Source organism: Lampetra planeri, chromosome 57 (assembly GCF_965212315.1).
Source record: "Lampetra planeri chromosome 57, kcLamPlan1.2.h2, whole genome shotgun sequence".
Lineage (NCBI taxonomy): Eukaryota > Metazoa > Chordata > Hyperoartia > Petromyzontiformes > Petromyzontidae > Lampetra > Lampetra planeri.
In genome coordinates this window covers 6,408,901-6,473,854 of record NC_136163.1, presented here as the reverse complement: position 1 = coordinate 6,473,854, position 64,954 = coordinate 6,408,901, and the positions used below count along the sequence as shown (strand labels likewise).

Genomic DNA, 64,954 nt, shown 5'->3' with positions numbered 1-64,954 from the left:
TTACGCAACCGATGAAGGAGGAGTTGAAGGAAGAGGAATGGCCGGGGCCGGTGGAAACGGCAGGCTGCAGCTCACTTACTGATCCAGTTCCACCCACACCACTCTTTCTAAGAGGCACACGCGTGCATGTGCCCGCGCTGAGGCAGAATCTTGTCGATCCCAGATCGGTCTCTTCAGCCATCTTCGGACCCACAGATAATCCAACGTATCGATGTGCGAGGGATAGCCGATGACACGACGTGACAGGAGTGTACGTTACTGCAATGAGTGCTGCGTTCTCGGCGAAACAGATTCCCCCCCCCAACAAATAAAGTGACGGTAACGTTTGGCGAGGTACGGTGAACCGTACGCGCAACGCAGTGTGATGGCGGGACAAATAACTCGAGGGCACGCCGTGGTACTGTGTCATTCCACGTACTGTGTCACGCCGCGTACTGTGTCACGCCGTGGTACTGTGTCATGCCGCGTACTGTTATCGTACAGCTCAGCCGCGCAGCTCAAGAAAGTAGCTCGTCGTCGACGGCTCGGAAGCCGCGTTGTAACGGTTCCGCGTCCCGCGTTATAACTGCGTGTTATGCGCTATAACGGTGCGTGTTATAACGGTGGAAGAACCGCGTTTATCTCGGAAACGTGTGAACACCACCGCGTTCGCGAGCAGTTGCCGTGTTACGAGGGGGATCGCCCAAAAAGTAACGCCCCACTGGCGAGGAAAACACCGCTCTCGCTTCTCGATGGTGTGAAGCCATTGAGGTGAAAGGGGATCATGTTGACAAGTAATGGGCGTGTAACTGATCAATCTGCCAATTCTATGGGTAAGGTTTCACTTTATTTGCAATGAATTTTGGCCGAGAAATATATATTTTTTTTTACACACCTTCATGTGTATATATATATTTTTCAAGTAAATTGTAGTTTATTTTTGTGAGAGTACACGTTTGTTTCATCTCAAGCATGAGTGGTTATTGATTTCCCATTTGCAGTTTCACTCAAAGCGATTCTATTCTTGCGCATAATGGCAGCAGCGTTGTGTTGAGGATCTGAATGCCAATATCGAGGTCTGCTGCTGCTGCTGTTAGCCGCGATGGGAGGGCTTCAGCAGAGAGAGTTGGTGTCGTTTTGCTCATCCTCCTCCGTTGAAGGAGCTACAGACTCCGTGTGGGATTACGATGTGAACCACGGTATGGGTTGCATGGACAGAGTCACACTCGTTCACTTGAGCGGAAGTTCTCTATGGCAACCGTGTCGCAGGTGTTTGCGAACAGATGCGGGATGTCATGTAGCAAGGCGCCGAGATCGATTCGCCAATGTTTTTGTTTGTTTGTTAAATCCAGTTTTATCACAATTGTGCTCTGTGCGCGACGTGTTTAGTCGGATAATCCATTCCGGTCTCTCTCGCGGGGCAGTGTAACCCTCGGCGTTTCATAATGCCCCACGTGGCGTGCTTAGCATTTAACCCCGTCTGAGTTCATGGAGCTGAATTGATAGAAGATTTAGATCCCCGGTGTGCGCGTGCAACACCATGGATCGTTCAGAGTGTCACATCGGGTGTGTTTAACAAGCATCGGGCGCGTGCAGCGTGAAACGAGTTCATTTGTATACGAATAATAATGATGACATTTATAACGCGCTAGATTTTGCAGACAAGTCAATAACTGAGAGGCGTGGAGCCATGCTCAGGGCTGCTCGAAAGACCCGATGAAACAGATAGAGAGAGGCCTTTCCATGTTTCATGAAAGTCAGAGTGAACTTGATGTTGCAGATGAGCAAAGGGATATAGTGAGTACCACACCGACTGGGCGATGGCAGAGAACCAACGTGAGGCTGTAACAGTAGTGTAGTGTATAGTGTAGTGTACAGTAGCGTATAGTGTAGTGTATAGTGTAGTGTATAGTGTAGTGTACAGTAGCGTATAGTGTAGTGTATAGTGTAGTGTATAGTGTAGTGTACAGTAATGTATAGTGTAGTATAGTGTACAATAGTGTATAGTGTAGTGTATAGTGTAGTGTATAGTGTAGTGTATAGTGTAGTGTACAGTAGTGTATAGTGTAGTGTATAGTGTAGTGTACAGTAGTGTATAGTGTAGTGTACAGTAGTGTATAGTGTAGTGTATAGTGTAGTGTACAATAGTGTATAGTGTAGTGCATAGTGTAGTGTAGAGTCCTATATAGCGTAGTGTATAGTGTAGTGTATAGTGTAGTGTATAGTGTAGTGTACAGTGTGGTGTACAGTAGTGTATAGTGTAGTGTAGAGTCCTGTATAGTGTAGTGTATAGTGGCGTAGTGTATAGTGTACAGTAGTGTATAGTGTAGTGTAGAGTCCTGTATAGTGTAGTGTATAGTAGTGTAGTGTACAGTAGTGTATAGTGTAGTGTAGAGTCCTGTATAGTGTAGTGTATAGTAGCGTAGTGTATAGTGTAGTGTATATCGACATTAGGCTGTAACAGTTCGAGACCTTGATGTCCAAAGCAGATTTTGAGTGACGCTGCTGCGTAGGGTTCTACCGTGAACTTCAGTGCAAGGTGAGAGTAGCGAGGCGAGGTGTGGTGCGGAACCGGTGGTGAATGTGGGAGTAAATTGGTAACCGTGGTGGGTCGTGATGACTGCAGATCTGGAAACCCTGCACGTCAGTGTTGATGTTTGCGTTTTTCTCCGTGACATTACTTCCTCTTGCGCAAAGCCACGCACCTTGAGGGATATGATCCAGTTGTAAGGACTCGCGATCATCCCAAAGTACAGCGCCTGAACAAAACAAAGGCAAAGACACAGATCCGCTATATAGCCTTAACAGACTTTTGGGGAAAATGCTGTTCGCGAGCACCTATGAAGGCCGGCATGGCACACGAGGGGTTGGGTGGCCAGCACCACGCCCGACCGCCTTTGTCTCCCCAGTGGTAATGTTTATACACCGCGCCAGGTACTTATTTGGGGCTGAGTCGACCTAGGGGAGGCCCGGGACCGGTTCAGATAATCGTCACCGGTGTTGGCCGTGAGCGGGAATCGAACTCGGGTCGCAAGGCTCCGTAGCGCAGCGCAGCGCTAACCGCCACACTACCGCCTGAACACACACACACACACGGTGACACACACCGAGCTGAGTAACACGTTATTTTATCTAGTAGTGCGTTGTCTTTGAGTTGTGCGCCTTTTGGCGTCATCTGGTCGAACACCATAGACTAGGCTCTAAAGAAAGATGTCTCTGGTGTGGACCAATCAGTTTCAAAGACAATGCATAAATTATCAGAGTATTGTTTTTAGTTTGCATTTGACTGCAAGTATTGTGGTTAATGTAAGCATGATTCCTTGCAAAAGGTGTCAGTTTTGTTGCCAGAAAAAAGGGGAAAAACCCTATTAGTTAATAACACGTTATTGTTAACGTGGCCCTCCCTGCGACCAGATTGCCCGCAATGCCCACTCATCTCATCAGCTCTTGGAAGCCGAGCAAGCTCGTGGAGTCTGCAGAGGGCTTGGATAGGCGGCGACCGTGTACGCCAGGTCGTCACGGACCGCTGTGGGAGCTGCTTCGAGCGGTGGTGCGGCAAAATCCATCGTTGTACCGCACTTCTATGCCCCCCGCCTTCGCTAACCTCGAACTGACGGGCGTGGTGAGGTATGGGTAAATAATTTCCTCAACCCGTACACGGAGTGGGGAGACCAGAAGTGGTTTAACAAAGGGGGGCTGTAAAACATTATTACTACTATACACTCATACCAAAGCAGAGCATTAGTTTGCAAGAAAACTAAATAGTACAGCAGTATTTTGACTGGGTAAGTGAGCCTACTCCTGCATTCATGTCTAAACAATGAGCATTTTTATTTAACTTTTACCCGGTAAGGCCGACTGAGCTTTATAGCTGTAATAGCTCAACGAAGAGGCTTATCATGTGGAAATTTATAGCAGCCAAATACTCTTAAATGCGTGACGTTGATTCGAAATGTGGAGGGAAAACCTGGAGGACTTTGAGAAAAATCCACATGACCACGGGGAGAGAGACATGCAAACTCCAAATATACAGGCATCAGGGTCGAGATTGAACCCACGGCCTTCCGTATACCAGGCGAGGTAGTTAACATCTCGCCACAGCGACGCCCATATCACTTTGTGACAGGGACTCTGAAATACCACGATTTCTGCTCGTAATATCTCGTTTGTTGGGGATGTTACCAGACAGTGGCTGCCCCTCTGGCTACCAGCCACCGCACGCGGCTTCAAAATCACCTCCCTGGGCCTGGGCGCAGATCCCGACCCAACGTGCGGCGGCGTACTGACTTACTGACTTTCGGTGGAAAATGCGGTCCCCCACCCACCTTCTCGAGCAGGGGGAGGATGAGCGACTGGCGGCAGTGAAGGATCAGGGTGAACGTCTGAATGGGGAGGAGTGGACACAGAGAGAGGGGTCGCAGAGAAACACGCACGCACCCACGTCTCGCGCCGTGCGGAGTAGAGCCGCGACGCCGGCTGGTGATCGCAAAGTCCCTCCCGCGTTCAAATATCCTAAATCAAGGTTTAGGATATACAAATATCACGATCATCATCATCATCATCCACGAATGTCACCACGCCCATTAATACTCACGCCGCGCCGGCGGATGCGCTGCAGGGTGGAGGAGAGCGCCAGGCCGTCGAGGAGTCCGTCGGGGGTCAGGGGCATGCTGTTGAGGTAGAACTGGAGGCCGGGGTCAGTGAGGAACCTCTCCGTGTCGGTCAAGGACACGTGCAGACCTGGAGAGGCCACGGCACGAGTTCGCAAAGAGACGGTTACGTTGACGGCCAAATGAACAGACGAGCCGGTGAGCAGAGATAAAACGCACATGCAGCGGGCAAGCGGTCCTGTCCGTTTATTCCTCCTCCGTCACACACACAGCTCCCTCCTTCGTGCACCGCTCTCGCCGCTCATCCCGCCGCCGATGTGTCCTCCCATCTCCACAGTCCCCTCTCCCATTCTCTCCCCCCCGCTCCCCGCATCCCCGTCACCTCATCCCCAGCCACCCGATCACAGCATCACGCCCGGCTGCCTTCGACTCCACAGTGCCGACGTTCACACAGCAGCGGGTACTCATTTAAGGCCGAGTCGACCTAGGGGAGGCCAAGGAGCGGTGAAAAAAATAATCGCCACTGACGTTTACCTCGAGCGGGAATCAAGCTCGGCTCTTGCTGGGTTCGCGACGCAACGCGCTAACCGCTGCGCCACCACTCCCCCCCCCCCCCAGTGCACACGTCACAAGAGGAGGCACGCGTACCAGGGTCGTACACCACCTCGCACGCCGTCCAGTTGCCCGCGCGGGCCAGCCAGTGAGCGGCGCTCAGCACGGAGCGCCCTCCCGGGTACAGCGAGAAGGCGCGGCGCCTCCAGCCCACGGTGCTGCCACTGCCCACGTAGAACACGGGGCCCTCGGCGGCGAGCGCCGATCGTGGCGGCGACGTCCCTCCAGCACCGGCAGCGGCGGCAGCGGCGGCACCGGCGGCACCGCCCTCGCCGCCGCCGTCTCGATCGGGGTCCGAAACGATGACTCCGCATTCGGGCGCAAGTGGACGCTCCGCTTCCCCTGGGGGCGGGGGCGGGCGAGGTGAGGTGGGCAGCACTTTCCACGTTCCCGTCAAAGCTGCCCACCGACCACTGTGTAGGCCACCACGTGTCTGGGTGGCTCAAGGGATGGTTGTGTTTAACCAGCGGAGGATTCAAGAGACCAGGATGAAGTCTCATTCGCAAGAGTGACCCCGGGTCACCATAATCACGGATTTGTCTCAACCAGGACACGTGGTGATCTTGAACCCCGCCCTCTTTTACGTAGCCACGCGCACTCCACTACTAGCACCAATAACTGCTCAGCTACTAACAATAAACTATGTTTATTTGAACAGGTTAGGGTCACTGAGCTATGTAGCTCTTTTTCAGAAGCGACCTGGCCACAAATGATAGCCCAACGAAGTGGCTTATCACGTGGACATTTATAGCAGTCAAATTATCTAAACGTGTGATTTTGATTCTAAAATGTGGGAGGGAAAAACCGGAGGGTCCGTAGAAAAATCTACTCGACCACGGGGAGAGAAAAACGCAAACTTCACATATACAGCAGCAGGCGTCAGGGTCGGGGATCGTACCCACAACCTCCTGTACACCAGGCGAGGTAGTTAACATCTCCTAGCCACCGTGGCACCCTGGTAGGCCCACTGCTACTCGGGTAGGTGCGCAAGCACAATTAAAAAAAGGAATTTGTCACCAACACTCTTAAAATAATAAATATATTGTAGGCGACATTCAACATATATGATCTGGTATCATTTTTTGTATTTCTCCCCCCTGTTTTGCAACTGGAATTGGTCAAACGTCCCAGTCCTGGAATATTGCCCGCACGTGATACAATCAGCATTGCACACAGCAGCAGCAGCAGAAGCAGCATCGCCCCTGACTGAAAAACACTTGGCAGGACCCTCCTGCAATAGCCTCTTGAGACTAAATGAAGCTTTCCTGCTTAAACAGACGTAATAATCATGATTGAGCAATAGATTGTAAACGTTCTCACGTGGCAAGCTGGTGCGGTACGTGCGGTACGTACAAACGCTAAATGATGATGATGGTGGTTACGCTGCTGCTGGGTGATGTTGCTGCTGAGAAACGTCACGGCGTGCACAAGCTATGAAGAAGGAACATCGCCTGAAACGTCCCCTATTAGATCTCTATGTTTTCCTTCCTTTCAAGGCCACAACTGTGTAAGTGATGAATGTGTCGAGTTGTTGATTTGGTGCACCACTGCCAACGCAACAGCAGCGTCACCAAATAACCTGCTGTGAAAAATAATAACAAGAATAGGTTTTACCCTTTTAGGAAATAAAACAGGAGGCGTTACGATCTTCAAACACCAAATAGAAAACTTTTGCGAGGAATCAAGTGTCCATAATTCAATAGACTCGGCATCATGCAATATCCTCTTATTTTTCATACTTTGATCCTGGCGAGAAGGATGTCCCATTATATAGCTGCTCAACCTGAGCTATAAACGCTCTGATACCTGCATTGGCTTCGTGCTGTTCGCATTTTGGCGTTCTCCGGTCTAACACTGGCGGTGAGACAAGGCCATAAAGAAGGCTGTCTCTAGTGTAGGCCACTCAGTTTCAAAGATAATGCATCATATATAATCAGAGCATGTTGTTTGTGTTGGAGAGTAAACCCATAACATTACAATACTCTCCAACACACCGGTGCGCTGGACTAATAACGAATTGGCATGTTTTGTTTACGTGACAAACCTTACTAATTTGGCTGTTTCGGTGGTGGCTGGTTTAACGACACATTCATATTTACGCGATCTAACCAAAAAAACTCTCTACTATGGATAATATTGGTCGCGAACGCCTACCACGTGTTAAACGGAGTAACCTATTCTCTCTATTTTTTTCCCTTTAAAGGCCACACACAGTGTTATTGATGAACGTGTTGTCGTTCTTGTTGTTGTTCTAATTGTGCACGTGCACCACCACGTCGTGATGATGAGCAGCGATTGAGTGGGTGGGTGGGTGGGGGGAGAATGAGGAGGATGAGGAGATACCTCTGAAGTTGTCCGTGGGACACTGGGTGCCCGCGCCGCTCTCCCAGGTCGCCCTGCGCGAGGAGGCGTCGCACAGCACCGCTCCATAGCACGGAGCCGCTGCAGTCGTGCCCACGCATGCCCACACACGCCACGGGTTAGCGTTGGCCCCGGCGGTGGGGGGGGGGTATACGAGGAAGAAAAATTATCCGAGAGGTTCACAGTTCGAGGCCATTGGCCGCCCTGGTTATTACTGCGGGTGTATTGATTATAGCTGAGCGGTGCCGGCTATGCACGTGGCTGCCTGTAATCCAGCACTGTGTGGAGGCAGCGAGGGTTGGCGGATCACCGCACAGATGTTGAGAAGCTCCATTGCCGTGGGCGTCGAGGTGTCAAAGCCTGGTACGCCAGGAGAAGGTGGTATACAACAAATGCGGACTCCACCTGTTCCATTAGTATGGGGTAGAGTGTTGCTCCCTCGCACGCGTGGAGTTTCTCTGGCCGCTCGGGTTTCCTCCCACGTGTACAAACACGCATTAATTGGCCGATAGCATTTTGATATATATAGAGGACCGCAGAGCTTGGGAAATTTGGGTAGCCTTGGCGCACCACCTGGTTGCTGCCTTCCTGGATACTCCTCCCGCCTCTTGAGTTATTCCCTCTCTTACGAAAGTAAGCGAACACTGTATGTATGTTGAACTTCTTTCGCACCGTACGTAGCCAACCGCGCTAATCGGAGGTGCGGGGGACGGACAACAAAACTAAACACAAAAAGCAGTTCGAAAGTAATGAGTACTCAACCTAGATGACGATGATTTAAAAGTGCACAGCTCTCAGTGGCTTCTTGATATCGAAAGGAAGAGCGTTCCAGACGGCCACAGGAGAGCGACTGAAAGCGCCGTGCGATGCAGTTGGGGCCGTCTTTGTTCGATGGCTGAGCCAAGAAAGCTGTTCGATGGCTTGATGGCGTCAGCGGTGGCGTCAGCGGCGGCGGCGTTACGACTTTGACATTGTCATTATCGACTGCGCGCCGTCAGCGTTTAACAGCGGACCGCTTAAGATCCCGTGACGCTACTCGAAAGAAAAGGAGCAGCATGCCGCTGTGCGTCGGCCGTCACCCGTCCAACGTTTGAAATAATTACTTGGCAATTATTGAATTAGGTAGTAAACAAAATATTTTTTAATGCACACATTTTTATTTGCACTCAAAAGTAGAAAATTACGTAGTTTGAATCCAGAATTAATCTAATTTTATGTGCTGAATTAAAGGGGTTAGTTTCCTTTCAATATGTTTAATTTACTTTATGCAAGCCACCCACTTTTATTCAGCACATCAAATTTGATTAATTCTTGGGTCAAAATAATGTATGGTCAACGTTTGAGCGCAAATAAAAGTGTGTGCATTGAATTTTTTTTACCTTTTTATGTTAATCTTGCAAAATAATATGTATATGTATATATTCACCCTAAGATCTCAATCTAGAAAATAACAATAGTTAAGTATTGTCTGCATAATTATCATATATTTTAAATAGTGTAAAACATTTTCAAGTAAAATCACACAAACAGGCCCAGGATCGGTGGGACCTGGACCGGTTCTTTGAATGAAATCTCTAATTGTCACGCGAAACGACTACGAGTCTGTGTACACAAATTCAGCTCGTTCGGCTTCGTAGACCCGACGATATTTAAGCGTCAAACAATTGAAATAATATAAACAGACAACAGGGCAAGTTAAGTTAAAGTGCGTAAAACCCACATACTGTCGTAGCATCGGCAGACTATAGACTCGTACGTGAACTGACGGTGAGCTTCGTGATAGCTTTGCGCTGGTGCGCATGACCAGAACTCAAGATGTACTCGCGCCGAGCTGACCAACGCTTTCCACGACGCGTCTTAATGAGCGATGAGAGCGTCACGTTCCGTTCCAATGTCAGACGACGCATGACGTCACCTCCTTTCTTTGGGTGATCATTTCAGACCAACCCAGTGGGGTAAACAACGTGGGAGGTTGGGAATAGACTATGGCAGGAGAGCGCTGTAGAGATACAATCAGGAAGAGGAGGTTGTGACGGGTGGGACAAGCGAGCAGGGTGGAGGAGGATATGGCAAGCAACTTGGAGGTTGGGAATAGAACGTGGCAGGAAAGTGATGGAGGTGTAATTAGGCAGAGGGAGGAGGTTGTGATGGGTGGGACAAGTGAGCAGGGCAGGCTACCAAGGCAGGCTTGGAGTGGCGTTCAGAGGTCAGCTACCAAGCGGACGACCTAAAGCCCAGAGGCTGGTGGTGATGATGAGGCTGTAGGAACGGGTGTTGACGGTGCAACGCCTGAAGGGATCGAGCAGAAATCACGCGATGGTGAGGTTGTGGTGGCATCGCGTCGGTGACTCGAGCAACGACCCGAAGCGAGACGACGGGACACGGTTAAAGGTGGAACCTGTTTGTCAGATTTCCAAAAAACAACGGTGGCATCTGAGTCGGACTCGAGCGACAATAGCAAAAAAAAGCGTGGTGCTTTAATGGCGTTGGTTGAGATGGTTGAGATGATGACCATGTCTGGTGTGGAAAGCTGAAGGCGTCAGTGTTTGGAGAGACGAGGGAGAGACGAGCGTTAGACGAGGGTACTGTTAGTGCCTGCCCCAAGCATCATCCCCTGGTGGGCTGTGAACAGACCTAATAGGTGCTCGCTTCAATGTACTCGCCCTAACATTTCATGCGGTCTGAAAGGGCGGTATTCTGTCTTTGTTTATTAATATGTATACAGCCACTTAAATCCACTTAACCTAGCACAGCCCCAACATAAATAAGCCCGAACATAAATAAATGAACAAACAAACAACACTGGTGCTTTGGAAGGTTTTTAAAACTAGTTAGGGTAGCAAATTCGCTTTTTTTGTTAGATCATAGTGTGGGTATAATGTCACTTAACAAAAAAACTATAAACTTCCACCACCCAGCGACGGGGCCAACCAAATCAGGTTATTACATCATGGGCAAATGTGCCGATTGATTTGACATACAAAATTTGACAATTTTGACAATTTTGTACCAAATTGTCACATCTCGTACCAAATTGTCACATTTTATACCAAATTGTCAACATTTGCTTGGGTTTTTCAACATTCCTGGTGTTGCTGATATTTTAATTGGGTAAAATTAATTGCACATGGTATTTGCCCAATGAATTGGCATATTTACCCCATGACGTAACAACTTGATTTGATTGGCTCTGTCGGTAGAGGAGGGTTTACAGGCAAAACGATTTGACATTGAATCTGCGCGACGATCTAACCCAAAATAAAATAATCGTGAATCCTCGTTCGGTTATTTGTATTATTATTTTTTAACGGCAAAGCAAAATTGGATTGTCATGTTACACACTGCGCACATGTGCATGCAAAGAGCACATCGTCCCTGTTCCTAGTCATCGTTTAGCCACTTATCATCGGACCGGAGGAGGAGATCTGTCCTGCCGCATGACAAGAGAGCGTTTCTAATGCCCATTTGTTAGCCTCATTAGTGTCAACGCTGCCACGAGATGCCCGTTGCTTGGCTCAGCGCAAAGTTTAACCTCGGGGGAATATTCGGAGAATATGAATGCGCTGCTATTTACTGCTCCAATAAAGCGTCGCTGGTATAGCTTACGATGCTCTAACGGCATTCCGACTGCAGACTTTGACGTTTATAGATTTACGGATTTGTTGCCGTTTGGGTTTGTTGCTGTATTTAAAAATAAAGTACGATGATGATATTAAAGCGCTTGTGAATATGCTACGTTCATCATCAGTCGAAATCAATACACTGCTGGATGAAGGCCTCCCTCCCCACCCCAAATGATCGCGATCTCTCACCGTCCTGCCTCATAACGAACGTATTACATTATATCGACATTATTATCCAACATTCATTATAGCCAAGTAATACTGACAACGAGGGAGCGATGGCGCCGTGGTTCATGCAGTGCGCTATGAACCTGGCGACCAGAGTTCGAATCACAGCCACGGCTAACATCAGTGACAAATTGGTGATCGGTGGTGCAGTATGGTCAGACAACAGCAATGGCTGCTGTGGGATGCCTTGCTCCAACAGGGAATTTCACAGAACTGTAGATTACTTTACATTAACTTTAACACTCTCCAAACGTTTATACAAATAAATGGAAGTGACTTTTGGCAAGGTCATTACTTTAATATCGTACTACCACGACGACCACTTATTAGTAATGTATGTGCTATCAAGAAGGATTATCGCCCGAAACGTTGCCTGTGTTATTTTAAGGACGCAGCGTTATCGACAACTACAGCAATGCTACCGGTACCCTCGTGCAAATTCCGCACGAAGGGTACAATACACGGGCGGGTTCTTGACAGTCAACCCTATGAATATCACCGCACATTTGATTCATATTTGGTATCTCTTGGCTTAGGTCGTCGTGTAGTGTATCATGTAATTTTATTTTTTACCATAACCCTCCACCACCCGACAGAAACAATGAAAGTAAGTTGTGTCACGTGTGGGGAAAATATGCTGATTGTTTTAATTTCAAGACCGATGGATGAATGCTGAAAAGCCCAAACAAAATGTGTTTTAAAAAATGTGTCCGACGTTTCGCCGGAGATCGCAGGCAGCATCATCGGGTCTTCGCAACAACAAAAAAAGCTCAACTCTCGTGAACGCATCGTGATGTTTGTCGTGAGAGCCGATGTCTAAAATTGTCGGAAACGTGTTTGAAGAGCGCGCAACAAGACAAAATAGATAACGGCAGCGACGTTCGTTTTACAACACGCAGGCAAACAAAGCACGGAAAATAAACCTATAGGACACACACAGAATTAACAAGGCATTCTTAAGCGCTGAAATTAGCCAGGCAAGCCATGTTGTCGTTCCCATAAAGACCCCCAAACAAGTCAACACAGACCGAGCGTCAACCGGACATCATCGCGCCCGCCACCGCTACCAGGCGGTCACGCTCGCCCACATTTTTACTTTGATGATATCAAATAAGCGGACAATGGCTCGTTCACATATAACCGTCTCTCCAACAAAATACAAAAACAAATTTAAGGTTATTTCTTACACAACCCACAATCAGCTGCACCGGCCTTCTGAGAGTGTGCGTCATTTGGGCAGCATTGGTCCAAAGAGGAGCAAAAACAGACTAAAACCTCTCCACCGGTTTCGACACCACGGCGGTCTCAGCAGCAGCAGAGTCAGGCCGGCTTGAATCAACGCGCTGAACGGCACGGAGAGTTCCGTCCGAACCCAGCTTGGGACGTGCGATTCCCAAAAATTCCGCGGCACATTGCGATGTGGAGGGGGGGGGGGAGCTGTTTTACAGAATATTCTATGAAACTCAAAATATTAAACTTGATTTGAAGCTTTCGTGACTGCAGGAATTACTCTTTGGTTCTTTCGGTAAAGTCACGTAGAAAGAAAATACATTAAATAATAGAATACGACGTTTCGATTGCAACACAAGCAACCGTGACCAGGTAGAACTGAATTTGAGAGAGAGACAAAACAGACACGGAGACACACAAATTAAATTCTACATGATGACGATTGCTTGTTTTGCAATCGAAATGTCGTATTCTATTATTTAATTTATTTTCGTTTTACGTGACTTTACTCAAAATATCAATTGGCGTTCTTGTGGAGAGAATATAAGTAACAAAAAAGGACTTCACTTAATTTGAATGGTGAACTAAGACGAGGAACCACAATGCGCTTCATGAAATTCCGATGTCTTTTTTGTTTGTTTAAATTGGACCTTTTTTTTTGCCAGCATCAAAGTATGAAAAACAAGAATAGATTTGACTCTTTCTGGCAACACAACAGGTGTTAAGACGTTCAAACACCAAATAGAAACATTCTGCGTGGAATCAAGTGACTGCATCAACCACACACGGTGCTTCTGCTGAACATGCAAACACACACGCGTCTTGGTCTGGCGTAGGGACAATCAGTCAGTGCTGTGTCACAGATGGGTACAGGGCACAAGACAGCAGGTACGCATTTCTTTTTACACGTACACATTAAACTACGAACGAAACTCTCTCGAGATTTTAGTTTTCATCGGGTGTAAGGCGCACTGAGCTACGCAGTGATTTTTTTCAGAAACGACCTGGACCCTCACAAATGACGGCTCAACAACAGTAGTGGCGCATCGCGCGGAAATTTATCGCAGCGAATTTAAAGTCGCAGTTCTAAAATGTGGAGGGGAAAAACGGGAGGACCCCTAAACAAACCCACGCGCCCACGGGGAGAGAGGGAAACACGCAAACTCGAAATATACAGCAGCAGGCGTCGGGGTCGAGATAGAATCAGCAACCTCCTGCATACCAGGCGAGGGCGTTAACATCAATCTAGATTGGAGTAAACAGCTCCAAGCCGTCACCGGTGCCCCGGTCTTGGTCCCCCAAACGCAAGGCGAATCGTGGTGTCAAGGATGACCAGCGGAGAGGGGGGGTTGGTCAAGATTAACGACGAGAATGGCAGCGATCTGGAAACCAAAGTTCGGAGGCCACTACCCAGCAGGGGACGACGACGGAAGGAATGGAAGCACAAGGCTGGGGAAGTCGCTTTGCCAACCCCACTCCCCTACCCGGGTACCAGCGGGAAGTCGCGGCGACGTTAACGAAACAGAGAAACCACCACCACCCTCCACCACCACCAACATCACCACCAACATCACCACCAACATCACCACCCTCCACCACTACCAACATCACCCTCCACCACTACCAACATCACCCTCCACCACCACCCTCCACCACCACCCTCCACCACTACCAACATCACCATCACCACCACCCTCCACCACCAAGAACGACGTCCTCGTTGCCGCGTCCTTTGCGAGGTTGCGTGCCCGGTCTCGCGGTGGGGTGCGGTGGCGTAGCGGTGAGCGCGCTACGAACCCGACCACCAGAGTTCGATTTCAACTCAATCCCGGCAACGATTATCTGAACCGGTCCGGGGCCTCCCATAGGTCGACTCAGCCTCGAATGAGTACCTGGTGCGGAGTGTAAACATCGCCACCGGGGAGACAAAGGCGGCCGGTCGTGGTGCTGGCCACCCACCCCCTCGCGTGCCGTGCCGGCCTTCACAGGTGCTGCTCGCTAACAGCACTTGCCCCAACAGTCTGTGACAGGCTACACAGAGGATTTTTTGTTCGTCTTTGCACGGCATCTCCACGTCTGTCTTACCCCCCCCCCCCCCAAGCACGACCACGTACCTCGATGGCCGATGATGACCAGTAGCCACGTGGCACACGGCAGCAGCAGCCTCCGTGCGGGCAGGTAAGCGTCACGGACGCACGGCTTCATGTTCGACTTTCTCACACGAGTCGGTGCCACTTTGCTCGACACGATGAGACAGAAGCGACGATCACCACCCCCCCCCCCACGCTTCGTCGTGTCCACCCGCCCACCCGGCCTGCATTGCACCGCGCGCATGCACCCTGCCTGCCCCCCCCTCCAACTCCTTGCATAATTCACGAGCCCCCTGAAAATATTGCGCATTAATTATTCAGTGTTTTTATTTAATCCACGCAGAGCACCGCGCGGCCACGGCCGGATTAGGTGGAGGCCACCGGCGAGGCATTAAAGTATCTGCCGTGCCACACTCGGCCGCCCGGTCCTCCAAGTCTTAATTATTCCGACTGTGGGATGCGGGAGCGATAAACTACATCGGAGACTTAATAACTGGAAGAACGTCGTCATGATTTCTGACATGCTCGATCCACTGCTCGATGAAGGATTCTTCCCAGCCGCCGGTCATCTTTCGCAATCCTGCGATGTAGCAATTCATCCAGAATCGCTCCGTCTCCACAGTGGTCGTGCTCCGACTCGTTCCGTTCCTTGGCTGCCACTCCGCTATTGTATTTGACGTCACCTACTTCGCCTGGTATGCAGGTGGTTGTGGGTTCGATCCCAGCCCTGACTGTGTATTTGTCTCACCCCGTGGTCGCGTGGATTTTTCTCAGAGTCCCCCGGTTTTCCCTCTAAATTTAGAAACATGCTTTTAGAGTTTTTGGCGAATATAAACTTTCCACAAGCCACTTCGTTGCGCTATACTTTGCGATAGCCAGGTGCTATATAGCAGCTCCGGTGGAACTTGCCTGGTTAAAAAAATAAAACTTTAAAGAGCATACCACCACCACCACCAACCATCGCCCCCAGTCATCGTACATGTCTCTACGCGCTCCCGTCCTTTCCATCTCTTCATCCACCTCTCACCTCCTTCCCGAAACATTCCACTCCATCTCGTTCTTGGCTCAGCCCCTTGGTCTCTTCCTCTGCAATTCCATTTGAGGGACCCCCCGCCCCCTCGTTAGTTAGCAAGTGAGCGAATCGCGTGGAGTGCACCTGGAGGTTGTGACGGGGCTCGACGCTGTAAGGAGGTCTCGAGAGCTTGGGCGGGTGACCAGCAATGCACACAGCGGGTTCAATCGGGCTACGTGGTGGGCAGTAGACGGCAGTGCAGCGAAATCCATCGTTTTGTACATCTACGCTTGCAAGTCAACGCTCCCCTGCCTTCGCAAACCCATGCTAAAATAAAGGTCGTGAAGCATTCTAGATTTGACGCTTTCGTGACTGCAAGGATTCATACCCTTAGGTTTTTTCGGTAAAGTCACGTAGGTAAAAAAAAATAAAAGATAAATAATAATAAAAATAGAAGAAATAATGGAAATAATATAATAAATCACGACGTTTCGGAGGCAACACAAGCTTCCGTCTTCAGGTGGAATCGTCACAGCACGATCGCTGTATCAAGTAATATCGTGCTGTGACGGTTCCACCTGAAGAAGCAAGCTTGTGTTGCCTCCGAAACGACGTGATTTATTATTTTATTTCTATTATTTCTTCTATTTTTATTATTATTTATCTTTTATTTTTTTTTACCTACGTGACTTTACCGAAAAAAACCTAAGAGTATGAGCCGTGAAGCATGGTCAATTACCCCCACAGCGTGCGGCGAGAGAGGACTCTTCCAGCAACTGGACATGAAGGTTGACACATTAGAAACCGCGCTTCTGGTGTCACCAACCTTAGATTTGCACGGTAGGCTACGTACAGTGCGAAGGAAGCTCTACATACGAAACTAAACGACAGTCTTACTGCTGGACTTTCCATTGGCTCCCAGTGGAGGTGCCAAGTGCATTGCTTCAGAGCGCCATGAGATTTCAGGCGTTTGGGCGGGGGACCTTCATCCAGCAGTGGATCAATCCTGGCCGATGGACACGATAACCCAATCCGACTGGGACGGGCCTGTTATGCAAGGTTGCCGTCGACAAATTGTGTTGGAGGTACAAAAACACGCGATCGCAAAACACACGCGCGGATCTGCAAGCCCCCCCCCCCCCCACATCGGTGAATGTTTAATGAGCAATTCATCTCAATGAGCCACTCTCCACAGACATTGGAGCAGACACAGCCCAAGAGCCAAAGGTTTGTTGTGGACGTCGACTCCAATAACCACGTGGCACCCCGCGGATCACGAAAACGTCCCACAACAAAAGCCAGGCACCCCGCATCGTGTGCAATGCCGTTGGCGGTGGATCTTTGTTATTTTAAAACGCGTAACCTTTTCGCGAGCAATACCATTCTGGATACCCAGTCTGGCCAGTCATTTATTAATCTCCCCCCCACTTCGCGTAAGAATAGCGCACAAGTGACGTCACCACATCTACGCCTCTAAGGAACGAATCGGGTGGGCTTGTCCACACATCTGGCTGTCGCCTGATGAAGCTAGTTGCAATTACTGGCGAAACGGCGTACTCTAATTGTAAATGTCGTGGCTTCTTGGCTCTCCAACACACCGGTGTGCTCTACTGGTAACGAATTGGCACGTTCTGTTTGCGTGACTAACTATACATTTATATTTTTATGCGATCAACCCAAAAAAAATAAACCCTCTATTATGGATCGATTTTGTCATGTAGGGGGGCATGGTGGGGCGGGTTATGTCTGGGAGAGCGGAGTTGTGCAAGGATTCTCCTAGGCACGGCTTCGTTTCTCACCATGTTCCCACCCTCCACAAACGCCGCTCGGTTGGGTTAGGAGTTTGGGGTTATGGTTGGCAACTTTGCCTACCCATGATCATCCTATATTGTACCGTATGTTTTTCACCCTGTATTTCCACAATACCGAAAAACATACCTTAAAATGTTTTCTATTATGTATTGCTTAAGTAGTTTAGATTTGACCTATTTCAACCCATGAAGGTTCGAATTTAAGCCCAAAGGCACTGGCCCCTCCCTCACATCCCTCCGCAGGACCTACAGGAGAAGAGGGGCCGAAATCTTCTCGTATTAATAACCATCTGATGAACTTCACCCACGGGGGGAATCGGACGCCGATATTTGCTTTGGAGAGCCACACATCTCGGCGTGAACAAATTATCGCGTGGACGATGATTCCGGCTCCCCTCTCCCGCATTCAAACGCCAACACCCCCACGCTTCCCCCCCCCCCCCCCGTACCAAAAACACGCGTTGCCGATTAAAACAAAAACATTGAGACGGCCGATTTAAAAAAACTTAACTCGCTAAAGAATTAAAAGAAACTACCAAAATTCTAAAACACGACTTAAAATTTGATACAGGGCTTTCCCAGTAAACGTGGGGCAAAGATGTGCGTTGGTTGGTTTTTTAGAACCTTGCCGGCGTCCGGGAACGTCCAGCATCGAGTTGATCAATTATTTCCACGAAGGTTAAAAGTTTGAAACGACAGCGCCTCGGTGCATCTACCCGAAAATGGGGAACAGGGGGGGGGAGGGGGAAGGATGCCCCCTAAATAAGAACCAACCTGCAGTAGTGGTGTTGCCGTTAGCAGTATTGAAACTGAAAGCGAGCCAATTTGACGAGTCTACTCCTGAAAACTCAGGAGATGGAGCAAGCAAAAGACTTAGTAAACATGCAAAACCACATTTCCTCCCTACTCCTCCCGACAGTTTCCATGATAGCCAAGGACAAACCGCACGTTGGAAAATGTTCACAAGATTAAAAGGTGCAAGCATTTCCAATCCCCACCAACTATTTTAGCGAATTGTTCAAACTGAAAAAACGGTACAAAAGACATCAACTCTCCCGCCCGCTCCCCTCCACCCAGCTTTAGATTTCTAGGGACTGGGAAGTTGTAATGAACGGAGCGTGATGGGATCGGCAAGAGACACGGGAAGGAGATAGAGAGGGCAGCACGGGGAGCTATCAACAACCCTCATGGGCATTCCGTGGCTGCATAAACCATAGCAGCACTTAAAAAGGCCCACTTAAAAATGGAAAAATATAAATATATAAACTATCACGAGGACGCGTGTCGATTTACGAAAATGCACACGACGCAGCACTGATGGCAAACGATCACCCATCTAGCACTGTCTCTAAGATTTATAAAAAACAAGGCAGGGGAGAGGACACCTTTGGCTGCAGTGTTTTAGTTGCGACTGCATTACAATGGCAGGGCTCCTCCACGCTCCAAGTCGTGAGGATTGGCCAAGCTACAACCTTTGCAGAGTAACCGCCCCACCGGTATGATCTTGGGGCCCAAGGTCATGATTCCATAGAGAGTGCCTCATCCACACCATTAATGCACACGGGAAGGCCCTTTTGCGCATTTCTTTATTGGCTCTCGTTTCAATGTTTCGCACACGATTCCTTGCCGTCTTGCACCACTTTCATCAAATCCCCCAACCCGCCAGGCGGTCCAGCGTCCCCGCTGCAGAGGGCCTCGATGATGCACAGGACTCCGCCGAGGAGGACGAGGAACAGAAGCAGGGCCGCGAAGATCCCAGCGACGGCTGCAAAAGTTCCTTGGGCTGCAAATGAAGTGAAAACGGTCACAAATCACTGGGGGAGCAAGGCCACGCGCCTTGCCTCGTGTGCAAGTTGCAGGCGTCCCATGTCGCAAACGGTTCCCCCGGTCGTTACTTGGGGAGGGAGCGCAGACCAAATAATATTCAAGCATTTTTGCACCAGATAGGAGTTCAACTGAACTGCCAATTACATTAAATCTACAACACAACTACCTGCACTTCCGATGAGCACGGTTGGCTACGTACGGTGCAAAAAGAAGAGGTTCAACATACGTACTGGCTAGCGACTATGTACAGAGCCGATTGCCCCGTGCACAGCCATTTCATAGATTCTGGCATCAGCATGAAGCAGGTGTTTTACGGCACCACGAACGGAGGACCTAGAGATGTGGCAACAGCATTTTGGACGGACAGTGGCGTTTCCAGACACTTGTGGTGGGGTGGTGCTCGGCCACCAACGATAACCACACGGTAGCTGTGCATGCGGGGGGAAGAATCAGGGAGTCGATGCGATAAAGAACAGGCACTGCTGGCGTGGAGGAGGAGGGGGTTGGACACGTACAGTCCGTGTCCTCGGTCTCCACCGCCGCCACTTTGTCGTCATCATGCCCCTCCCACAAGAAGGGCCCCCGCGTCAGGAGGAACACCGTCGTCTCCTCGTCACCGTCGACCGCCTCCGCCGCCTCCTTCCGCCGCCTCTGCGACAGGCAGCCCTGCCGGCACCGCGACGCCGCCTTGGTCCTCCCGCACACGATGGTCGAGCAGTGGACGTACAGCTGGGCGAGGGCAGGGGGGGGGGGGGGAGAAACAGGTGGAGAAGGCAATGGGCTTCGAGGTGCTCACAGCAGACTGGAGGCGAATTTTTTTACATAGTTGCCAAGCACGTGCTATGGCACCTGCATGATGGTGCAAGTGTCCGTTGACAGTCTCCAGGGCTGTGGTCATCCGTTCCGCGCCTCCGATTAAATCAAGCTACATACAGCGTGCGAATGAAGTTCAATGGACATAAGAGCCCGTTTAGTTCAAAATGTGGGCCTTGCCAGCTGAAAAGAAGGTGCGAGTAACCGTCGGTCTTCCCTGCAAGGTCACAACGGCGCTCACCGTCTTAGAGCCGGCGAATCCAAACGCCTTGAAGGAGAAGCGACGGACGACGTCGCTCAGCGTCAGGTTGACGGTATCCATCTGGAGGCAACTGTGGGGGGGGGGGGGGGCAGCAGGTCGAGGATCAGCTTCGGTGCGAAACGCCAACCTCAGGCCAGCAGGTTTTCTTTCTCAAGCAAGCGTTGTTTGCCAAGCACCAGTTGGTAATGCAAGGATCGGGGGTGGGAGTAAAAGTGAACCAAATCGTCCATTCAGGACCACTACAAGGATTGCCAACTTCGCGGTAAATCTGTTTCTAGGTCCTACGAAAAAAAAAACACCGTCACGGAAACACGTGTTGGTCTCATCTCACCCAGCAGCAGCAGCGTGGTCAGAGATCCCCCCCCCCCTTCCCCCACCTCACCCGTCGCGGACGAGGTAGGCCTTGTAGGGATCCTGGGGGCTGCTGCCCGGCGTGGCGACGCAGTCCACCGTGAAGGCGGCGAGCTCCAGGCCGGTGCGGATCGACACCTGCAGGTATAGGGGCTGTCGGAGCCGCACGGCGACGGGATACTCGAGCGGCTCGTAGCGCCTCGCGAAGTCCGGCTTCTGGAACAGATCCATCCGGAGGTGCAGGTCGCTGTACACCACTTGGCTCAGCGCTATGCTGGTCGTGTTGACACGGAACGGGTCTCCGTTCAGGAGCTTCCTCCTTGGGATCTTGCAACTAAAAAAGGATCGGAAGACGGTGAAAATGGTAACAGTATCGGCGTTACAACAAGCCAATCGTTTAAAAACGTGGTACTGTATAAACCGTATTAAAAAAAAAAGTAATATCACTTCCATTCAAGGGGGTATCAAACATTGTACTAAAATAAAACGCAAAGACAAAATACGGTTTAAGTAAAAGCCATGAGAAAATAGGGAGTCGTGTACTCAAAGGTCCACGTTGGAGGGAATATAACTGTACCAGAATCACATTTGCACTTAAAAAATCAGCACGCAGTCATCCCCATGGCAGGACAACCGAGATGAGGGAATGCCACGTACAGCATCATACCACTCGGCCACAGCCAAAAGTAATTTGTCAGATGGTTCAAACACGGCATTATGGCAAACGCATTGGAAAAAAGCGCGTTAAGCGAGTACTTGCTGTACAGTACGCACGCAATCTGGCTGGGTGGCTTCGTGGTTAGACATGACCTCAAGCAGAAGGTTGAGCCTGGAGAGATGCAACTTCTCGTGGAAGTCAAATGTCACGCGAAATAGGAAGGAGAGATTTTCCCCATCACTGGCTCAGGTCTCTAAAAAGTTGATCAAAACGGCACCTTTCCCTTTACTTGTTGGAGTGAGCGTACTAAAAAGTCAACCGGCAGCTTCCGATAACAAAATCGGGACAAACCCAGCGCCGACTGCCCACAATCACACCACCTCCCTTCTGGATTCACAGCAGACGCCTCACGCCACGAATACAATTGACGGAGAGAGACGGAAGCAAGAGTCTGGGACTGTAGCCGAGGTGAAAAATAAGCCTCATTAGGGGACGACCTCCCCCCCCCCCCCCCGACCTTCGAACCCCTCCAGTTTCAACCTTCCACGTCCACCGCCAATGGGTCAACCAGCAACCGAAAATCAGGAACGGGGCCGCACGGCCGAAGATTCGGCGGCCTGCGAGTGCGGCCACGAATCCCAAACCAAAATCGAGCGCATCGCAAACTCCACCGCTGGCCGACATCTCCACTCCTTGAAGAGGAATGGACGAGATCCACTCTGCGTCTGAACAGACGATCGAGTTGGAAAACTGCAATCTTTATCTGCGTCTCTAGTATTAATTCATATGAAAGTGGGAATTCACAAAATAATTCACTTTCACCTCACTTGCCCAACAATTTAATTGTTTTATTGCCGCATGCCCCAGGGTAGGGCCATGGAGCTGGAGAAGTGGCTCAAGGTAGACTCCCGGGGTGAGGGGGGCAAGAGGAATAGCAGACATTAAAACAAAGTCTCGTTCGGGAATTACTTATTTTTCTTGAAACATTGGTAGTAATGCATGTGTATGTAGAACTTCTTTCTGCAATGTAGCCAACCATGCAAAAAAAATCGGGGAGGTGCAACAAAACTTGTACAAAAATGTAAATTTTGATAGCCAGAGTCGCCATGAGAATGCATGAACAAAACGCATCCTAAAAAGGTGGCAGGAGAGTTGTCACAGGCAGCACCCAACATGTTGAAGCCAGAATCAAGATAGTATTATTCATTTCAAATGGAAAACAAATCTTGATTTCAAGATGGGGCAAGGGCCTGGGGCTGAGAAAGTGGAGACCAGCACAAAAAAAAATTCGAATCTTCAGATCACTAAACGGCGACTACCCCACAGCCCACTTGCTGTACGCCACTGCCTCCTACAGGTCTCTCGTTCACATGGCAAAGTCGGCGGTGTGACCCACCGAGGCCAGGGGAGGCATGGGGGGGGGGGGCAAGGGTGGAGGAAGTCGAGAGGATAAGCACTCACACGGCAGTGATGATGACGGTCAGCCACTCGTAGGTGATGATGTTCGCAGAGATGTTTTTCAACGTCACCGTTTGCTTGAACACAAAGTAGTCCTTCATTTGCTGCGGAGAGATTAAAACACACCCCCCGCCCCTTATCCCAGGTGCTCGAAACGCGATTCCCAGTTGCCTTGCTTATCCACCGTGCAGTTCTACGCAGCACGGGAACAAACGATGCCAAGGTAAATTAAAGTCGCTTTTGACTTCAGGTCAAATCAATAGCCAAAGACCCCAGCATTAACTGCTCGATCCCCACATCGGTCCTTGATTTTAGTCACACGCGGAATATGCAACACATCGCACCTCCGATTAGCACGGCTGGTTACGTGCGGTGCAAGAGAAGGGCATAACATAAAGGTTTACTCAAAATGGACCATGAGTTTTGAGCCCCCTGCATTAGAGATGGAGCCAATGCAAAAAGGGCCTTGCTGGTTAAGTGTTAAAAATAAACTATTGCTAAACACATTCTTACTTTGCCGACCACGGAGCCGTGTAGTGCTTTTTCAGTAGTGACCTGACCACAAATGATCGCTCAGCCAAGTAGTGAGACATTTTATAGCAGCCAAATATTCGAAAACGCACGTTGATAAAATGTTGGGCCGTGGCCTCCAGGGTCCGTGGCGTGGCCTGCCGATGGACACGCGGCCGCGTGCAACGGCACGGTGAGCCGAGCACCATACTTCCTCAGACTGCGTGTACGACATAACCACGGTGTGCAGGCCCTACTGCGATGACTGCTGCGACGACTGCTACACCGCCAGCGTGCTCGTCAACCTGCGGTGGCGCACAGTCACCGGCGAGTTGGTGGAGATGACTTTCATTAGCCCTCAGGCCTACTCGAGGGCTAATAATAGCTCGTTTTCAGAGGGGACCTGGCCACAAATGGAGAGCTTGACCAAGTGGAAATGTATTGGGGGGGGGGGGGGGTGGAGGAGGACACGAAAACATTCAAACTCCAAATATACAGGCGTTCAATGTTAGGATCGAACAGACGACCTCTTGCATACCAGGCAAGGTTGTAAACATCCCACCACCGTGGTGCCTGCAACGATCCACTAACAAAAAAAAAAATCGATGGGGAGGGGGGGGTGTTCTTTGGGAAGATGAGGAGTCGCACCCTGAAGATGGTGCCACACTCGCGCAGGGAGATGTTGAAGGAGATGATCGGCCCCGTGTCACGGAGCTCGCAGCCTGGAGCAGAGGAGATGAGCGCGAGGGAGGAGACATTCTGGCCCAGGACCAGGCGCTTCGAGATGGACACCATCATCCGCTCGTTAAAGCACCCCACGGTCATCTCATCGACTGCGGGGGGGGGGAGGGGCAATCAGCATAGTGTCGTGAAGGCGTAGAAAGTGACAAACACGGCGTCGCTCAATTGGCCTCATGCCATGCCAGAGATTCAAAGTTTAAATCTGGGTTTAGGCCGCCCCCACGACTAAAATACAACTTCAAGCGTGGCAAGTTGGTCTCGGTACTGCTACAGAACAAATTCTCACTTCTCATGTAGGAGGAGCATTTAAAATGAATGTCTCAGGAGCGCGCATTGGCATTTAGGTTGTCAGAACAGAGTTGTGGATGGGACATTTCTGTTTATAAAAAAATGGACAGCAAAAAATTGTATACAATTGGGAGAACAAGCAAAAAATAATAATGAAAAAATTCTGCCTCTTGCGTCACTGCGAAGAGGAATCATCGCCACCACACTCACCGCAGAGTAGCCCACCCTCACCCCAATCCTCACCCACTCAGGACACAGACCTCTCACTCACAATGTACCACTCAGCTATGACAGGCCCGACGCCACCAGGGGAGCATCAAGATCACAATTTGTATCGGCTTATGATTAATATTTCAAGTGGGGAAATGTAAAGTCAACATATCCATTTCGCACATCATGTACGTGTCCTTCACACCAGCCACCGAGTGCCAGAGTAGACAGTCCCCACTGATGCAGTCGTTAAGCCCGAGTCTTCAACGGGGGTGGGCAACGTTCAGGAGGGTAGTGTGAAACCACAACGCTTACGCCCTCTGGGTGGTGCAAATATAAAAGTCTGTCAAGGCTGTAGAATCGCTGGGTTGCTAAACACCAAGGTAACAAACGGGACCTGAATCGTATATGAAAACAAAAAACTCAACTTGCGTATCTTTGGTACTCCAAAAGTAGAGATAGAACAGAAACTTCAATTTATAAAGACCATCACGGTGAAATAGAGCGACACCCATTTTCACCGAAATTTTTGTACGGCTTGGGGGTGGGAAATGGCGGTAGCCTTCACCCAGAAGTGGATTATGGCTCGTCATCATTCATTACTACATCCCCAAGTATGCTGACTGGGACTTGTAATATCGGAGGTCCGTAGATACATTCGATCTCCTGGCGTGCCCAGTTTGTATCAACTGCTGCAAGTTTCTGAAGTACCATCCCTCCCTCGGACCTTATTTCACGCCAGCAGTGGCACGAATTTTAAGAAATTCACGAGCAAACCCCCCCCCCCCGCCCCCCTCCGTCTGCTGCACTTCCAGCGAAAAGCCACGACGAAGGAAGCCACCCCCACCCACCCGCCACCCCCACCCCACCCACCCACCCGCCACCCCCACCCACCCGCCACACAGCCGCCACCCCCACCCCACCCACCCGCCACCCCCCACCCCCCACCCCACCCACACCCCCACGCCACCCCACCCCCACCCACCCGCCACACAGCCGTAGTCGCCGTCCTGCAACTGGCACTTGTGGCCGGGCGCGCAGGGGTCGCGGCGCTGGGTCAGCGAGCGGTTGCCATGGCAGGTGTAGAGCGTGGAGCAGTCAGACTCCCGGAACTGACGCCCCACCTGGGCAGAGGGACGCACGGGCGAGCCAGGGCTCCGCGTCACCGTAAAAAAATGGCAGCGATTCGTTCGGGGAGGCAACTCTAATCCCCATGCACGCGATAGGAACGACGTTTCGCCATCAAACAATTAGCAGGCCCTCTCCCCGTCCTACCAAGTGGCAACGGTCCTTGTGCGGCACAACGAGACTGCGCAACTGGCCTGCAAATGGGAATTAGGGGGCTCCCAACAATTGTCTGCCATGTGTAATCCCAATGTAATACATTTTCAGGTCATCTTCCAAATTTGGGAGAGTGGATACTGGTACCGACCCAATGTGGCCTACTCTTGAAAATGACGTCAGGGGGATCTAGAATATCCCCTGCACGTAATGTTCTGGTTAATGCGCCCAGAGTATTAACCAGGGTGGTGGCTGAATTTGAACTGTAAACCCCCACAAGAAGTGGCACACACGGGACCACCAAGCCATGTCAATATTAGTCCTTGGTGGGTCACTTCGGAGCGAGTCATCGTCACCTCAGCAATGTCCATCTCATCGTCATTTACCAAAAAAAATACCGAATGCCAATCTCTCCACTACCAACGATTTGGCTACCCATACCTTCCCATGGGTAGGGCGTGCCCAAGAAGGGCAGTCGTCCCCACCCACCCCCAACCGATGCTGGGGGACCCACCGCGTAGTAGGAGCTGCCGTCGAAACATCCGCAACCCTCCGGGGGCACGCAGGTGCCGCCCTGGCGGAAGAAGCCGCGCTTGCACTGGCAGCCCGATATGCACGGCCACTCGCAGTCGGAGGTGGTCATCGCGCACGACGGCGGGCACACAGACGTGCACGTCTCGAGGCGGCTGTTCACCGGGCAGGCCTCGTCTGGGTTGGGCGACAATGCGCAGCACCACCACCTCCAATCATCAACACCGTCCAGTTTAAAACATGAAACCATTTTTACTTTACCAGTGTAAGGGCCTGTCATATGGCACCACCAATATGTCAAGGCCGAACACGATGGAGGGGTGGTGGGGTCCACCTGTAGTAGGGAAACAAGGCGTCAGTCACCATTAGTGCGGACTGCTTCCTATAAGGGACCACCTCACCAGATATAGTTGGAGTCTCTCCAATCAGGGACCCACCCTGCAACTTGCAGGGTGGGAAGACTGATCACACGTACGTCATCGGAACGGCAAAGGGTTAATTGGCTGAAAGCATCCAAAAAACCCAATGCGGCAGCAGGACCCTCCGGAAATTAAAGTCCTATGGGACCTCAGGTGCAGCTTTTCCCTGGGTAAATAGGCCAATTATTAGGACGACCAAAAATAAGTCTCCTCCATGCTAGACACAACAACAAAACCCACGGTGGCAGTGGCCTCACCGCAGCCCGTCACGGTCCTCCACTCCCCGACGAAGACGCGCCGCAGCCGGCAGCGCGTGTGGTACGCGTGCATCACGCGGCACCGCGCCTCCTGCCCGTCACCGCCCGTCGGCGCCGACGCGCAGACGCCGGCCCACCAGGCGGGCGACACGGCGACGTGGCACACCGCGAAGGGCCCCGCGGGGTCGCTCAGCACCGCGCACGCCGCCTGCGCCGCCGCCATCAGCCGCAGTGACGGAGGAGGGGGAAGCCGAGGGACCGGGGCCGGAGGAGCCAAGGGGACGCAGCTGCGCGGCACGAGGAACGGGGCGCGCGGGAGGCCAAAGGGCAAGCGGAGCGTTAGTTCACTCGTTTACCATGCACACAGCGCTCGTTGCAAATGAACCATGATACGAGGATTGCCATGTGAAATACCCAGAGTGATCTTAAAGGGAATCTTTTACATTTTGATTCCCTCCCCACACCACGACCTCTTTGCAAATGCCGTTACCGGATTATTTAAAGTACACCAAAGCTGACGGCGCACGGTAGTAGTTCACAGCTGTCATTACACACCGCAGGATTAAAATCAGGGCGGCTGCTATATTTGAAGTGAGCCTCCGCAACGCCAAAATACGCGTGAATGCACTACGGCTATGTTTACGTTTAACGAGCATTAAAATGCGATGGTGCTTCGAGCGAGGAAAATTTGCGACAAAGGAGACGCGCGTTTAAGCAAATTAATTCTATTGGGACTCGACTACCGCTGGGCTATAGAGTCACCGCCCAACCAACTTGGGAGCACCGCATGGCAAGACAAAAAGAGCCAAAGCAAAAAAACTAAAACTTGCGCGGCGGAGTCGACGGGGCGGATGAGCCACGGCGACGAGGAGCCCACGGCGTTCGTGACGTTGTCCGGCTGCCCGTCGTTGTCGCCGCACAGCCCCGCAGTGGCGCCAGCCAGGCCCGGTCCCACCTCGATGGAGAAGGACGCCCAGCCGTTGTAGCGCACCAAGAAGTCAAGGTCGTGGCCGAGCACGACGATGTCGCGTGCGTTCTCGAAAGCGGTGAAGGGTATCCTGAAGAGCGGCAGGTTCTGGCGCACTCCGTTCAGCTGTGGTCACCCCCCCGTACCAAAAAAAAACAAAGACACCCCAGCATAGCCTTAGACTGTTGGGGCAAGGTGCTGTTAGTGAGCACCTTTGAAGGCCGGCACGGCACACAAAGGGTTGGGTGGCCAGCACCACACTCAACCGCCTTGGTCTCCGCAGGGCCAATAGTTTTACACATCGCACTACAATCATTTGATTACCGAGAGGCGGCCCAGGACCGGTTTACATAATCGTCACCGGTTTTGGCCACGAGCTGAAATCGAATGCGGGTCGCCAAGGTGGTAGTGCGCTAACCACGACTTCAGACGTGCGATCTATAAAATATATTTACCACGTACCGCCCAATGAGCTACGTAGCTCAGTTTCAGAAGCGACCTGGCCATCAGAAATGATAGCTCAACGAAGGTGGGCCTATTACGTGGACATTCAAAAATGGCAGCTGAATACTCTTAAAAATGCGTGTCGAGTTTAAAATGTGGAGTGGAAAACCGAGGGACCCAGAGAAACTGTCACACGACCACAGGGAGGAGGCATCAGTCGGGATAGAACCCACGACCTCCTGCATATCAAGCGAGGGAGTTAACATCGCACCTGGTGGCACGAACAAATAGGCTTTGATAAAGTATGGTGCTGTACAAAGAACGGGGGTAAAAGCCCTTGAATTTATTAGCGTGTTATGCATGTTAGAATTTAAAATTCAATGTGGCAACTGCATGTCGAACCTTAGTAAAAATTTGTGAATTGCTGTCCATCATATTGGTAGTGCCACATAGCAGTAATACAATTGGCACGTTCATTCACGCGACAACTTCATAAAAAACATTAAGTCGGCTGACAGGTAGAGGGAGGGTATGACAGCCCACAAAAAAGCCGATATCCCAATGCACCACTATTCTGCGCCCGCTTGTGCCTGCCCGTGCCCACCCCCAAAGCTTTTCGCTCTCCTGGCCCCGCGCGGGGCACATCCGTACGTAAACGTTGAATCCCCTCTCCAGCGCGATGGTGGTCGACTGGACGCGGACGTAGACCCCGACCACGACGGTGGCGTGGGGCGGCAGGGCGCTGCGCTCGTGCCGCGCGTACACCGAGAAGTCCGGCCTCTGCGCGACGCTCACGAGCGCGTAGCTGCAGGTGCCGTCCACATCCAGTGCAGTGCCGTCGAATGTGCTGTAGTGAGCGTCTCCCGTCACCTGGCAGCGCTCTGCCCCACAGACGAGATTGGGTAGGTAGGAACCCATGGGTTAACGATTCGGATTGATTAGAAAGCAGAAAGTATATTTTGTACTGGGGAGGAATCTCGGTAAAACCTACATGGCTATTAGCTTATCATCCGAAGCTACCAGACCACAAATGATTGCTCAAAGTAGCTTGTCGTGTGGAAATTTATAGCATAAAATCTAAACCACCATGCATCACATCAACCCTTCCAATACCTCGTTGCAGTCTGGCCAAGGGGACAGTGTCAGCTCAAAGTGGGCCTAGGTCAGCCAGAAGCAGGCAATGTTGCCATCGGGCCCTTTTCCAATAAGTATCAAGTAACCTTTTCTTGGTTCTTTCGGTAAAGTCACGTAGAAGGGACAGACAGACCTGTTCTTCACCCGAGGACGGCTGCTTGCGTTGTGGCCGAAACGTCGTGAGAATAATTTAATTTTTATTATTTCCCTTCTACGTGACTTTACCGAAAGAACCAAGAAGGTGAATCCCTGCAGTCACGAAAGCTTTAAATCGAAATTTATCGAGTAACCGTCACGCGAGACCAATTTGTACCGTAAAACGTCAAACCGTCCCAAGACCAAAACCACACGAAATGCCGAGACCAGATTTGGGAAGCTCAGGAGGGGTGGTGGAGGCTGCATAGCGCGTGGATGGGCGACCACAAGACACAATGGGCAGGAGTTTAGGCGGCAGCCGCAGGAGGGGGCAGCACGACCCATTAGCCTTCTACGGCTGCTCACTGATGCGCTGGGAGCACAGGTACTCCCCGTCCTCGAGCACGCACTGCCCAGAGCAGCGGAACGCCGAGCACACGACGGCACCTCCCGTCCGGCACGAGCACAACTCCGTGCAGTTACGGTTCAGGAAGAGACTGCCAGCCTGAGCGGTGGGGCAGGAGGAAGGGCCGGAGGAACGAGGTCAATGTTTGCATTATCCGGGGAGATAAAGATAAAACCCAACACCTTCCCCTCAAACTAGCAAAGCATAACAGAATGTCAAGAAAAGTGTAGCCTTAAGGAAAAAAAATAAGTAAAAAGGTATCCAGTTTCTTCATGTACACCGGTGGTGTACGTTATGAAAGAAACATTTTTGCAAAAATTATTTTCCCGTAATTTGCAACCCCGGTCAGAAAATCTTGTGGGGTTGGTGGTGCATCAAAATGTTCCCTGCAATGTCGAAGCAGTCAGAAGTCGAATGTCAACTGACATTTTGATTTTGAGACCGTTTGACGAGGACCGGTGGTGCGTTATATACTGCACTGCCGATACGTCCATGTGGTAGTAGATGCATTCCAAAAAAAGAGAAAAACGGTGTACAAAGAAACCTGCTGAAAAACCAACGCACCGACGACGTTGACTGCGTAGGTTGCATTTTTTTTTATTTTCAACCCAGCAGATGCAAATAAAGGGGGACCCAACAACGCAACCACCCACGTGCACACACACACACCACTCGCCTGGTAGTAGGAGCTTCCGGCCACGCAGCCGCACTGCGCGGGGAGGATGCAGCGGTCGCCGCTCCACACGCGCCCGAAGTTGCAGACGCAGCCGTCGAGGCAGGGCGGCCGCACGGGGCACAGGCCGTCCGCCGTGGGAACGGCGCACGTGCTGGGGCAGCCGGGGGCACACGCTTCGTAGTGGCTGCCAGGCGGGCACCTGGGCAGGGCTGCGCGCGGGCGAGGAGATGGCAGCGGGGTAGGGTCAAGGAAGAACGCGATCCCACCAGGTGCAACGAGTGGAGTTCACAAATTTCTGTATGGCATTCTCCTGGCGAGCCGGGAAGGCCGTTTGGACAACGCTCGCGCGATCCGCCAACCACCCTCGCCACCTCCACCAGGTTCTGGATCAACATTCCACGCGCAAAGCCACTGCCACCACAGCGCGGTGCCCGACGTCACGAGTCTCCCGACGGCCGCGGCGCTCACCGCAGCTGGCCGCGGTCCTCCAGTCGGGCAGCGCGACGCTCCGCAGGGCGCACGCCACGGAGTAGAGGTCGAGCGACGCGCAGAGCGCGGCGCGCATCGCCGCCGGCTTTGCAGAGTGGCGCACGTGCCACACGCAGCGCTGCCAGTACGGCTGCACCGCCACCTGCTCGTGGCACACGCCGAACAGCTTTGCGTCCAGCAGGCGGCCGCACCACAGGGGACGGGTCGCCAGCTCCTGGTTTACGACGCTGGGCAGCTTGGCCTGGCCCTGCTCAAAGCCGCTGGGTGGGGTGAGGGGGGCAGCGGTCAAGAAGCAGGACAACTGGGATTGCTCGAGGAGAGATCACTGGCGGTTCCAATTCAAATTTGGGAATTGAGAGCTTGTATTGTTGTAGTGTTGCTCACCCCCCCCCCCTTGTCAATACACATTAAGAGACTAGCTTTACGACCTCGGCTTCGCCCGAGACTTGGATTCTTGTCTTGGATTAATACACGGCCTACGCAGAGGGTTGGTGACATCAGATGTGATGTCACCACTCACTTGCCTTGCAAAATATCCATTATTACAGTCTGGAAGCTACCCACATGCCAAATTTCAAGTTTGTTGCATGTTGAGAAGTATGCTAAACATTTCGAACACATTTCACAAATTTCCCTTATATATAGAGATAAAGGCTGTCTCTCCAACACCGGTGGTGTGCTGTACTAGTAACGAATTGGCATGCCTTGTTTACGTGAAAAACTTTACCAATTGGCCGTGTCGGGTGGTGGTGGGTTTGACACATTTATGCGATCCAACCCAAAAAAACCTCGTGGATAAAACGCGTCTCTAACCCACCAACCCTCACCTATCCCACGGCCACGACACCCTCCACGAGTCTCCGAACGTCCCGGCGTGGCTGGTGGGCACGCCGCTCGGCAGCCTCATGTCGTTGGAGGCGTCGCCGTCCAAGTTGCCGCAGAGGCCCTCCACGAGCCCGGCGTGCGTCGCCAGCGCCGCCACCAGCACGTGCCGCCCGTCGAAGAGCACGCGCAGGCCGACGCGAGCCTCCAGCAGGAGGTGGTTCCCCGCGTACGAGAGCACCACCTCGGGATCGCTGCCCGTGTCCGGGTGGTAGAAGGGAATCTGGGCCGACCGGCCGTTCACCTGCAAGGCACCACGCAGTCCAAACCGCCGACAAAATTGGCGGCGCACCCGGTGGGCACATTACACGCTCGTAGTCTCGTGTGCGGCCTACGAGGAGCAGCGATTGGCTAGTGGGGAGGTTGTTGCGAGGGCTTTTAGGCAGTCAAATATTGTTTTCGTCCAAGAGTTCATCAACTAGAGTCATATCGCCTTGAAATATTCTGGATAATGCCAAAGCTCCAGATTAGCACGGTTGGCTACGTAGGGTGTGAAAGAAGTTCAATGGACATATACAGTGCCGCCAAGTGCACCACAAGTTTACAAGCTCATAAGTTGGCAGAAAACAATAAAGGCAATGCAGAACCCTGCTCAAAGAGTCGTGGCTTTCCTAGATAAATAAGTCGGCGTCATTCATCCCATGTCAATCATTGTAAGAGCCTAACATATAAAAAATTGTACGAAATACTTTTTGCGCACGGATAACTGCATTAATCACGAGGCAAATTTCAGGTTTAATTTAAAGCCCCCTCCCACCCTCGCCGCAGTGTGTAGGCGGTGCAACTAGACGGGGTGGTGGGGGGGGGGTCGGCCTATGGAGAGACACCCGAAAAACCAAACAGTTTGCGACAGAAACACAAAGTGACACCATCATTACCAGGACTCGTTTGCCGGTGAGGAAGGAGATTTCGAGGCCGGCAATTTCAATGTACACCGCCTTGGGCCGAGACTGGATGAAGGAGCCTGGCACGGGGGAGTTCTTCAGCAAGACACGCCATGCGCCAGACGACGAGACATTGCGCGTCTTCCTCAGGAAGAATGGTCGGGAATGGAGGGGGGGGGGGGGAGAGAAAGAAAAAACTAAACAAATGGGAGAGGCGGGCATAAACGAACCGGAATGTGTTATTACAATTAGTAAATGTAAAAAAAAACGGGACGTGGTTTTGAAAACTGAGGCTGCGACGAAAACAGCAATCGCCGTCAACACGAGGTTGGAAGCGCCGTTAAGGGAGACTTTAAAAACAATCTACGTTGGCAATGGCGTCGTAAAACACTCGTGGCAACTCTTGTCGTGTGGTCTCTCGCAGCAATAACCATCTCTGTTCAGTTCCACTCGTGCCGTCAGTTGTGTAAGTTTTCCAAACGAGGTTGTCTTTTCTAATGACAACGTGGTGTCCCATTGGCCTAACATCCTAATGCTGACCAAAATGTTTTCCCAACTTGGCAGAACTTTCCTAAAAAAAAGTCGAGACTCAGCGAGGCTTCCCTGGGTAAAGGAGTATAATCAGAAATGAACGTTTTAATAAAGGGCAGCATTTAGCAAATTGTGTTTACGCAGTTGGTGCACCAGATACTCAAGTAAATGACTAAACACATATGTAGGTGGATGTTATGCGAGTGGGCGCAAGCTAATGCAGTCACAGTGCCATGTGACATCTGGCAATTCATGCGCAAGATATGAATCCAGTTCAGGCATCCAATCCACCCTCTAAAATCAAGACCACCAGTCGCCCCCCCCCACCTACGATCCCCACCCCACTCCCCTTGTGTACCAGTGCATTGTGGGTTAGCAAGGCATGCGGTTCACGCCGTAGTATCTCCCCCACTGCCGCTCACCATGGCCAGCGCGTACGTGTACGTCCCATAGAACTCGTACGCCCGCCCATCAAACGTGGCGTAGTGCTGGCTTCCGCCGCTCGAGCAGATCACTGTCGCAACAAAAGCAGCAGCAACAGGGGGCTGTGGACAGCAGCGTGAGACACCTCACGGGGGGGGGGGGGGGGGGGGGGGGGGGGGGAGTGTCGTTCAGGCTGCAGGGACATGCAGACTTTTCCACGAGTGCAACCCCCCACCGTTGTGGAGTGTGAATCACGACTCTAGAGGATGGAAACACAACTGGAGGAGGGGGCGCGTCACCAGACTTCAGAATCGAGGTTTTTTGGGTTGGATTACGTAAAGTGTCGTTAAACCCGCCACCACAGTAAACTAGCAAGGGTTGTCAAACAGAACATGCAAATTCGTCACTAGTACAGCACACTGGTGTCGGGTTTTAACGACACATTATATATTTACACGATAAAACCCAAATAACCTCTTATGGATGATATTGGTCGCGAAAGCCTACGTGTTAAACTGAAATCAGAATCTTTAATTTTAGGAGAGACTGCAGAAAGAATCCAATGTGGAACTATCAAAAAAAACTCTTTTTCGACGTATGCCCACCAGTATGGAGGGAGCACCGGGGGGCCAAGTGAAGTTACGAGAGCAAAACAAAACCGATAGGAGCACAACACGTGGGAGAGAGAGACTTACTCCAGCTGTGCAGGCAGCCGTGGGTGCCGTACTCGTTGACGCCGCAGTGTTGCAGCGGCGGCTCGCAGGACACGGGCTTGCAGTCGACCCGCTCCCGCTCCAGGCAGGCGCAGTGCTCGCTGCAGTCCTCGTTGAAGAACTTCTCGCCAATCTGCAAAGCCGCCGCCAGCGAGGGTCAAGAGGGAGCGCCCGCTGCAGTGGCTAGGAGATGTTAACTACCTCGCCTGGTATACAGGTCGTGGATTCGATCCAAACCCCGACGCCTGCTGCTGTATATTTGGAGTTTGCGCATCTCTCATCCTGTGGTCGCATAGATTTTTCGCCGGGTCCTCCAGTTTCTCTCCACATTTCGAATCAACGTGCGTTTGGAGCAGTGGTTCTTCACCTTTACTGCAGCCTTGCACCCCCTTTGGTGATCAAATTGTAAATTTTGTTTTTATCTCATGTACTCGGGTGACCATGCTCAATTCGTTTTGATGATTTACCTTTAAAAAAAAATCTGGCCACGTCTCGCATGCCCAGGGGGTGCGTGCACCAGTCTAAGAACCACTGGTTTAGAGCATTGCGCTGCTATACATTTGTCACAAGCCATTACACCTTCGTTGGGCTTGCTTGGTAGAAAATAAAAAAGTTAAAAGCTTACGTTGCCAATACCCAACCCCTCGCCACCGACTGGCAGCACTTTGTTACCGAGTAGTACTTCCCGTCGACGACGCAGCCGCAGGCGGCCGGCTCCACGCAGCGCGTCTTGTCCCAGAGGTGCCCGGGCACGCACACGCAGTCCTCCACCACGGGGTCGCCGCAGTCCAGGCCCGCGTCGGGGTCGGCGCAGGTCGCCGGGCACGAGGAGGCGGCAAGCGACAGCACCGACCGCGGCATCGGCCCGCAGCTCAGCTCTGGGTGGCAACGGCAGGAAGCGGCACCAGTTGGTCAAGAACGCTGCATCGCTCGCCTACACACCACCCGGCCCCCCTCCACTGTGGGATAAAGGCCTCCAATCCACGTCACTTTCTCATAATCCTGCAAAAGGTAACAATTCATCCAGTGCCTGCATACGAACTCCTCATATCATACACGACTGATAGTTTGGTTATCGCTTGCACGGGTGATCACCATGCAGGTGCAGCAAATACACAAATTGCAGTCTCAAGGGGCTGGATGGATGTCAGGGACTTTCTGCCAATTCGTCATGTGACACGGTTGAGTCTCCCAGAAATGTGGTAGCTTTAGGTGCGTCATGGTGGCGAAATGTTAACTACCTCACACAGGTTCGATCCCAACCCTGAACACGCCTCTATTTGGAGCTTGCATGTTCTCCCCACCACCTCGCTCCACATTTCAGAGACATGCGATAAGATAATTTGGTTGCCATACCTTTCCACATGATCTGCCGCTTCGTTGCGCTATCCATTTGTGGCTACATCGCCTCTGAAAACAAGCTATATTAGCCCGTAGGCAGGCCTGAACCAGCTTAAATATAAACGGTTTAAGCTTTCGCCGCGCCATCGCTGCCATCCTCACCACAGCCGGTGACGGTGCGCCACCGCGGGTCGACGGGCACGCCGGCGGCGTAGCAGTCGTCCGAGTAGGCCTGCAGCGCGAGGCAGAGCGCCACGTAGGCCTGCACGCCCTCCTCCGCCGACATGTCGTACACGCAGTCCGAGAAGTACGGCGCCGGGCTCACCGTGCCGGCGCACACGGCCAGCGGGCCCCGCGGGTCAGTCAGCAGGCCGCACCGCCGCCCCTCGGAGGCCACGGCCACCAGGCTCGCGTTGAGCTGCAGCAGCGACGAGGAGCCGTCGTCGGGGACGCCGCTCGAGCGTGCCGTGGGCGGAGGGGGGAGATGCGGAGGAGGCAAAACGGACAAGTTGGGGGGCGGTTGACGCGCGTACATGCGCACGCTTGACCAGTCAACGTGCACGTTTAAGCAACCTTGCCTACCCCACTTGTTCATTACCGGGTGGACGTCTCAGAAACCTGCCCCCAGTTATATTCCACTGCCATGCTGGGGAGATCTAAAAAAACCGGCATTCCCAAGTCCAGTCCATGAACCATTGCACCGGTTGCAGTAAAACAAAAATAAACTTTAAGGGGCCTGCGACGGTCAACTTGGCGCAGTCTTCATTCTACTTCCTTACGGCCAACGTGGATGCAGAGCAACGACTACAACTGCACCATGTAGCAAGCATCCCTTTACCTCATGCGGATGCTGCCGCTGATCCAGTAGTTGCCGAAGTCGTGCGCCGTGAGGGTGGCACCCTGCCCAGGCAGCTGCCAGTCGTCGTCCTTCCTCCCGTTGTAGTTCCCGCAGAGCCCGCAGAGGGCACCCCGGTAGAGGGCAGCGTTCTCCAGCTCCACCACCACACGAGAGGCTGCAGTGGGGTAGGTGGGGCGAGAATAAAAGACAATGCACATGACTCCTTGTAAAAAAGGTGTCAGTTTCGTTGTCAGATAAGGGTAAAAAAGCAATTATCATATTTTGCTACTGGCAAAGGAGGTTCCAATGGTGTAAATGCTTAACCCGAGCTCTCAAACTCTGATGGTGCATTGTCTTTGAGTTGTGCGCCTTTTGGCGTCATCTGGTCCAACCCATGTGAGACTAGGCTCTAAAGAAAGCAGTCTTGGGTGTGGACCAATCAATTTCAAGGACAGTGCATACATTATCAGAGTTGTGTTTTTTGTTTGCATTCCGACTGCAGGTATAGTGGTCAATGCAAACATGACTCCTTGTAACAAAGGTGTCAGTTTTGTTGCCAGATAAAAAGGGTAAAAAAAAACAATTATAAATGTGTCGTTAAACCCACCACTACGACAGCCAATTAATTAGGTTTGTCACGTAACGAATTGGCATGTTCTGTTCAAAACTTGGCCGTGTTGGGTGGCGATGGGTTCAAGACCTTTATATTTATGCGCTGTAACCCAAAAAAACCTTTTATGGATTGTATCAAGCGGTCACATTGGAGAGACTCGCCATCCAGGAAGGTCGCCGGTTCAATCTTCCAGTGCGCCGCTACAGCAGCGGCAGGGTATCCCCGCCACCCTTGCGGCAGTAAAAATCGCGTGTTCGTAAACGGCAAGCAGGGAAAACGCAAGGAGTTCACGAGCTTCGGCTCCTTGCGCCGGAGGCCGGGCGGATCGCCGTGTCGGCAAGCCGCGGGGAGGACCAACGGCTTGGTGACGGGGGCCTTCCATCCAGCAGTGGATTGCAGCCATGGCCGATTACTGTACTCGTCCACAATTGTCGGATTCGTGCATAAATTTATAAATTAAGGGAAGCTGTCACCGACACAAACCAGCGTTTGGCCGCAAACTAAAAACAGTTGCCATTTGTAGACGCACACACACACACCATGCACCTGCTTTGCCTGCAACAGCCCCATTGTGAAGAACTACCGCTTGGATTGTAAACGCAATAACATAACTCTGATATCACATTTCAAAATGGAGAAACAGAAAGGCTTAAACTGAAATTACCTTCGAAGTAAAACGACACCAGAGATCCCACAGAATATTCAGCAACAGCCACTTCTGAAAAGAGAAGCTTATAGCTAAGGTGGGCTGTACCTGGTAAGAAATATAGTACTTTTTGTAGATCAGCGCTTTATTTATTTTCTACTATACACCGCACTCCTGTCGCGTTTTTACACTGCTTCTCGTAACGTCCCAACACCCCCCTACTGGACATCATGTGAAAAGAGCTTTATAGCGCATTGGATTGCTCCGGTACAAATAAACATTCCATTTCTGAAACTCTGGGCACTACCAGGGGCCACGACAACCGCGGTCAGGATTTAATGGGGGAACAGGCACCCTAGTTTTGCGCTATATTAATGTTACCAGCCATGACGATGCAAAATGTCCCCATTGGTGATTGACACGACAAGCTCATGCTGCATTTGGTCTTCATGGAAACACTCGCAGCGTTTTGTTTGAACGCGAGATATTTGAACCCCCCCCCATACACCCAACCATCAATTATCCTAGGACTGAAGACGCATCTGTAAATGCAGTTATCTTTGCTCGGACTCATTGGCACGAAGTCGCGTAACCAAAGCTGCTGCCAAGAGGGTCTGATGACACGCAAGGAAGGGTCCCAGCACTGTTATGGTTGAGGGGCCTGCAGCATAACACCCTCCCTTTGACCGTTTCTCCCCCACTGCCCATGCCCAATGCTATGGACATTCGTGTCACTGTTATTTTAGTTCCCAGTTTTTAGAATGCGATTACGCGAATTGTAAAGGTAAAAATTTAAAACCTAACCATTTTCATTTCAGCACAAAACTGGAAGTAAACTTTTTTACACCGGTAGGGCAATGGCTTGGTTATTAAACTACGTTATGGGATGTATCAGCTGCAACAGTATTGTATTTGAAACATTAATCTTTTTAGGGGACATCAAAATCCAAGGTTCCAGGGCACAGAACCAACAGCTTCTGGCTTGCAAGGTCACGTATAATAACCATTACACGCCACTGCGGGAGCATAGTCCATGGCAAACCCCAAATCCTGAGACCACTAATTTTGGATTGGCATGAAAAGGACCTCAGTCTAGACACTTCTGCGAGACAAATAAAACCACAGGAACAGAACGTCGCGTTCCAAATCGTGACGTCGTTAAAGTCTCATTTGGCAAAACCTCAGGTTGCAGCAGCTGCAAAAAAAACTGTCAGCCCCAAATTCTTGTACAGGGAAATCGAGTTCAGGTCCATATGGCATAAAACCGTTTCAAATACGGGCAACAAAATTCTGTTTCTCCCTTGTGATGGGACTTTGTAGGATGAACGTTGAGATTTATAAGGGGGTATGGGGCGAGCAATAAGGTCCGAATTGGTCTGTTTTAAGGTAGGGCACTGATAAAGGGGTCGACAGGTATGAAAAGGCAACTTTCAACAACGTGAGAAATGGCACACGCATCGTAGGTAGTCCATACAAAAACATAGTCTTTACCTCGGGATCTATTGGGATTTGGAGCGCGGAGGAGAAATCACGTGACCTCCGTTTGCCATGCTGGCATTTAACCGGTGCTACTCGCCAAATGGAACTTGCCCCAGTCTTGTAAGGCTGTACAAGGGATCCACCTTCTGTCCATTTAAGCGATGGGAAGATTCCCCAAGATCGGCATGGGGTGAGCAAAACGCCACAGCGCAAGGCAGACGAGTCAGGAACTGAGCACAGGCGCTGCCTCCCGTGGGAGGCACGATTTTTACCACCGAGCCGGCTCTCCATTCTAAAAAGTTTCCAACTTCGGGTTTTTGCTTAGAGTTAAGTTTGTTTTACAAATGTCAGCCTTTAAAAGTTAAAAGGTTAGATCCAGAAGGAAATGCAATCCCTCATACATTGGGCATTTCCTCCCACATGCAAAGCACACGTGAAACAGAAAGCCAATTCTAACGCTGCGAAAGGTTTGAATTGAAGATAAACTTGGACAAATAAGACTACTTACAGATTGGAAATAGATCAGATTAATAATAACACCAAATGCAATTCGATAGAAAAAGCAGCAACTGCCGTCAATGCATCGGTCCTCCCATCATGCCTTGCGTGTTAAGGTGACCGCACAACACGGCATGTACAAATCAAACTAAACATAGGTTTGTTGTTATTAGACCACGGGGCCCATATCACACCAACGTAGACCCGCACCGGAACACTGCAAACAACCGAGAAACTTCTCTTTTGTTTATCTTCGTAACCTTGACTGGCAGTGCCCACACACGTGTCCACATTCACAAACCCGTAGCTTGCGTTCGGCAACATCCTGCATTCGACCTGCATTGCGATCGACTCCCCTTCCCCCAAAACACAAACACCCCCCCCTCCTCCCAACCACTCTGGGGCTTCTGGCCAACTGTCTGGTAGAAGTTGGCACAAACGTGGCATTGGAGCTACAAGCAGGGAAAGGAGAAAAGTAACACGTTGGGGGTGGTGGTGGTGGAGCGTAGAGCCGCGGCGCTCGGTTGCAGTCTCCAAAACCAGCACGCTCACACCTGTGACCTTCGACCTCAATCCTGCTTTGTGTTTAGATTATCCACCTCCCCAACCACAATTAGCAGAGTTGTCTACGTACAGTGCAAAGTTCAACATCCCTCCATCCAAAATACTCCGCTGCTCTCACTCCCCCCTTGCTGCCAATTCAATCGTCGAGTGCCAAACTCGCCCAACACCGGGCTCCTTCAGCTGTGGAGGTGCCCCCTCCTCCGCCAGTCCCACTCTAAAAATAGCCCGACATTCGTCATAATTTGTTTGTATCCGGCACGCGACTTGCGTTCGAGCGTTACACGCGCATGCACCTTGGGATGCATCCAAAAGCGGATGAAAAAACCTCCAAAGCTCTGTTAAAACTTGTGTTCCCTCGCAAGCTTTGTGCGCGAGGCAGCCGCACAGATCATCCACCACCCTCCCCCCCGCCCTCGAAGTGACGATTACATGGTCAGAAAAGTTTAAGATGATTGTTGCCACACCATTTTGGAAAAAAAAAGGATCCAAATCTGGGAGAAAAAACTATTTCTGCTTGCCCGAGTAGGTAACTGGAATTGCAGCATTTGTGTGCTTAACACCTCGGCTTTTGCGACCACTTCCATCAATAATATAAGTTTTGGGTTAGATCTAGGCCCAAATCTGGGATATTTATATTTATGTGATCCAACCCCAAAAACCTCTATTATGGAGGCATTCGTGCCTTGGCCATGGCGACAAAGGGGAGCATGACAACTCTTGCTATGGCGATGCAGAATGAACACCATTTGATTACCAAGTTGGTGCCACTTGGAACTTTGCCCATCAAAAAAAGTCAAAAGCGATCAAAAGATTGCCATGTCCTGTGGCCTTTAATAAGTCACGCAAATGCAAAGGCAAATTGGCCCCATGGTGAAGTTTTGCAGCCCCATGCAATACACGCACGGTTTTTCTTCCTTGCGGTTGTGGCACTTTTGGTTGTAGCATCCTTTCAAGGCTCACCACCTTCCTAATATTTGGTCAGCCAAGTCACTCTCGTGTATAGTGTGGGTCGAGTCTAACGAGTAATGTATATCAAAACCGAGGCCATTTAAGAGGGTTGGTTCATCTTTAATTTTTAGACAAGCTTCCCCTGTCTGCTTTCACATCGTAGCGTATTTCTGTACAAACACGGTGCGCTGATACTATACCCCAGGACGACCCCATTGTCCCCACCTTGCACCTGAGGCTACGCGTTCCCGCACACGCACAAAGATCCCCGTATAGCCTTAACAGACTGTGGGGGAAAGTGCTGTTAGCGAGCACCTATGAAGGACGGAACGGTACACGAGGGGGTGGGTGGCCAGCACCACGCCTGACTGCCTTTGTCTCCCCAGTGGCGATGTTTACACACCGTACCAGGTACTCATCTGAGGCCGAGTCGACCTAGGGGAGGCCCACGACTGGTTACAATCGTCACTGGTGTTGGACGTGAGCGGGAATCAAACCCGGGTCGCCAGGTTCATAGTGCAGCGCGCTAACCGTTACACCACCGCTCCCCACACACACACACTTAAACAGGCACATTTATCACCCACTTTTGGGCTACATTCACACGGAGACGAGGCGATGCTCGACGTCGCTCCAAGCTGGACGCTTGGGAAGTTTTCGGGGACCGCTCTCGTTCCCTGCTGGCTGGAGCTCGAGAGCAGAGAGCTGGGGGTTAACCTCCATTCAACCTCTGCTATCTCCTGGTGGAGGTGGGTGGTCCCTATTTATGGGAAGCTGGTCGCACGGACGGCGATTGACACCTTGCGTGTTCAAGGTATGTAATTTTCATCACCCGCTTTCTCTAATACAGGTGGACCCCACCACCCCCCGTGTTCTGCCTTGACACTTACTGTGCCGCCATGGGACAGCGGTGTTGTGCTTAAAAAAACGGCCCCATTCTCACCGCCAAACTTGACGGAGAAGTGGAGGTTGGTGCGTAGCACGAAGTAGTGATTGGAGCTGTAGATCTTGAACTTGAAGTCCGGTTCCATGTACGGCATGTTAACGAAGGCACCGTCCACCTGAAAAAAAACAAAATGCATCGCACGTGTTAACAATGCGACGTCACAACCGCAGGGCGACCCTTGCCACCCCAGCTTCGTGAAATGGGTCCTTGCGGTTTTCACAAAGCAGTGGCCAAGACTAACTTTGAGCGCGGGGAAACGTACAAATCTTGAACGTTCAACAAGAACATTTGGTATAGGACGTCCTCAACTGTCATAAACAAACTCGCGTTCCTGCCTCCACCCCACCCTTACCACACTAGAAACCCAGAAGGACATTTAGACCAAGTTTCTCCCGGCACTGCGAGACCCTGTACACAAAACAAGCGAATTGGCTATCCAAGCCAGGGCTCAGCGGTGGCCGAGTGCAGGCGTGCGTGGAGTGTGACAAGGCGACATTTGGAGTGCTCAAGACGCAGAAGTCTCGTCCCCTTAACCCCTTCTCGTTCCGAGATGTCTGCAAGTTGTAGGGTGTGTGGGCGTCTCCGTTCACGTCCGAATCTCGGAATGCACTAGTGGCCCAGCGTTTAATTTTATTGAGGTGCTGGTGCCGTTGTTTTTAAAAAGACGTTGTTGCCCACGGCAGAGAACCGTAGTGACACGACTGTGCTCTACGACAGCTGGTGCCAAAACTGTGCCACACGCCTTCCCACATGGCCTTGTGAAGATACCGATAAAGTCGGTTTATTTTTAGTTTCCCGCCTTTCAGATTCCGGAACCAAATTGGAAGGAAAACAAACAACAAACCAGACCGACGTAGTGACGACCTTATCGGAACAGGAAAGGGTTAAATTAAGCCAATGTTGCGCAAGCCCCCCATCCCCCCCCCCCCCAACCTCTGCAGCATCACCTTGACGTAGCCCTGCTCCAGGGTGACCCTGTAGCCGTGCACCTCGACCACCACCGACTCCATCCAGCTTACGCGGCGGCTGCCCCAGTGCTCGCTCTTGCCGTACACGGCCCAGCCCTCGTCGTCCGTACCCGTGGGCTCGCAGAGGCCGGCGAGCAGCACGGGCTTGGTGCCCATGTAGTCGAAGAGGCGCCCGTCAAACGACTTGAAGTGCGGGTCGCACTGCGCGTAGCACGACGCTGCAGGGGGCAGCAGTGCGACGCGCCGGAGACGGGAATCAAGTGGGAAAGGTTTAAGAAGTCAATGGTCAAACACTATTTGTACTGTTTTTATATTACCAGGTAAGGTCCACCTGAGCTAGAGTTATTTTTCAAAAGCAACCCTGGGCTTTCACAAATGACAGCTCTATGAAGCGGCTTATCACTGAACATTTATAGCGGACAAATATTCTGAAACGCAATGTCGATTCTAAAAACGTGCAGGGGCCAAAACCCAGAGAAAAATCCACACAACCATCAGTGAAAGGATAGACTCCAAATATACAAGAGCGGGCATCGCCAGGGCTGGGATCAAACCCACAACCTCCTGTGCAAGAGGGAGATGCCATCTCTGGCCAGCTCCTTACCCAAAGCCCCCGCGCCACTTGTTCAGCATCAGCATCTATTTCGACTGAAGGAATCTAATGGAGCTATGAAGCTCTTTCACAGATGTCAAGTATGGGCAGAGTCAACAAGTTGCAACCACAAACATACAAAAACCGACAAGAGTGCAAGAGGAAAAAGAAAGTCCAATATAAACACAACAAATGGCCGATAGCGCCCGGCCACCTTTGGGTCCATGCACCGCCCTTACCGTACACCGCCCTTACCGTACACCTTGCGCGGCAGGGCGAAGACCCAGTCGCAGGCCGGGTGCGGCTGGGAGTTGATGCGGACGTTGCTGGCCTTCAGCTGCACCACGCCCTCGTCGAGGGTCACGCAGTAGCGCTCGCCGCCGCGCAACGAGAACGGCGGCGCCGCGAAGGCGACGGTGCGCGGGGCGGGCGACGCTCGCACGGCCGCGGTGCGAGCGTCCAGCCGCAAGGCCTCGTGGCCGCTGCGCACCGAGACCAGGCGCACGAAGGCCGCGACGCGCGTCGGCGAGAACTGTGCGGGAGAAGCGGTGGGGGGAGATGATCCGATGATGATCCGATGATGATCTTCTGTTTGCTTGCCAGAAAGCACAGCAGCTAACTTGGTAGCCTTGTTCTTCTGCAACTTTCTATCCCATCGTCCCGCTACAGACTTATTTTCGCACTGTATGTAGCCAACCGTGTTAAAATCGGGAGGTGCGGGGGAAGGCCAACCCGAACAAAATGCGGATCTAAAAAACGAGTTTTCAATCTATACGATTTAAAATTGCATCGCTCCAGTGGCTTTCTAATATTGGAAGGAAGAGCGTTCCAGACGGCCGCAGAAGCGCATCCGATCGCACGTGATGTGGTGACCGTCTTTATTTGATGGATATCCAAAAGCTGCTGCTATGAGGGTGACCGGAGTTGTGCGATGGTTTATGTTCCTTGACGAGATCCGCAAGGTATTGTGGTTAATTTGTGGCACGCATACAATGCATTTGTTTAGCAACCTCAAGCCAATGCAGCTCCGAGGGCACTGGACCGACACGGTGGGATCTTGCACATCCCCAGCATGGAACCCGTCTCCACACACGTGGGCAAAGTCGTACGCAAAACCTCCCCACCCTACCCCCCCCCCCCAGCCCACGCCATTCCATTCCTGACCCAGAAAACATCCTCGTTAGAAACTAGAGGCCACTGCCCGCGGCCGGAAGCAGACGACCCTCACCTCCTGGTTGAACGTGACGGTGAAGTTGACGGTCTCCGCGTTGCTGCGAGCGCCCGCCACGGTGAACCCCGTGGCCCGGAGCTCTCCAGGCAGCATCAATCCACGGCGGGGACGGCCGCTGTGATGCCCTCCGCCTGCATTGTGGGACAGATACAGGCGGAATTGCACAATGAACGCTCCCGACGCGACAAGTGCACGTGCTGGGAACTCGCAATGCGGGCAAGGCACGTTGGCCACTTGCTGGTGGTTCAAGATTCAATGTCAGTGGCCACCTTGGTTATTATTTGGTGTAACAACTGTCATACGACTAGGACTACTTGAACAGAGTATGCTCCATAGCCGACATTCACAGATTCCGGGTGGCATCATTCGCAAAGCATAGGCCACTTGTGTGGCAGCGTCGTGGTAAATTTTTTGTAAATTAGAGAAATTACACGGCAAAATTATTTTGATCGGAATTTTACACAATCACCCCCCCCCCCCCGGAAATCTTTTTTGGCAGTACCCTTCTGACAGGGAGTCACTCAAAGCTTCGAGGTAAACAAGCACAACACCAAAACATAAACTAAAATCACTAGAACGGATGAGGGCCAACCAGGATGGTCATTGACAATGGTGGAGCGAGAGCCGCGTCTTGGCGAGGGACATCGCCGGGAGATGTCATGTTCCACCCCCCCCCACCCCTCGCCCGTTTAGGTACAATCACTGCAGAGGCGTAGCTAGGAGGGGGGCAGGGGGGTACATGTGTCCCCGGGCGCCAAGGTAAAGGGGCGCCAAAATGAGGCTTACAACGTTACATTATAACTTATTGCGGCAGGCGCGGCAGCCTGAAACTCCTGCACAAATCTACACCTCGACCTAAAAGTTTATATATCCCGCCACACACAGCCTACATGTCATGTAATTACATTTTGGTATGTGATTAAACGGGGGGGGGGGGGGGGGCGCCAATTTTATAGTTCGTCCCCAGGCGCAAAATATCCTAGCTACGCCACTGAATCACTGGTCCAGTTTAAAGGTCGTACCCGGGAGTCTTGCGCCTTTGAACGAGAGCCACTTCTTTGCCGTGACGACCACGGTAAAACACCTCACCTCGCTCTGTCGCCTGAAACGAAGGCACCGTCCCATTAGGGATACACTCTTAAAAAATAAACACGAAGCCATGAAGTTTCACACCTAGGCTTTTCACGACCAAAATATAATCTAACCCCCCCCCAAAAAAAACGTTATAACCAAGCCATTAACGGTGAAACTTCCGCTGTGGCTCGAGCACGACCGGGAGTTTTTGTTTCTATCGTCACGCATTAGGGCATTCATCAATACCCATCGTTGTACTTGCATTACAATCTCACATCTATGCTCTCTGCCTTCACCCATCCGCACCGATCACGGTGGTGATGTCATGGGATATGGAGGCCCTCCTCCTGCAGTGGATTGACAGAAGGGCTGTTAAATGTAAATTCTCATTCATGCAAAGTGCATTCGTGATTTGCCTTTGGCCCAAGTTGCACGCGAAATGACCTCACCAGATCTCAGAGGCCATAATAAGGCTTGGACCTACGTGTAGACTCGTCATTGCACGCACCACGGCTCCAGTGGAAAAACGTTGCCCTCCTCGTAAGCCACGCCAGCTCCGATGTCAGTGAACAGGACCCACCAAGGCATTATTTATGGGCTACGATCAGGTGTACTAAACCAAGCTGCACAGTTCAAATACAGCAAAGCTCCACCCACATAGAAAAATGCTGCATCGGTTTTATATTAAGACCTCATAGTGGAGCGGTAAGTCACGCACAGGTCAATTTAAAGCCCCCCCCCCCCACCCCCCCATTTCATAATTGTTACATCAGTATGCTTGTTTTTTTTTATTTAATTGGGGTTTGAATCGTTTTGTACTTTTTTGCAATGAGTATTTCTGATTTGTCCCCCCACATCTCCGATCAGCACGGTTAGCTACTTGCGGTGCTCAAGAAGTTCCACGTGCGCACCTCACGAGCAAAGAGTTTCGCCATTTCCAGCATACGTTTTGGGGAAGAGGTATTTATTTTGAACCGGGGTCACCCACGTAATAAAAAAAGACACCCCTTGGGTCTCAAAATGCTACGATACCGAAGGCAATAAAAAAATCGGTCACCAGTTGTACTTTTAAGATCGTGACGTTAAACATTACTGGGCCAATTGCCGGAGTGAAATGCCCCATTGAAGTCAGTTGCGGACAAAACCCCCACGATTTCCATTAAGAGCAAGCTTTAGCCCATTCACAGCACATAATGTTGTACAAGCCTTATTCCATTTTAAAATAATACATTGTACTGTAAATAAGGAAGTAAAATTAATGTAGGATTGTACATTTTGCTTGAGCATAGAGTTTTTTGGGTTAGATCGCGTAAATATAAATGCGTCGCGAAACCCATCACCACCTGACCACAGCCAATTAGTAAGGCTTGGTCGTGTTAATATTTACATGATCCATCCCAAAAACCTCTACGGATAACATGGTCGCAAAAGCCTACGTGTAAAAATGTTGCGAGCGCTTAGTAACATTGCATTTTTTGCTGGACAAACCAAATCACTTCACCCATGGTGACAACTGCATAAAAAAACCGTCCGTTGGGCAGTGGAGGGCTGGAGAATAAAAACATGGCATTACAGCGACATGGCGCCAAACCAAAAACGGACACCAATTATGAACTTGAAAAATAACTACAACAAGTACAGCCGAGGAAACCGAGACTCGAAGAGCCAATTACGAAGCCAAAATCAAATTCCATCGGTCGCTACCGTTCCATACGTGGGGCCTGTCTGGGATGTGACGCGTCTGCAGAGTGAAGCCCGAAGTCAATGACGTCATTCCGTTGAGAATGTTTTTTTTAGTTTCAGGTACCTCCCAAAGGAAAAACTCCCTCTACACAACAATGCAGGGGCCACTGTACATCCACAATTGCACCGAGGAGATTGCACTGCCTCCCACCTCAGCCAGCCCCCCAAGGGAAGGAGGAATGTAGAAGTTCCACTCCTGCTGGTTTGAGACGATGTGGGGGGGGGGGGGTAGCAAACCAACCCGGCAGAGTCCTCCGCGTAAAAGCAAATCCTTCTCGAGCTGCCGCCACCGTCCCCCGCGGGCGGAACCCACAGCAGGCTCGCGCGGAGGAGGCCTGGGGTGGCGGGGTCGGAGACCACATCGCCGGCGAGTGCCCCGCCGCACACCACCAACAGCTCCGCTGACGGCCACCTGCTGGGGGTGGTGGGGCGAAGAACCGGCCATGGGAGGACAAGTGCTGTTCAAGAGCTTGGCACTTTAAGGGCAGCACGGCACGAGGGGGTGGGTGGCCAGCACCACACCCCCAGCCACCCAAGTCTCCCCAGGTGGCTATATTTAGTCACACCAAGTAGTCATTTAAGGCCGAATCTACCTAGGGGAGAGGCCCAGGACGGGTTCAGAGAATCGTCACCGGTGTTTGTCCATGAGCGGGAATCAAACTCGGGGTGGCAGGGGTCGCTGGGTTCACAGCGCGCTAACCGTTATGCCGCTTGCTCCGACACTTGCGCGTATTGCACCACCATATGGATGGGGGGGGGATGAGCCACAGGTGATCCGCGACTTCATTTCCATACGGGGGGGTGGGGGTCAGTGGCCCGCGAGAGACGTCACTCACAAAATCAACAGCCACACAAATTTGTAATTCGCAACAATAAACAGAACCGTGGTAGGGGCGGTCACGACCGACCAATATCGCGATTGGCAATTTATTTTTTTGGGGGGGGGGGGGGGGTCAGGTAACCCACGCATCGGTCGTACAGCCCTCCCGAATGGGCAGCTGCTGTAATTCGACGCCGCCGCTCACCTGCCGCCCTGTGAATGCCGGGACACCGAGACGTCGACGAGGACGTCCAGCCGCGTGCCGGCGACCACGCGGAAGACTGCGCCGTGCTTGGGAGTCCTCCCGGTGAACGCTGGCTCCACAAAGCAGTCGCCGTCCGCCTGGGAGACGACTTGGGAGAGAGGCGGACAATCGCAAAGGGCCGAAAGCTACATGACATTTTGGTTATTACGAGAAAACTATCAGATTATTTATAACTGGAGAGGAAGCCGATGAGCTACAAAGTTGGTTGGCAAATACAAGGCTTTCCAGGTCAGCCAAGGCACACAAGGCACTGGCGCCTTGGCCTTTTAGGACTAATTGCTAGGAGAGCAAGCACAGCCAATGTGGTGGCAAGGTCACGGCATCAGGCCTGCCCATTCTTGTCACGTGCCAATAGACATTTATTTTACACGCTGCACCAGATACTCAATTAAAGTTCAACTCAACATCACAGTATACCTGTCAACCCCTTGTATCAGTGCCTACCTTAGACCAATTCACACGTTATTAGTCACGCCGTGCCCTTATAAATCTCAACGTTCATCCTACAAAGTCTCATCACAAGGAAAAACTTAAATATTTGTTTCGTTTTGCCCGTATTGAGACGGCTGCACACCAGATGGACCTGAAAACCAAATTTCCCTTTACAAGTATACGGGGTAAACCGTACGAGTTGACAGTTTTGTAGATGGGGCCCAGAAGATTTGAGATGCCACTCACCACCAACACGCATCACAAACGCGAGCCCAACCCTGGATAACGGCGCAGTGGAGACCCACACTGCGTTAGCGCACCACTTCACAACCGAGGATAAACGTGGCCCCGGTCCAATGTCCGACGTTTCATTTACCTATCAGCGTAAACTGCAACGGCACGGACGACAAGGCTCGAGCCTTCGCGGGGCCATTCGGGCCCACGGAGGAGGACGTGGGGAAATCTTCCACCACCACAGAGACGACGAACTTCCCAGGGACGGCGTGCCGCGAACTGCCAAACGTGAACGCGCACTCCTGCACCAACACCACCAAGCGGGCAACCGTTAGGAGCAGAGACGACATCCACCCTTTTGCTATAGTGGCCATGGACAGTGCCACAAAACAGGACGACTTCACCACAATGCTGGATAATCGACAGACGATGGTAGTTCTAATCACCAGCAAAACGTACTCGAATTGTAAATGTTGTGGTTTTAACTCTCCAACACACCTGTGTGCTGCAGTCATAACCAGTTGGCACGTTTTGTTTACGTGACACGCCTTACCAATTGGCCGTGTCGGGTGGTGGCGGTTTTAACGACACATTTATATGATCTAACACAAAAACCTCTTAGAAATATTGGTTGTGGAAGTCCACTAGTACGTGTCAAAGTGGCTGAAATTCTCTTCCTGCTGATATTAGGAAGCCACCGAGAGGCATGGCACTTTTAAATCTAGGATGAAAAAAAGCAGTTCCGAAGACACTAGTTGCGTTCAGTTTGTTGTGCTTCACCCACCGCACCTCCATTGAGCAAGGTTGGCCATGTACTGCGCAAAATTCATACTGCAGCAGGACAGTTCCCAAAACCGGGAGCGTAGCAGTCAAACTAACAATTTTAGGGCGCCGCGGTGGCGAGACGTTAACCGCCTCCCCTGCTAAGCAGGAGGTCGTGGTGGGTTCAATCCAGACCCCGACACCTGCTGTACATATCTGAGAGTCTGCAGGTTCTCCCTCCGTGGATTTTTTTTCCTTTCCCCCCCCCAGCGGGTCCCTCCGGTTTCTCCCCACATTTAGAATGAACGTACATTTAAGATTATTTTGCTGCTACAAATTTCCACGTGATAAACCACTTCGTTGGAGCCATCATTTATGACAGCCACGTCGCTTTTGGAAAGAAAAAGCGATACACAGCTCAGTGGGCTACAACTGATAAAACAACAAATCTACTTTAATGATTCTTGTTGTTGCGATCGAAACGTCAGGATGTACAATTTGTTCTGTCTATGTGACTTTACCGAAACAACCAAAGAGTACGTCTAGTTTAATGGTTCATAGACGTGGGTTGAGCCCGCTAACCTCGTGCAGCGTAATGCCGGGCACGGCGGCGTCGCACGCTCCGCACTCCTCTTGTGTGGCGTAGCGGCACCGCACGAGATCCCCGTCCTCGTCCCACGTGGAGACCCTCAGCGGCCGAAGGCACCGGCTGCTTATCCTGACGCGCGGGACGGACACCGGCACGGAGACAAAAACAAAGCCTGGTCGTGGGAAGGTGCCGACAACCCGAGGACATTTGGAGGTTGGGGACAGAGGGAGAAGTTGCCCCACCCCCCTTAACTTGTTCCCGCACTCTCAACATGTTACCCAGGAGATCGATAGCCGTTTAGGGTCAAACCTTCTGAAAAAACACGCACATCAAGTTATATTACAAACCATTAATTATTGTTGGGGAGGTGTATTTAATTTTTAAATCCTTTATATTAAGTTCGCTTGCTTGCAACCGTGCAAATCTTTCGGTCGTTTTTTAACCCACTTCCCGTGATCCAATAGAGCTGACATTTTGCACACTCGTTGTGCGTGACAATGCATTTGTGAAATTTTTTTTCCTAAATTTCACACCGTTTAGGGGAAAAAATTTAAATATTTAATTACCAATTGTTTAATGCTGCCAGAAAATCATCTGACCCATAGGTGGCAGCCATCTCAAGCCAAAGGACGAGAGGACTCTAGCCGCCCCGATGCCACGCATATAAAGGATTTATAGTAAAAAACTTTGTTGTTACGGGTTTACTTGTTTATCCATCTAACAGTAGTTCCTAACTCGGGGTGCGAGTTGCCCTTTGAGAATCAAAGGTCTCTAAGGCTGCAGTAAAAAGGTTAAGAATCCCCGATCTGACAAATTCAGTAACTGGTAGTACGAGCGAAACTCCGTTTCACTTTATTTCTCAGAATTTGCCGCCCCCCCCAGAAACGTTATTAGCGCCACTGCCAAAAAAACCCACAAAAAGGGTGTAAAAATGACCCAGCGGCAGAGTTCGCCCTCAATTGCAACGGTTTGTGGGTCAAATCCAATGGCCACCCGCTTTGATTATTCGTGCGGGTGTATAATCACCATTCTACCTGCCATGGTAAACCTTTAAAGCTCCCTCCCCCCTCCCCCACCGATGCCACTAGCAAGGGCAGGCCATTGTAAGCCACCATTCAGGGCCCACATTAACCAAACTTGAGAAAAGTACACAATTGGGATTACATCAAAATCGTCGCCCCCACCCACCAATTAAAATCTATCGCCACTGGCAGACTGCGATACGGTTAATTTTCCCCATGCGAACCCACTTGTGCCAATTTCTATTTGCTTGATCATGGTCCTTAAAATTTGTTTTGCTTCACCTATATGCCTGGCTGTCGAGGTGCTCTCCCTGGGTTGCACAAAATAAAAGGCAACTTGAAAACGATCTCATAGATCACAACGGTTCAAGCGTCAACCCTTGTGTCAGTCAATCCACTTGCTGGACGAGGCCCCCCCCCCACGTGGTGTCGAAGGGATTTATTCGGCTCTGCTTCACCATGCTGGTCAGTGTGGGTTGGCGATGACAAAGCAGCGTGGACGTCAAGTACAGATTTTTCCCGCATCACCCATCCGCTTGCCTACCATGGAGCCCTGCAACCTATAAGCTCTTCGTGCACGTTGGACACCCATGCACAAGCTTGCCAGGCTCATTGCTGCTTGGCTTCCGAGATATGAAAACCGGGTGCGTTTCAGGCAATTTGGTCATGGGTAACGATGCAATTATAATGGAATAAAATCGCCCAAAGAGGAAACGTCCAATCTAGATTTAGCTATGTGGGATAAAATGTCAACATGGAACCGGTATTTTTCATATGAATTTGCTTTATAAATCATGCGTGACTTACAATTAAAATGTTTTTATCGTGACAAAGCACAGAAAAATGTGCAAATGTTATGGGACACATTTAAAAAACAGTATAGCAAAGAGTGCATAATGAAGTGCTCAAACCCCATTTCTCATCAAAACATTAAAAGCTATTAGATTAGTCGTGTGACCGGTTGCAGAACCAACTCCCCACCCCCCAACAACTTTTGATCAGTTGCCAGTTCGAAGTCAGTAACATTACAGAATTATTCTTGCATTGCACAACAGTTTCAAGTGTGGGTCGCTCACCACCACCAACAAGAGAATTTGTAAAATAATCTCCCAACAAGCAAAACGTCAGATTTTTCATTACGAAGTTGGAATGGAGCCATGGGCCTTTTTAGCACAGGAATTCTGGTCGCCAAAGAAAAAACAGATGCCCTCCCTTTGAAAAAAACCCTTCGTTTTAACGACAAAGATCCCCCGTATAGCCTTTAGACTGTTGGGGGCAAGTGCTGTTTGAGCACCTGAAGGCCAGGGGCGGCACACCCGGCCGTGCTTCGAGTCCCTAATGGCGATATTCACACACCGCACCAGATACTCATTTGAGGCCGAGTCGACCTAGGGGAGGCCCAGGACCGGGTCAGATAATAGTCACGGCTGTCGGCCGTGAGCAGGAATCGAACCCGGGGGGCGGGTGGCTGGATTCGTAGGGCAGCAATTGCTGCACTACCGCTCCCCATTTCATAAAGGTGTAGCCCTAATCACACGTGCAACTAGAAATACTTTATACAGCGGTCCATGCAACAGCTGCCACTTGTATGAGACCGTGGCTATGAATAAACAAACCACAGAAAGCAGTCAACGTCACACTGCCCAAAAAGATGTGTACAAAATTGAAGGCGGCGATCTTATCGACAAATCACAAGCGCGGGGCAATGCAAAGCAGAGGGTATGAAACGCTGGCAAAGGCGTCTCCAATAGGTCGGTTGCTCGCCCTTTATTAGGCCGTACGAGATCAGACGTCTCTTAAAAGATTTAGTTGCTGGGATATGGCGATGCTGATATGTCGTACGATGCAATGTATATAATCTTAGTGCATTTTGAAAAAGCTCATGTCGTGGCTTGTACGTAAAATTTTATTTCTGTCTTATAATTATAAAAAACAAATATGGCAAGATTAAAAAAGTGTGAAATGAATAATGATTAGCAATTATTAAGTGCATTGCAAAACTATTTCTGGAGTAATTGACAGAACAGCAGCTGCAGAAGCCGATTATTTTGGTAGTGAATTTAATTGGAGGGTGTAACCAACGGCATGCGTGGTACAAGAGTTCTAGGCCAAAAAAGTTGCAACGATTAGGATTGTTTTGGCAGGCTTATATCGAGGTGGTCGAGAAACGCAACTAATCTGCACTCGCACTGCAAGTCCAGTAAAGGTGCGACAAGACGATCACACGAAATACATATTGGAAACTAGAGGAAACGAACATCGCCATAATCTTGAAAATGTAAAATAGCATGGCAAAATAAAAAAGCAACCCAAACAGAGGACTCCAGAGATGTGATAAGTGGTCCACACTGGTAAGCCAGCACCGAGATGGGAGGGAGGCTGGCAGATCACTCAAAGCTTGCACCTGCCACAAATCTCTATCCCAGGTGGCCTCAACATCACCAACAAGAGATTCCCCAACCAGAGGACGCAAACCGGGTACCCGATACCCGGCTACCTGTACCGCCGGGTACAGGTACGGGTAGCCGTTTGCGACCCTGGTGGCGCGGCCGGGTACGGGTAGGCCGTGAGTCACTGGTGAGTCACCGTTTGTCACTCATTTCCCAACGTCTTGTCTCTCACAATTCAAGTTCCTAGAATCGACCCACCCGCGCCTGCAACATGGCTTCATCCCAGAGGTCGCAATCGGGTACCCGATGCCGGGTACGGGTATGGTACGGCCGGGTACGGGTACCCATTTGCGACCCTGGTGCGGCCGGGTCCGGGTAAGGAATCAAAACCCGTTTGCGACCTCTGGCCCCAACCCACCTGAGGACCAGCGGCAAGGCTGCCCACGGTGGGGTGTTGGGCCTCCCGGAATCGCTACGGCGACGGACGTCGAGGTGCGCCACCATGGCAACGGGCTGCCCTTGGGCCTTCATTGCTGGTGCGCCTGGCGCCCCGTCCGGGCTGCACAGACACTCGTGCCTGCGGGCACAGGTGAACAGCTGACTTTAGAATTGCCCTGTGGAGACCAAGCAGCTCTTGAATCGGGTTTTTAACGCAAACAAAACGTGCTAATTATTAACTAGTTCAGCACACCGGTGTATTGGACAGTAAACCCACAACATGTACAATTCGAGTATCGTGACATTTCGCTGGCAATTACAAACTAGTTAACCATTTTGCAACCCTTCTTCTTGGTTCTTTCGGTAAAGTCACGTAGAATGGAAATAATAAAATAAAAAAAATACAACATAATAAAATAATTATTTTATTATATTATTTTATTATGGTTTATTTATTTTATTTTATTATTTCCATTCTACGTGACTTTACCGAAAGAACCAAGAAGATGAATCCCTGCAGTCACGAAAGCTTTAAATCCATTTTGCAACCGTTCCCAGACAGACAGAGAGAGAGGCGGGGGGGGGGGGAGCGAATGGCCTTACTGTAGCGTGCACCCCACGCAGGACCACACCGGCATCGTGAAGGAAGCCACAGCCAAGGTCCAACATCTCGGCCCGGACGCGATCACGGTCCGCCCCCGCACCACCGCGGGGGGCCGCTCGCAGCCCGGCGAGCACTGCCACGAGGCGGTCCACTCGCAGGTGCCGGGGCCCGCGACGGCCACGGTGGCCTCAACGAGGACCTGGGGGTCACCGGTGGGAGTTGCGGGGTTAGCGAGGCCGAGCGGCTGGGGAGTGGGGCTCAAGGGGAGCGGCGGTCACTACGGCTGTCCGGACAAACACCGCCGCCACCCACCCTCACCCCCCCGTTTTTAATTTTACAAAGGCCCATCGAAATGTGTAGCTCTTGTTCAGAATTGGCCTGGCCACAAAGGATAGCTCAACTACGTGGCTTGTCACGTGGGAATGTATAGCAGCCACAAATACTCCAAAACGCAGGTTTGTAAAGGGAGGGAAAAACCAGAGGACCCGGAGAAAAATCCACGCCACTAAAGGGTAGAGCTATAACATGCAAATTCCAAATATACAGCAAGTGTCAGAATCCACGTCCTCCTGTATACCAGGCGAGGTAGTTAACATATCGCCATTCGCACACCGCATCGAGCAGCTCAGCCATCACACATCCACCTCCTGTGAATATCGTGGAATCAGAATTCCAGCACCACAGTTTACACAAAAAATCGCCACCAAAAGCGCAAGTCGAAACTTGAGGAAGGATGGTAGAATCACCAATGACTACATTACCGCTACATTTTACAAAGCCAAAGATTCTACCCCCGCCGTGTAGCCTTTAAAACAGACTGGGGGGGGGGGGGGGGGGCAAAGGGCTGTAATCGAGCGTCTGAAGCCGGCACAAGCGAGCTCTGGGGTCGTGTGGGGTCACCACCGCGCTCACCCGCCCGGGCCGCCGTTGTGGCCACCAAAGTGCCGTTTTCACACCGCACAAGTTACTCATTTAAAGGTTCGAGCAGAAGTAGCACCGGTTCGGATACATTATTCCGAACCTCGGGTCGCCGTGTGCCAATCACTGCACCACCTCTCCCCACTCCAGTCACATCACCACCACGAACAGGTATAACATAAATTAGCACCGAAAATCCTCCACCGCCAGGCGGGCAATTAATTAAATTGTCACGTGCGCAAACACTTTTAATGGTCTCCCCATCCCCTCTAAAGCAAACCGGAACGTTGAAAAAATTAAGCAAAAATTGCAATATTATACCAAAATAAATAATGCAAAATAAACTGGTTGGGGATATTGTTAATGCACATCCTAGTGGTAAAACCTATCAAGGATAATATTGGTCACGAAAGCCTTCGTGTTAAAATCAGAATGCTTACACAGACCTCCATCGACTAATCATCACCACCAGCAAGACAGGCGTCATCATACAATCATCAATTCGATTAATCAGGACGACAAAAGTCATCATCATAATCGCCACAAACTTCACGAACTTGCCTGCAAACTCGCAGCATCATCATCACCACGACAAGGAGGAGGCTGCGCACCAGCGGGTACCTGCAGCACCGTCCATCGCAAGGTCTCCCCAAGAACACCTGCGCTTGCGTCGGCTCCCACGGCGCTTGGGCAAACAACTTTGCGGACCGCCGACACTTCGGGACAACTCGGAGCCACCAGCAGCCCGAGCACGAGCAGTTCTAGAACCACGGAGAGAGGCACAAAGCGTCTGCCCGACTTCGCGAATGTCTCGCGGAATCCCATGGCCGTCCGAGCCTCCACAAGGCGTGGAGGGAGGGGGATGTGAGTTCCCGATTTGCCATCGGCGGGTCCTTATGTAGAGTTTGGGTGATTGGTCTCACCTGCCGTAATCTACAACTTTCATCTGCCCCCATTTCTCTCACTCGAACGCAACGCACGCGGTTTGTTCGCGCGATTCTCATTTCGATTTGGGTTGGTGGTGGTGGGTGGGGGAACAACGCGAATTACAACCCGCGAAGGACGCCCCCCAACCCCCCCTCCGACAAACAAATTAGCGCACGGAGATGATAGCGATCACTCTGTCGCCATGTCAACGGAGAGCTGTTAATGATTCATCACGATGGCACGCGCGCCGTTTAATGTACGAGCAGGACGATCCATTTATAGATACCCCAATACATGGGGAGAGGGAGATTTTTTAGATGTTTTTATTTCAATGCCTTACCGCGTCTCCCACTAATCTCGGAACACGAGGTATAAGCGAAACAAAGGACAAGGCGTAGTGCCCCCAAATAGCTCAAGGGGCCCCAGGTATATGAAATTCCGGCTCATATGTTGATGTTTTTGTTTTGTTGCGGTTGCACCCGAGTTAAGAGCCGCATGGCTCACAGGATTACCTCCATGTATATAAAAAAGACAAAGTTGTGATTATGTGTGTCTGTTCAAAATGTTTAGCGTACTTCCCGACATGCAACAAACTTGAAATTTGCCATTTGGGTACTTTCCAGACTGTACACCATGCAAAAATTAGAAAAATACACTTTTGGGTTTTTTTTTGGGGTGGGAGCTCAATAATGCATTTATTTTTTGCACGGCAAGTGAGCTGTGACGTCAAATCTGTCACGTGACCCGCGCATGTGGAAGCGTAACGCATTGGAGTGTCGTGGTTAGTGCGCTGCGCTACGAACCCGGCGACCCGAGTTCGATTCCCGCCCACGGCTTTTGAAGATCCTTGCCAAGATGCTCCTGAGTAGGCTGAAAGTCCTAGCGGAGCGAGTCCTACCCGAGAGCCAGTGTGGGTTTCGTGCAGGAAGATCAACAAACGACGTGATTTTTTTTCACCCTTTAGACAAATACACAAAAAAGCGGCCGGGCAGCATCAAGATCTGTTTGTGGGGTTTTGTTGTTGTCGATTTCTCGAAGGACTTGGACAGGGTGGCCTAAAAAATAAACACACACACTCTGGAAAGTTCTAAGAGTTTATAGGATGTCCAGAGCACTTTTCAAAAACGTCAGCGGACAGTTTCACGACAACACGATTGGCAGGGGTATTGGTCGCGGGAAATTTGGGTAGACCCCTTTTTTAATATTTGGTCATGGAGTGAAAGAGGGATTTGTGTTCTGCCCCCCATCCTCCTCACTCTCTTCCTCGCAGCAGTGCTCACAGCCACGAGTGTCAATCTTCACACCGGCAGCTATAGACACGAACCCCAGAGCGACGGCACGGTGTTTAATCTGGCCAGGCAACGTGCTCAAACCACAGTGAGAGAACATTGTGTTCGAGAACTTGTGTTTTTTTTTTGCCGATGACGCAGGCGGAATGACATTCAAGAAATCGCGAAACCCAAGTGCTGCTGCTGCTGCTGCGAACCAATTTGCGGCCAAGAAACAACACGAGTAAGACTGAGATCTTGACTTAAAGCTTTCGTGACTGCAGGAATTCATATTCTTTGGGTCTTTCGGTAAAGTCACGTAGATAGGTTCAAAGAAAATAACAAACATAACAAAAAACTACGACGTTTCGATCACAACACAAGTTATCGTCATATTTTTTCTCCTGACGACGATCACTTTTAACGGGTAACAAAAAGCAAGAGCAGCAGCAGGGGAACATCACCAATCCCATCCAGCAGACGAGGAGCGGCCATCTGACCACAGTGTGGCCGATGCTTCTGCGCAAGGGGCTGGTGCCCTCTCATCCCACCCAGGAGATAACGCTGCTCTAGCTGCTGTAGCTGCTGGAGCTGCTGGAGCTGCTGTAGCTGCTGTAGCTGCTGGAGCTGCTGAAGCTGCTGTAGCTGCTGGAGCAGCTGCCAAGCCACTCGGTGTTCTCCGCAAGCCACCATCGTTCGCGATTGACAGCCGAAGGTTGAGTAGACAGCGTAAATGTGTCAGGATAATTCTAGATTTGAAGTTTTCGTGACTGCAAGGATCCCATACTCTTTGGTTTATTCGGTAAAGTCACGAAGGTGTAAAAATTAATACATTACATCATCAGGTGTGACAACCACAGCAATAATTTTTTTTACAAAAAAATTTAAAAAAAAAATTTCTTGCTGTGGTTGTCACAGCTGATGATGATTGCTTGTGTTGCAATCGAAACGTCGTGATTTAATTTATTTATTTTAATTTTTACACCTTCGTGACTTTACCGAAAGAACCAAAGAGTATGTGTCACGATAACTTTACAGGGCGGCGACAGCTTGATTTAATTTAAGTGGCTCTGTCCGGTGACGGAGGGTTATGTAGCTCGAGAATGGAAGTTCACCAACGCGATCTATGGAACATTGTAACCCACTGGAAATCAATTCCGGACCACAATATTGGTCGTGCAAGCCAAGGCTGCCTCCCAATTGATGCTCTTACGCGAGCCAGCCCACGAGATGGCGCATAGCATGGGAGGAAAGTGACGGTCTGGGGTGGGGGGATGATGGGGGTGGTGATGGTGGGCGAGCGGTGGTGCAGCGGTTAGCGGGCCGCCGCGACGAACCCAGCCACCCGAGTTCGATTCCCGCTTTCTGAATCGGTCCTCCCCTAGGTCCACTCAGCCTCAAACGAGTTTCCTGGTGCGCTGTGTAAAATCATCGCCACTGGGGAGACAAATGCGGTTGGGCGTAGTGCAGCACTTGCCCCCCAACTGTCTGTTAAAAGCCTATCCGGGGCATCTTTGTCTTTGGTGGTGGGGTGGCGGGGGAAGCGTGCGCGATTGTTTCTTCTTCTTCCAACAAATGTGACGCGAGTCGGGGGGTAGGGAGGGAGGAGGGGGGGGTGGCAGAGGAGGAGGGCGCAGGGGAGGGAGGGGGGTGGCAGAGAAAGAGGGGGAAGAGGAGGTGGGGGCAAGGTAGGGGAGGGAGCGGGCAGGGGAGGGGGGTAGCAGAGAAAGAGGGGGCAGAGGAGGTGGGGGCAGGGGTGGGAGGGGGCAGGGGAGGGAGGGGGCAGGGGAGGGAGGGAGGGGGCAGAGGAGGGAAGGGGCAGGGGAGGGAAGGGGTAGGGGAGGGATGGGGTAGGGGAGGGATGGCAGAGGGTGGGGGGGTAGCAGAGAAAGAGGGGGCAGAGGAGGGGGAAGGGGGGGGAGGTGGTTGTGGAGAGAAGGCAGCAAGCAGCAGAGCCACCCACCCAGTCTTCCTGCCCGCGTGCCGTGCCGTGCGAGAGAGAGAGAGCGAGGCGAGCTTCAGCAGCTGACGTTGTTGTTACTCCGTGGCGGAGAGGGGAACGGGAACGCCACCACAGAGTTTGGGGGTTGATCCCAAGCATCTCAGCCGAAAAGTTCTCAAAACCCTGCGCTTACACCCCCACCCCCACCACCCCTACTCGGGTCAGGGTTTTTATCTGTCGTGATTTGTGTCGCTATCCCTGCGTGGGACGAGAGCTCGAGAGAGAGAGAGGGGGGGGAGAGACGGAACAGGATTTATCAGCCGCCGCTGCTGCTGCTGCGAGAGAGGGAGACCTTTTGTCTCGCAAGAAGGAATGCGCAATGATGACTTCGCGTCTGCGCGCCACTCCGCCTGCCGTCTTGGCAGTGGTCGCCTTTGTCGGTGAGTTGTTCCCCATCGCGTCGGGTCGCGGTCTTATTCACCGCTGGGTGGAGGCCTCTCAAAGCCGGCATCATCTCTCGCTGTCATCGGCCATGATACATCCACTGCTGGTTGGCGAGCCAACTCCACCGCCATCTCTCGCGGTCTATGCGATGGAACAATCCGCGAAACGTCTGACACGCCGCGGGCTTCTCGTTTCACGGCTCCATCATCTTCCGCGCGCTGCTCCCTCGATCGTTCGCGGTGCCTCCTCCGGCGAAGTTTCCCCGCACGCCGCACATCGCAGCAGTCGCTTTGGTCCGACGCGCCGAGCCCAAGGCCACTTTCGTACAATCACTTTTCTCCGCAAGTCGGTCCGTCTCCGTGCCCTGGGGTCTCGTCCCTCTCGATCCGCGTGGGGCCCTCGACCCTTTTCACTGCAGCCTTGCACAACACCCCCTTTGGGTTTCAATCGTACACGACGTGGAAACGTTAAATTCATACATAGGGTTTGATGAAACAAAGTTGTCAGTTTAACACGCAGGCTTTGGCGACCAATATCATCCATTGTATAGGTGTTGCTGTACTAGTGACGAATTGGCACGTTCTGTTTACGCGACAACCCTCACTACTTGGCTGTGTCGGGTGGTGGAGGGTTTAACGGCACATTTACGCAATCTAACCCCAAAACACCTCTATTATGAAAGTAAGCTGTAGCTTACATTCCCGTGCTTAATTTGTGTTGTCGATTATTTACCTTCTCAAAAATTCTGGCCCATGTCTCTCATCCCCCCCCCCCAGAAAGGGCATCTCGCACCCCCACGATGTGCGTGCCCCCCAAGCCGAGAAGACGCAGAACCCCTGAACTCGATAACCCACGTCTTGCGTGTCCGCCCTTGCCGTCTCTTCGGCATAACTCCAAGCGCGCGCCTTCTCCCACGTGTCTTCTGCGTGCTTCTTGTCCCGAACTCATATCTCTCGATGTGTCGTCGTCTGCTCTCCCCCACACGTGGCCTGGACAGACCTGGTTGTCCCTAGATTTGAAGCTTTCGTGACTGCAAGGATTCATATTCTTAGTTTTTTTCGGTAAAGTCATGTAGGTAAAAAATTAAAATTAATAAAAGTTAAATAAAATAAAAATCACGACGTTTCGGAGGCAACACAAGCTTCCGTCTTCAGGTGGAACCGTCACAGCACGATTGCTATTTCAAGTAAGAGAAATTCCAAGAAAACAGTCCTTGTAAATACTCCGTGTAAATATACTATATATTTTTTATTTTTATTTTATAAATTTTATTTTTTTACCTACGTGACTTTACCGAAAAAACCTAAGAATATTTGGTTGTCCCTGTTTTGTGCCCGATCGTGGTTGGGAAATGTCCATGTCGCGGGGTTTTTTTGTCTGACAACGTCTGCGAGTTGTTGCCTGCATTGTGTTTTTTGTTCCCACGGTCACAGAGCCGTGCCCGCGTGGTTGTCTGCATGACCCACGTGGGTTGTCTGCATGACCCACGTGGTTGGGGTGGATGGTGTAGGGGAGTCATCGTGGTTAAAAACTAAAACAGACTATAATCTATATAGTAGTTTTTTTGCATAAGCGACCTGGCTATCACAAATCATAACTCGAACGAAGTTGCTTATCTTCACGACGTAGGAATTTATAACAGCGGCCAAATACTATGAACGCGTGATGTTGATTCTAAAAAAAATCCACGTGACCATGGGGAGAGAGAGAGAGAGAGATAAAGACGCAAACTCCAAATATAGAGCAGTCGTCAGGGTTGGGAACGAACCCACGACCTTCTGTATACCAGGCGAGGTAGTTAACATCTCCTAGCTACTGTGGTTGTTGGGTCGGTCCCAATGTCTTCTTTGGGGCCCCGAAACAGAGAATCATTTGTTGGGGGACCTTTTCAACTTTGACACCGCCCTGCGACGAGAGACGATTGAATGGACGACAGTATGTGGACAAGGGATGTAGTGAGGCGTGGAACACACAGACAAGATACACAGTTGTGGTGAGGTGTGGGACTCACAGACAAGATACGCAGTTGTGGTGTGGTGTGGGAGATGTGGTGAGACGAGATCCCAACAGAAACAAGGACAACATTGCGAGACTGATTCGCTTTAGAAGCAGATTAATTTGCTAGTGTTGTGTGTTACTGAATTAGCTTGCTATTGTCTTAAACTAACTTTTGAACTCGAGACCATATTAGATTCACTGACAATTGTCTCGTGCACCCAATCTCTCGCCTGGTGCGCACTCTGGGGCTCGCCACGAAACGTTTCAAAAAAGAAAACTCGCTCACAAACGCGTGCGGTACCACGCTGTGCCAGGAGTAAGATTCACGAGGTGAAAGATCGGTTACAAGGCACACGCCGGGGACTTCATCTCGAACCGACCGGCGTGGTGAAGTATGCTCAAACACCACCGACGGGAACCAGCACGGCGTGGGGAAGGCCCTCGTACGACCGGTGGCTTGACGGCAAAGGGCTGTTCCGTGCATCGTTTTACGGAGCGTGTCAATCAGGAATGTTCAATCGTGGTGACCTCACGAGGCTACGTAAACAGCTCGATGACCAACTCGCGAGAAACGCGCACGATCTTCCTACATCTTGGAAGCTTAAGCAGAAGGGGGGGGGGGGGGTGAGCCTGGTGAATGCTCGCGATGGATGGGTGACCCAATACGTGCACAAGCAGGTTGCTGCTCTCGACTGCCGTGGGGATTACGTCGTGGGTGCCACGGTGGCGAGGTGTTAACTACCTTCGCCTGGTATACAGGAGGTCGTGGGTTCGATCCCGACCCAGACGCCTGCTGTGTTTATTTGGAGTTTGCGTGTCTCTCTCATCAACATCAGGGTGGCTAGGAGATGTTAACTACCTCGCCTGGTATGCAGGAGGTCGTGGGATCGATCCCGACCTGACGCCTGCTGTATATATTTGGAGTTTGTGTGTGTCTCTCTCTCATCAACATCAAGGTAGGTAGGAGATGTTAACTACCTCGCCTAGTATGCAGGAGGTCGTGGGTTCGATCTTGACCCTGATGCCGGCTGTATATATTTGGAGTTTGTGTGTGTCTCTCATCAACATCAAGGTAGCTAGGATATGTTAACTACCTCGCCTGGTATGCCAGAGGTCGTGGGTTCGATCTCGACCCTGGCACCTGCTGCTGTATATTTGGAGTTTGTGAGTTCGTTCTCCCTGTGGTCACGTGAATTTCTCTCCAGGTGCTCCGGTTTTTCCCTCCACATGCAGAATCAACATCGAGCGTTTAAGAGTATTTGTCTGCTATGAATTTCCACGCGACGATAAGCCGCTTCGTTGAGCTACCATCTGTGGTCAGGTCTCTTCTGAAAAAAAGCTATATAGCTCAGTGGGTCCTACCTGGTAAAATTAAAAATAGTCTAAATAGTTTTAGTGAAATCCATTGTAAAACTTCTGTACTTCTGTGCTGAAATAAACTAAACTTTTTAATTTACCAGGTAAGGCTTACTAAGCTCTACACCTATTTTTCAGTAGCGACCTAGCTATTGCCAATAATAGCTCAACAATCGTGGCTTCATCACGTGGAAATTTGCAGCAGCCAAATACTCCAT

General features: G+C 51.1%; 2 protein-coding genes across 3 annotated transcripts in view; one reads left to right on the top strand and one right to left on the bottom strand.

Annotated features, from left to right (window-relative positions):
- Positions 1–19,128: 19,128 nt before the first annotated feature.
- LOC144735768 (zonadhesin-like) lies at positions 19,129–57,686 on the bottom strand. 2 transcript variants are annotated; one of them, XM_078618275.1, is made up of 33 exons: positions 57,363–57,686; positions 55,883–56,082; positions 55,260–55,418; positions 51,423–51,558; positions 50,221–50,380; positions 49,353–49,500; positions 48,569–48,742; positions 46,533–46,612; positions 45,508–45,641; positions 44,535–44,811; positions 43,667–43,905; positions 42,717–42,834; positions 37,026–37,200; positions 36,350–36,642; positions 35,519–35,724; positions 34,829–34,979; positions 34,133–34,224; positions 33,174–33,320; positions 32,241–32,539; positions 31,393–31,673; positions 30,925–31,133; positions 30,209–30,347; positions 29,225–29,454; positions 27,993–28,255; positions 27,163–27,449; positions 26,470–26,663; positions 25,660–25,798; positions 24,084–24,268; positions 22,929–23,029; positions 20,841–21,143; positions 20,438–20,528; positions 19,899–20,112; positions 19,129–19,339 (listed from the first exon to the last, which is right to left on the bottom strand). In XM_078618275.1, the coding sequence occupies exons 1-33, from the start codon at positions 57,624–57,626 to the stop codon at positions 19,158–19,160; spliced, it is 6,270 nt and encodes a 2,089-aa protein (XP_078474401.1). In that variant the 5' UTR covers positions 57,627–57,686; the 3' UTR covers positions 19,129–19,157. The 2 variants fall into 2 exon arrangements, with proteins under 2 accessions (XP_078474401.1, XP_078474402.1); XM_078618276.1 differs by having other exon boundaries at positions 48,569–48,739.
- A 3,240-nt stretch (positions 57,687–60,926) lies between these two features.
- Positions 60,927–64,954, top strand: part of CYYR1 (cysteine and tyrosine rich 1) — a 9,482-nt gene continuing 5,454 nt past the window's right edge. Inside the window, exon 1 of the mRNA XM_078618264.1 lies at positions 60,927–61,378. Within this exon, the coding sequence (XP_078474390.1) occupies positions 61,318–61,378 (61 nt within the window). The 5' untranslated portion in view covers positions 60,927–61,317. The remainder of the gene's footprint in view (positions 61,379–64,954) is intronic.

Coding starts and splice junctions, on each gene's coding strand:
- LOC144735768 (XM_078618275.1), bottom strand. CDS start 57,626: ATGGGATTCCGCGAGACATTCGCGAAGTCGGGCAGACGCTTTGTGCCT. Junction 49,501..50,220: donor GTTGCAGTTTACGCTGATAG/GTAAATGAAACG, acceptor CTCTCTCCCAAG/TCGTCTCCCAGGCGGACGGC. Junction 21,144..22,928: donor ACCGTCATCATCACTGCCGT/GTGAGTGCTTAT, acceptor ATCCTTTTTTAG/TTGCAAGATCCCAAGGAGGA.